This window comes from Hippichthys cyanospilos, chromosome 8 (genome assembly GCF_059441005.1).
Source record: "Hippichthys cyanospilos isolate Australia breed blue-spotted pipefish chromosome 8, RoL_Hcya_1.0, whole genome shotgun sequence".
NCBI classification, from domain to species: domain Eukaryota; kingdom Metazoa; phylum Chordata; class Actinopteri; order Syngnathiformes; family Syngnathidae; genus Hippichthys; species Hippichthys cyanospilos.
In genome coordinates, this window is record NC_142376.1 from 20,368,886 (window position 1) to 20,439,337 (window position 70,452).

At 39.7% G+C, this 70,452-nt stretch overlaps 6 protein-coding genes across 7 annotated transcripts; 2 read left to right on the top strand and 4 right to left on the bottom strand.

The window, feature by feature from the left end:
* Nucleotides 1-13,866: 13,866 nt before the first annotated feature.
* LOC148420501 (otoraplin-like) lies at nt 13,867-15,485 on the bottom strand. Of its 2 annotated transcripts, none has more exons than XM_088421775.1 (4): nt 14,841-15,485; nt 14,613-14,752; nt 14,420-14,530; nt 13,867-14,260 (listed from the first exon to the last, which is right to left on the bottom strand). In XM_088421775.1, the coding sequence occupies exons 1-4, from the start codon at nt 14,953-14,955 to the stop codon at nt 14,240-14,242; spliced, it is 387 nt and encodes a 128-aa protein (XP_088277901.1). In that variant the 5' UTR covers nt 14,956-15,485; the 3' UTR covers nt 13,867-14,239. The 2 variants fall into 2 exon arrangements, with proteins under 2 accessions (XP_088277901.1, XP_088277899.1); XM_088421773.1 differs by having other exon boundaries at nt 13,867-14,341; nt 14,841-15,481.
* An 850-nt stretch (nt 15,486-16,335) lies between these two features.
* On the top strand, nt 16,336-27,056 carry gtpbp2a (GTP binding protein 2a). Its single transcript, XM_088422038.1, has 12 exons — nt 16,336-16,767; nt 18,348-18,374; nt 19,012-19,196; nt 19,290-19,398; nt 19,485-19,682; nt 19,767-19,941; nt 21,547-21,766; nt 22,991-23,126; nt 23,189-23,247; nt 23,340-23,511; nt 23,585-23,749; nt 25,776-27,056. Exons 1-12 carry the CDS (start codon nt 16,570-16,572, stop codon nt 25,965-25,967), a joined length of 1,836 nt encoding a protein of 611 aa, XP_088278164.1. The 5' UTR covers nt 16,336-16,569; the 3' UTR covers nt 25,968-27,056.
* A 680-nt stretch (nt 27,057-27,736) lies between these two features.
* polh (polymerase (DNA directed), eta) lies at nt 27,737-39,060 on the bottom strand. The gene is made up of 10 exons (XM_088422309.1): nt 38,729-39,060; nt 37,927-38,061; nt 37,619-37,854; nt 37,332-37,495; nt 36,586-36,689; nt 36,386-36,505; nt 36,196-36,319; nt 30,761-30,826; nt 30,503-30,675; nt 27,737-28,695 (listed from the first exon to the last, which is right to left on the bottom strand). Exons 1-10 carry the CDS (start codon nt 38,863-38,865, stop codon nt 28,053-28,055), a joined length of 1,902 nt encoding a protein of 633 aa, XP_088278435.1. The 5' UTR covers nt 38,866-39,060; the 3' UTR covers nt 27,737-28,052.
* A 220-nt stretch (nt 39,061-39,280) lies between these two features.
* On the top strand, nt 39,281-47,161 carry LOC148420504 (non-selective voltage-gated ion channel VDAC2). Its single transcript, XM_088421012.1, has 9 exons — nt 39,281-39,544; nt 41,300-41,371; nt 41,455-41,504; nt 43,438-43,590; nt 43,698-43,750; nt 44,088-44,315; nt 45,827-45,977; nt 46,067-46,124; nt 46,415-47,161. The coding sequence occupies exons 2-9, from the start codon at nt 41,305-41,307 to the stop codon at nt 46,504-46,506; spliced, it is 852 nt and encodes a 283-aa protein (XP_088277138.1). The 5' UTR covers nt 39,281-39,544; nt 41,300-41,304; the 3' UTR covers nt 46,507-47,161.
* A 1,003-nt stretch (nt 47,162-48,164) lies between these two features.
* LOC148420505 (catechol O-methyltransferase domain-containing protein 1-like) lies at nt 48,165-50,282 on the bottom strand. Its single transcript, XM_088421013.1, has 7 exons — nt 50,134-50,282; nt 49,946-50,064; nt 49,066-49,171; nt 48,851-48,969; nt 48,702-48,756; nt 48,502-48,635; nt 48,165-48,394 (listed from the first exon to the last, which is right to left on the bottom strand). The coding sequence occupies exons 1-7, from the start codon at nt 50,186-50,188 to the stop codon at nt 48,242-48,244; spliced, it is 741 nt and encodes a 246-aa protein (XP_088277139.1). The 5' UTR covers nt 50,189-50,282; the 3' UTR covers nt 48,165-48,241.
* Nucleotides 50,283-60,312: 10,030 nt separating this feature from the next.
* LOC148420506 (DELTA-sagatoxin-Srs1a-like) lies at nt 60,313-61,844 on the bottom strand. The gene is made up of 3 exons (XM_088421646.1): nt 61,698-61,844; nt 60,857-60,973; nt 60,313-60,790 (listed from the first exon to the last, which is right to left on the bottom strand). Exons 2-3 carry the CDS (start codon nt 60,955-60,957, stop codon nt 60,364-60,366), a joined length of 528 nt encoding a protein of 175 aa, XP_088277772.1. The 5' UTR covers nt 60,958-60,973; nt 61,698-61,844; the 3' UTR covers nt 60,313-60,363.
* Between the last annotated feature and the right edge of the window lie 8,608 nt (nt 61,845-70,452).

Below are 70,452 nucleotides of genomic sequence, written 5' to 3' on the forward strand. Positions count from 1 at the left end.
AGAGGTCGTTCTGGTGATTTTTCAGTCTACCTTGGGTCTGGGTAAAGCCCCAGAATTTTCCACCAAGTCCATTTCATTGACCCAACTTGAGCATATTGGAACTAATTAAAGAATATCCTTCCAGTCACAATGTGACAACTGTAAATGGACATCTTTTTTGTTTCATAAGTGCTTCTTTCAGGGGTTATCCCAGTTGTTATTCCACAAACAGCTCTCAACAATAAGACCACATGAATGGACAACTATTACAGCCCATTACCTGAATGGGGGGACTTCAATCCTTTCCTGCATCTGAATAACCGGTACTGATTGGCATTTGCATGCATGGCATGGATGTGGGTTTCAGTTGATGATGCATGTTGCACAATCTTTCCACTTTCAGTGGCGGGAGTCAGTTTGGTGAAGCAGGACTGATTCATTCACAAAGAACAGGAAATCAGGCCCTCCAAGTCCCTTTCATTGCTCCACCTTGAGCACTGGCTTGATTTTGATCAACAGTTTAGTGCTACTTTTTGCGACAGTCAGACTGACATGATCAACTTGATATTTGTACATAGATGCCTAATATGGCTGCTCCCTTCACTGCAAAAATTGCCAGACCAAAAACAAGAAAAACTATAAAAAATGAGACAAATCTTCTTGTTTGAAACAAAAAAAATCTGCCAATGAGGTAAGATTTTTTTTCTTGCTTAGAATTTTTTAATTTAAGACCGTTTTTCTAATAGCATTTTGAACCATCTGAATCCAAATCATGTAAAAAAAAATCTTGATTTCAGAAGGGTGTGAATCAAATAGTTTTCAAATTAAAGTAAATTTTAAGAATAAAAATCTTATTTTAAAAACTTCTTGATAATCTTTTTCAAACTGTAGTAAGCAGTAAGCATTTTCCTCCTCATGTACTGTAAGCCTATTTTGTCCCAATATACTGCAAAATGAAAGCAATATTTTTCCATTGATTAAAAGAAATCAGGCCAGCTTTGCTAGATTCAAGCAAACTTTTCCTGCAAACTGTTTCTAGGAGTATTTTTCTTTTCTTGCGTTGATGTTTAATGCAGTGTCTTGACTTCAACCAAGTTAATTGGGGGAATTGTTAAACAAGATTCCTTAATCCTAAGAATTTACTTGTTTACTGAAAGCAGTAATGCCTGTTATTGGGGTAGTCCTAGTGACATTTCATAAAATGTTTGATGTAAGTTCTTGATGTAAAATCATGATCATAAAAAGACACATTGTGGACTACTCAGTTGCAACCGCTTTTGTGTTTTGGGACATGATTCAGGGACGAGAGTTTAAGCCTCCATTCATGATTGCATAGTGCTCTCATGAGGTAACCTCAGTGAGACAATCAAGTCTAATGTACTGACTGGAGTTTTTCTGCAATTGTTGCTGGTAATGCTGCGCTAACCTCTAACTCCTAGTGTTGGGGTAAAAAAATATATAGACTTCAACTTCTAGTCAAAATATAATGTTTAACCTCACATGAGCAATGGATAATGTTGAAATACATGTTACTTTTTGGCTGCTTTTGGAAGACTCACATGTAGTCATCCAGTCCTCCTGTGATGACCTTAAATGAAAATGCCTTTGTTTTTTTCTGTTCAAAAGTGTTTCCTTTTGGTGTTGGGCCATCTTTGAGCACCACAGATAGCTGGTACTACTGATAACAATCACATTAATTAACAACAATTGTCACCCATTCTCACATTTGCATGTGTGTTTTACTAGCTGTATTAGAAGTGGTCATTGTTGCATGTTGGACTGATCCATGCCCAAGTAAAGAAAAAAAGCGTCCTCCAAGTCCATTTCATTGACTAGTTCTGAGTTCTGACTTGATTTACAGCAATAGTAAGTGGTTCTTATTGGGGCAATGAGAGAGACATGATCGACATGAGTCTGCTTCGTTAAATAATTTGAAATGAACAAAGTGTCTTTTTCAAAGGTTTTTTCTTTCCAATGTAATGAAAATTCAATGTCAACAGGATTACTCAAACCTAAGCACTCACTTGTGGTCTTAAAGCAGTAAGTGCTTCTTGTTGGGGTACTTTCTGTGGATTGCCATCCCTCACAGGGTCAAAGTTTTTGTTGTTGTTATAACTCTACCTAAACCAACTCAAATATGCCAATTTGTCAGCAAGGTTACTCAAATCAAAGCACTAACTTGTAAATTGAAAGCAGTAAGTGCTACCGATTGAGGTATGTCTGGTGACATTGCATAGGTTTGGCCAAAATTTATAACATCAAATCATTATCAGAAATGAAGGCATTATACATTGCCATTAGGTTTTGTTTTTTGAGTACTCTGTATTTGTCAGGAACACAGCCTAAACAAATATACTACTGACCTTTAACTTTTTACCGCAGTCAGATCTTTTGTTAGGGTTGTGTATTGTGCTTCTGCCTTTGTATAAACTTAATTCAGGTCTTAGCTTCAACGTGTCATGGATATAAATGTTAGAGCCACACATGAGGGATGTTTGATTCTTGAATCAAGTAAGGATACTTTTTGGCTGATTTTGCATTACTGACATTTCCAACATGTGTCCAGTTACATTGGGATAACCTCAATTGAAAGCATCAATGTTGTTTCATTTCAGAGGTACGTATTTTCTTTGGGGGTTGTCTGGCTGGTTTTTTTTTTTTTTTCAAACAGTTCTTAAAACACAGAGTGGTTTCAGGTGTGATATTTCTCCAAACAGTTGTTCGCACTGATAACTATCTCATGAATGAACAAATTACATCTGATTCAATCAATAGGGAACTGCAATTCATTCCTGACTCTCACACAATCCAGGGGTATTCAAATGCATGTAGGTGGGGATAAGCTTCAATTGCTGTGAATTAGAAGTAGTCATCTGGATGTTGCACATCGTCTTTGATAGCAGGTTTTGGTGGGGTGGGAACGATCCATGATCAAAGGGACATTTTACCAAGAAAAAGCAAGACTGTCCTTCCAAGGCCGTTTCACTGACTAAAATTGATCACTGGCTTGATATTACTATTATTATTAACACTTACTTTAAGCAAAAGACTTGTGTTCTGAAGACTTTTTTTTAATTTATCTTGTAATAAGTGCTTCTTGTTAAGACAAATCTAGTAACTTTTCATACGTTTGATTCAAGTTGGTGATATCAAGTCATGATCTTAAAGGGAGGCAATTTTGACTATTCAGTTCACATAACCATTGTATTTTAAGTTTCTTCAGGGGCAAGAGTTTCATACTTCGATTACTATTGAATTATTTTCGCACTTGGAGTTTGTATATAAAGTAGGCCAAACAAATGTACTGCTACTTTTTTTTACAGCAATAAGTTATTTTGTTGGTGTTGTGTGGCTGCCCTAAGATTATCAGGAGGATATTCATCTCATTTTTAATCTCACACATGAGACATTTTGGTACTTTGAAATAACTGTGACTTGTTGGCTGATTTTTAACTATAAAATAATCATACTGTCACATTGCAATAATCTAATCTCTAAAGGAAATAAAGAATAAAATCTTTTCATAAGTGCTTCTTTTGGTTTGATTGAATTTTTCCACCAGCAGATCTTAAAAATGATAAGATCACATGACTTGATAACCACTATTGCCACCAAAATGGGAGACCGCAACACATTCCACCATTTGAGATACTCATTACCATTTGGATGCATGGAAGGCGGAGTTGAGTTTCAAGGGCTCTATTTAAAGTCGTCAATGTTGCATGTTGATCATTTCCACCTCTGGCAGCAAGAGGCAGTTCTGTGAGGCCTGACTAATCCATGACCAAATGGGCAATGCTCAAGAAAAGGAAGATCTCTCCTCCAAGTCCGTTTAATTGACCCAACTCGAGCGCTGGTTTGAATTTGAGAAACAGCAAGTGCTGCTTGTTGGGGCAGTCAGACAGACGTAGTCAACGATACTTGTACATGGATACCGAATAATGGCTTTTCCCTTGACTGCTTCCAAGGAACACATTTTTTTTCTAACTTTCTCATTTCTCGCATGTTTTTTAAAAGTAATGTCTTGACCTGAAGTCAGATGACTAATAATTAGTCTGCAGGATTACTCAAACCTAAGCACTCACTTGTGTTCTGAAAACATTAAGTGCTTCTTGTTGGGGAAGTTCATGTGACTTTCCATACTATGCAAGGTCAAAGTTTTTTTTTTTTTTATTGCAACAACTGTAGGGAAAAAGAAGCTGGAAATGCTAAAAAAATCAGCTAGATTGCTCAAACCAAAGCACTCACTTGTGGACTGAAAGCAGTAAGTGCTTCCGTTTGGGGTAGATCTGGTGACATTGCATACGTTTGGCCATACGTTTTAGGTTTCCCTTTACAGCATTGAGTTGTTGCACAACTGTGATACAGCCCAAACAAATGTACAACTGTACTTTAAACTGCAGTACGTGCTTTTGTTGGGATTTGTGTTTGTGCGACAAAATCTCTCTCCTGTCGCTTGAAAAGCGTACAAACTCAACTCCTTGTGTAGTTTTCAGCAATCTCATTTTAAACTCAGGTGTGAGAGATGGTTTAATGTCGAATTGAGTAATTTCTACTGCTTGGCTGATTTTGCATTATGCCATTTATAACAAATGTTTACCCAGACACACTGGCATAGCCTCAAATGGAAACACCAATGTTTTTTTTTCTTTTCATAAGTGCTTCCTTTTGGGGTCGTCCCGTCCATGTGTTTATTGACAAACATATCTTAACAGCAATTCAGTGAAACAGCCCAAACTAATGTACTGAACTTTTTATTGCGGTAACTGCTTTTGTTAGGGTTGTGTTGCTGCAACCAAGTCTCACTCCTGACCTTAGAAAAAATGTACAAACCTCATTTTAAACTCTCATGTGAGCAATGGTTGAATGTTGAATTGTATAATTTTGAATTACTGCCATACATAACAAATGTTTATTCAGTCAAATTGGGACAGATTTAAATGGAAACCGCAATGTTTTTTTTTTTTTTTTTTCATAAGTGCTTCTTTTTGGGGTAGTGTGAGTTTATTGGCAAACATATCTTAACAGCGAGAATGGTCACATGAATTGACAACCAACATAGCCCATTCACCAAATTAGAAGGCTGCAATACATTTCAGCTCCAAATTACACAATTGGATGCATAGGAAACTGAGTTGAGTTTCAATGGGAGCAGAAGGAAGTTTGGCACAGCAGGACTGATCCATGGGCAAATCGGTAATACTCAAGAAAAGGAATAATTTCTTCCAAGTCTGTTTTATTGATCCAATTTGAGCACTGGCTTTATTTTGAGTAAGAGTAAGTGCTACATGTTGGGGCAATCAGACAGACATGAGCCGCCTGATTTGTGTACACAGGAAAAAAAAAATATTCAAGCCCGTTCATTGAAGCCTCTTCCGTTTTTGGGTTACTTTTCAATACAATGTTGGGACCGTAGCTGAATATAACAATTAGGCAGCAGGATTACTCGAACCGAAGCACTCACTTGTATTCTGCGAGCAGTAAGTGCTTCTTGTTCGCGTAGTTCTGGTGACTTTTCATCCTGCATTTAGTCAAAGTTCATTGCAGTTTCTTGACTTATACTAAGCTAAATGTGATATAATTGTCATCAAAATTACTCAAACCAATGCTTGCCAACTTTGTTTTGGTCTCAAATTTTATTCTAGCTGGATATTTGCCACTAATCCAAGCACATGCACTGACTGGTAATTTTACTGCAGTAGTGTTTCTTGAGCTTCTTGTTTGGTAGTGTTGATGTTGGGTTAGTGTTGCTGTCCAAACAACTAGTCACAACCCTTTGAGAAATTGAAAGAACTCATGTCCCAGTCAAGGTTATCAGGAAGTTAAATGTTGAATTAAGTGCTACTTGTTACCGATTTTGAATAACTGAACCAATTCATAAATGTTGATCCATTCACTGAGTGACAACCTCAAACAGAAACACTTATTTTATTTTTCATAAGTGCTTCCTTTTGGGGTTGTCTCGGCTCTGAGTTTTTCCACAAACGGCACTTAACAAAAACATGATCACATGAATTGTGAAAGCAAAGTTGCATTTCAGTGGCTTTATTCTAAGTGGTTGTAAACAATGCCCAAGTAAAACAAGACCTTGCTCCAAGTATGTTGACATTGACCTAACTTGGGCACTGGCTTTATTCTGAGCAATAGTAAGTGCTACTTGTTGGGGCAGTGAGACGGACATGATCAACATGATGTGTCTTGTTTCCTTAGCTCAAATAAAACGAACAAAGTGTTTTTTTTATAGGTTTTTAAAATTCAAAGTCAACAGAGCTTGCTCAAACCAAAGCATTCACTCTTTTTCTTAAAGCAGTAAGTGCTTCTCGTTGGGGTAGTTGTTTTGACTTTCCATACATCGTTTGGTCAGAGTTTTTCATTAAAATGTTTTTGCTTTTTGCCTGGGGTCATCCACAGGCCACTAGAATCTCCTCGCCAGAAGCCAAGGAACAGTACCACTATTTGAAAAAGACTGCTCTAATGTAAGCCAAATATGCAAATTTGTCACCAACTCAATCAGAGGCGCTTGCTTGGGTGCTTCTTGTTGGGGTAGGTCTTGTGACAGATCGGCCTCTTTTGGTGACACACATTGATATTAAATGTAAAAGTAGTGAGTCGTTTATCAGTTTTGGTAGTTAGGATTTTCATAGGAAGCAAGTTTTAATTGTTGAATGAGACTGATTCATGAATAAATGGAAGAAAAGAACCAAGTTTATGTAAATGTAAGTTTCATCTGAACTTCAGCACTGGCTTGATTTTGTAATTCAGACTTGTTGAGGGAGTCAGATAGACATGAACAACATAATAATTGTACACAAGATACCTAATATGGCTGTTCCTTTGACCCCCTCAAAAAGAAAAAAAAAATAACTGTCTCTTTCAAGGTTTCTCATTTCTTGAGTACTAATGGAAGCACTCACTTGTTCTGAAAGCAGTAAGTGCTTCTTGTTGAGGGTAATACTGGAACCATTACATACAGCTTTCAGTCAAAGATGATTAAATAAAACCATGAACTTAAATAGAGACTTGCAGACTACACTGTATGTTCTTACTCGATATTTGTCAGTAACTCAGCCCAAACAAATACACTACTGGAACTTATACGGCAATAAGTGCCTTTGTTGGGGTCGAGTTGCTGCACCAACAACTCACTCCTGCCCTTTGAAATATTGAACGAAATCAACTACTGGTCTGGATTTGAGGAGGTCAATAATTGCAAGTTCAATTGAGTAAGTGTTACTTGTTAGCTGATTACCCATTACTGATGTTAACAGGAAATGTTTATCCAGTCACATTTTGATAAACTTAAATGGAAACATCAATGTCTATTCTTTTCATAAGTGCTTCCTTTTTGGGCGTGTCTGAACTGTGAGTTTTTCTGCATACAGTTCTTAACAATAATAGTGGTCCTATGGCTCATTCATCATATGGAGGATCCTGCAATTCAGTCCTGCATTCAAATTATTCATTACCATTTGCATGTATGTGTGGCATGAGGGGCTAAAGCTGCCTCCTGGTGGCGGATGTTGCACCCTACACCGCAAAGCGGTCGCCAATTTGCAATCAAGGCACCGCTATAAAACAGAGTAATGCTCTTGGCCACACACTCTTACTTTTTGGCTTGGAGGTCCACCCACTTCTGGTGTACTTCTGTTTGGCGTCTGTCAACATCACCAAAGGTAATGTTGGTCAGCTGCCTCCATGTTTTTTTTTTTTTTTTTTTTAAATCTCGTAGCCCAGTTGATGTATTGGATTTGATTTTAGGCTGTCTTTATAGAGTACAGAGATATTTGTTTGGTTGATACCAATCCCTTCTTTTGTTATAGAATGCAAAATCTGTCACGGTGGGGCATGGCGACTTGAGGCAATGTGGAATGTGGGAAAGGTGGAACCAAAAGGACGCAGTACAGACTGGGATGAAGCTCAAAGGAGGATCTTTAATAACAAACAAAAGCAGGGTCACAATGGACCAAAAATACAAAGTACAACCAAAAACGCTAAACTCAACTTACTGGGGCAACAAGGAACGGGAGGCAGCACGGGAAAGATGCAACAAGGACCAGGCAGCGCAGAAAATAGACAATGACCCGACAAGAAGCAAATGCAAACTGGGAACTTAGACTGACTACACACTTAACGAGAAGACACGACACAGCTGGGGGAGAGACAAAAGGCAGGGGAAGCTGACTGGAGGAGAAGGAGGGCAGGTAAACAGGCAGGTGGACAAGATCAAACTAATGAGGCAGGCAGACGTGGGGAAGCAACTATAGAAACTAAATGGCTAAACAAACAACCCACAATCTCTACAACAAAAACCCATAGCCGAACATAACCCAGGCAGAACGTGACAAAATCATATAAATCCCAGAAGGAATAGTGTCAAATACAATGGCATATTCTCCTGGGAGTACTGGAATGTTATACTCTGCTAAAAATTCAGCATAGGTGAACATATGACCCTCCTTGTCAAACAGTTGAGAAACAAGAAGTAAGCCATTATCAACCCAATTCTTAAAAAAATAGTGACTTGCGCTTATGCCAGATATCCTTATTGTTCCATTTAAAGTATCTGTGAGGAGAAAAAATGTGTTTGTAAACCAAAGACCAGCACAACAGTAGCTGCTTGTGACAGTTGGACAACTTAGCAGGAAGTCGATCTGTACTGTAATTGCATCTTAACACAAAGTTCAATCCACCCAAGGCTTCAAAGATAAATGTAGATATAAAGTTCCACAGTGACGTAGGATTTATTAGGTATCTCTTGATCCATTTGATTTTAAATAAAGAATGGAGTGTATGAAAATCAAGAACATTGAAACCACCAGAGCAACAGTTGTTGATCATGACGCTTTTTCGAATAAGATGTGCTCCCTTTTTCCATATAAAGTCAAACAAGGCCCTGTCAACCTTATCACAAACATCATTTGAAACATCAAGTGCCGAACTAGCATAAACTACTCTTGAGAGACCCTCTGCTTTGGAAAGCAAGACTCGGCCGTGATAGTCAAGTCTCTTTGAACCCAAAGACCAAGCCTGTGATTCAAAGAGGATATCAGAGGGTTAAAATTAGCATTCATTCTTAACTTTTGGTCCTTACCAATAATAACACCAAGATATTTAACTTTTGTCTGAACTGGAATACCCATGATCTCCGAATCGGTACATGTTTTAATGGGAAGTCGCTCACACTTGGTTAGGTTAAGCCTGAGGCCAGAGGCTACTGAAAATGAGTTTAAAAGGCTGACTGCAAGATCAACCTGAGTCCTATCCTGTAAAAAAAAGAGTTGTGCCGTCAGCTAGTTGGCTCAGAGTGTTAATTCTTCATGCAATGGATATACCCTTTATGCTACTTTGATTAATATAGTAAGCCAACATTTGCATGGGATGTAAAAATAAATATGGGCTGGCCGGGCAAGCTTGATGAATGCCCCTTTCCAAACTAAATCTTTTAGTGGTACCATGAGGCAATTTAATGGAGCTATTCCCTTAGTTGTACAAAGTGCAAACTGTTTTTATGAATTGGTCACCAAAACCAAAAATTCAAGAGCTTTAAATATAAAATGATGCTCTATGGAATCAAACGCCTTCCAAAAATCAAGAAAAAGAATGAAACTATCCTCCAATACTAACTCTGAATAGTCTATGACGTCTAGGACAAGTCTTATGTTATCTATTATATATCTGCCAGACATAAAGCCATTTTGTGATTCATCAATAATATCATTTAGGACCTTCTTTAATTTACTAGCTAGACACAAAACCATACTTTTGTAATCATTATTAAGTAACGTGATGGGTCTCCAGTTATCCAATGACAAAGTATCTTTATAAGGCTTCGAATGAGAGAGATTAACCCCTAGGATAAAGTGGGAGGGAGCTTACCCTTGTTATACTCTCAATAAAAACCTTAAGCAAAAAAGGAGCAAGCTCCACTGAAAACAATTTGAAGAATTCAGAAGTTAACCCGTCATTTCCAGGAGATTTGTTTAATTTACGTTTCCTAATAGCCTCTGTAATTTCTTCGGTAGTAATGGATGAGTCACATATTGTCTTGTTAACATCTCCAATAGTCCTAACATTACCTAATGAGCCAAAAAAGGAATCTAGATCGGTAATTGACAGGGTAGATTTATACATAGACTTATAATAGTTTTCGCAGAATTTCGCTACATCTTCTGGTCTATCAACAACCATGCCATTTATAGATAACTTATCTGTACCATTTTTAGTTTGTCTCTGTTTCTCTAATTTGAAGAAATAGCTGGAACTCTGCTCTCCCTCTTCTAACCACTTGACCCTTGAGCATATGAATGCTCCTTTGGCTCTGTTGGTGTACAGCTGATCTAATTTAACCTGAAGAGTATGTAATCGTGCCCTTTGTGCCTCTGATAGATTTTCAGGCAGCATAGAGGACAAGGAGAGTAATTCAGCAATCAAGCTATTCTCTTCTTCCTTCCTATTTCTTTTCAATTGCACTCATGTATCCATTAAAAGTTTTCTCAGTTCAAATTTTAATAGCTCCCAATATTTCCCAGATCTTTGTTCACTTTCTGCCAATTGCATGTACTCAGTAATTTTACTTCTAATTAAAACAATTACAGATTCATTTAACAAAAGCGAATTATTTAGCTTCCAATAAGAAGGAGACCTTTTCACAGCCCTATTTGATGTATTCAGAAACAAAAGAATGGCCCTATGGTCCGTCAGCGGCGTTGGGAGGATTTCAACTTTGCAATCGGTATATGAGAAAGTTTGAGAGATGAGTCAGAAGTCTATCCTGGACTGTAAAGTGCCAGAGTTGTTTTTCCAAGTAAATTCTATAGAGTTAGGGTTGCTAACCCTATATATATCAATTAACCCTTTATCTTTCATAAAATCAGTAATAAGAGAGTTTTCTTTTTGTCTACTCGGCCATCTATCCACCTTATCATTCACTGTAAGATTAAAATCCCCACCCAAAATAATTTTCATAAACAAAACGTTCCAAGAGAGCATCAATCTCTGTGTTCAAGCTTTCAAACAACTCCTTATTTTCCTTAACATTGTTATAACTGTAAACATTACCAATTAAACATAATTGGTTATTGTAGGCTACAACCATCAGAATGAAGCGTCCAACTGGGTCTTCTAGTGTTAGAATTACCTTGCCACCGAATGTATACTTAAGTGTCAAAGTTCCTGCTGAATGCTGATTTCCATGCGACATCCACAAGTCCTCCCCCCACTGCGACTTCCAAAAGGTATGGTCTTCAGATAAAGAGTGCCATTCCAGAATTAGACAGAAGTCTGCATCAAAACTTTTAGTATAAAGAAAAAGTGCCTTCCGTTTTGTAATGTCTCCTAAACCTCGAGCATTCACTGAAAATAACTTTATAAACGAAATTATTAAAATGAACAAATGTCACTTACACCTGTGAAAGAACACTGGTTATAAGCGCAACCAGAACAGAATGTATCCTTGACGTAAATCTCAAACCCGTGCATCAGATCAGTCATTCTGTCTCACACCATCTCTTCCTCCTCTTCGGTAATGTCACACTGCCTCAACTGCCCTGACTGTGGAGATGCAGCAGGCAGCCCTTGCTTCTCCTCCTCCGCGTGAGGGAGCGCAATCTCCTTGCCGTTGACGAAGGCTCTCCCCCCGACAAAATAAACAATTTGCTTCTCCTGACGGGCTCGCTGGACGAGCGGCCACAACCTCTCCCGACTCTCCCTATCCTCCTGCGAAAGATCCTCTCGGAAGCGAAGAATATTTTGTCGAAGATATTCGTGGTTCTTAGATTCCTTCCAAATCAAATCACGGAAATGCCGCATCGTGAATTGAATGTACTTCAGGTTCGGATGACAATGGAATTGATTTGAAACATAGATTTCTTTCAGTCACAAGGTGTCACTATTTCCATATTTCAGTTAATTACCAAGGTTTAATCATACTTTAGTACATTCAATCATTCATATTGCACTTTATGGTAAATACCAGCCACCGATATTCAACACGCAAGTTTCTTTTTCTATGCCGGATAAGAATATACACCATACAACAACATACTAATACAAAAGAAGCATCGGAGCACCAACAGAAACACCTAAAATTTAGCTTAGCCTTAGCACAAATCCATTCTCTCATAGTGCATTCTACTTGGCGTTCAGAATAAAGTTGACGAACCAAAGTGACATTTATAACACTGTCCCTCCACGCCGTTGTTGGCGTACACTTGTGTAGATGTGGATTCTGTGTAGATTTCTGAGTAACGGGATGCTAGATCGAAACGGTTACCGCAGCAGGAATGCTTCATTTGCACCAATGTGAGGCGATGACTTCTTATCTCGTCCTGTATTTTTTTTTAAATCCCTCTAGGTGACCGAAAATCTCGGCCTGCTGCCTTTTAAAACTCATCTCCGTCTTTTTTTTTTTTTTTTTACCTCTCTTGGTGACCTAATAATCTTGGCGCGCTGCCTTTTAAAACTCATCGTCGTCTTTATTTTTAAGTAATAACAAAACAATTGTTTGAATGCAAATTTTTTTGACAATGGCAATTTCAAAATTTTTACCCCTCTCACAGTATTTGAGCCAAGAGTCTGCGCCCTCTTCGAAGTGAGATTTCTGTTTTTTTTTGTTTGTTTTGTTTTACTTTCAACCATTTAAAATACTCACTGGCATCAGAGAAATAGTCGTCACAACAACTAGGAGAATTTTGAATTAATAGAATTTATGTGACTCAAACACACAAGAACAAACTACTGAACTAGAACAAACACTAGAACAACAAACAAGTAGTGAGGTTTGTTTTTTTTTTAAACTATTTGCACATACTTTTTGACCATGACCACACACTGGCCCGTTCGATCGATCCTCAGCACTTGTTTTATTTTTATGCAAGTAAATGCGCTTGACAATCATGTAGTTGAAAAATTATAATATTCTAGTGCCCCCTGCTCGATTTTTGGTTTTTAAGATTTTCAACAAGCATTCGTTACATTCTAGCTTCAGTTGAGACACCGCTGAAGCGATAAATCGTGTAATCGCGGGAAATGCACTATTTATTACACACCAGGTGGCAGTGCATCAAAAAACATGAAAAATTGTAATTTATAATGGGAGTCAATGGGGATGAAAGGTGGCGCTATACTCGCTGAGTCATGAAAAAGTAGGCCTCACACATTTTATAATGAAAAAGTAGGCCTCACACATATAATAATGACAATACCAATTTCGATAGTGCCATTTTGAACTTCAAAGTCAAGTTTGTCAATTTCTTCACATGTGCTTAACATACAAAGGAATCGAAATTGGGTTTCTCAGTATCCTCTGCGTTTTATATGTACAATAACAAAGTGCAGGTGCGCAAGACGAGACAATCCTAAAAACTAGATTCTTATCTCTAGTAATGTAATGTGCAGTATGTTAGATCTACTCTGTCTAGTGTTGCTAAACTAATAACTAAAACTAAAAACTAAATACGAAAAACCAGGTATGGCAAGAGTACCCCAAGACAAGACATAAGTAGCATCACTTCAACTTCAACATGTTTTGACATTTTTTGACGATATTCAGCCCTCCAACTCATTTTTTGATATGCTTTATATATGATGAGTAACAAAGCAAAACGCCAGGGTTTGGCGCAATACTGCACAAGGGTTAAAAAGTGAAGTGCTCTCAATACTTCCTGGATGCAGTGTTTATATAAAGCATGTTGTGGTGAAACACCACAGATTTATTTCAGTAATAGAACAGTTGCAACAGCAGGCATCAATGTAACATTTAAAAAAGCACTTAAATTGTTTTCAAATTTTATTTCCTCTTTTTAACGGTTAGATATTAATTCACCAGTAGTAAATAGAAGCACAATACATCATACTAAGAGCTGTTAGGATAAAATAATACACCACATGAATGTGACAATAATTTCCTGTTTTATTTCTTTATAAAAACTATAAAATGGATGTTGTTGGTTAAATCAGATTACATTATTGAATACATTATGGAGCATTGTGTTAAAAACCACGATACGATCACATGTTAAAAAGGAGATTGCTAAAACTCATTGTAAAAAGACATCTTTATGTATTTAATGTAAATGTAACATATTCAGAGATGTTTGTACTAACCACAGTCAGCCTTGCCTTCTGCTGTGATGCCATATTACAGTGGAGGGGCTTAAACAAAGTGTCCTGTGCTGTATACCACTCATTTGCAGAGCCATCTCAGTAAAGTGAACCACTTCATCCAACCCTGTCGCCTCTGTGTGGTGTGTTCATGACGCGATTAAAAACCCAGCTGTTTCACCTTTATGATTAAAAAACAAAACAAAAACAAAAACAAAACAGGAACCATCTATACACCTTATGTGCAGAAGAAATCAATGCTCTGCAATGACAAAGTCATTAAATGTAGATACATTGGAAGTACAAACACATATATGCAGTCTATTATAACTTTACTCACTGTTGTCGGAATCTGGACCGTGTCCTCTCTGAACATGTGTGTCTCCTTCACCACAGGGGCTGGAAAATAGCCAATGATGCCCATCTGGTCCACATAGCGGTCACTATACACCTAATTGTCAACAGACAGGCATACCCACAATAAAACCATATCAGTGACGTATCAATCACGGTGAGGTTTGTTTTGGACGTACACTGCCGGACCAGAAGACTCCACCGCCCTCTTCTGGCACCAGTTTAGAATACACGTAAACCTTCTGGCCCTTTTTAATGTTGATGAATCTGCAATCTGGAGCTATGAAGTCATCCAAGGCGGTGGCCATGGAAAGAACGTCTACAAAGACGAAACATGACCAAGACAAATAGCTGCAATCTTAAAATGGACGGTACGGATAGGTATTGGTTTAAACACATTGACTTACACGAACACTCTGCATCGCCACATATCTTCTTGTCTGCTAGCTTTTCCATGAATACGGCCTCTGAGGTGTGGCGCAGCATTCTCGCGCAGAGCACAAGCACAAGCAGCTGTCGCATCTTGAAAACTATTTTTTATGCGTGCATGTATTCGTAGATATTTGAAGGAATCTACAAGGTAACTTCTCGAAAACTAAGGGGGGAAATGTCTGTAGCCCGACATCATAGGCTGCCTGAACCAATCGGGTTTGACTTTCAGAAATGTCACACTCTGGAACCAGTTATAGAGTGGGAGTTGGCTATTTCCACTCACTCTAAATAACAATGGAAAACTGGCAAACAAAACTGTACAATGGCCAAAGTATTGCATTTGTAATTAAATAAATGCTATATGAAAATGTGTTCCATTCATCTATTTTGGATAGTGCCTATAATATTGTAGACATTTCGTATTGTGGTTGACTGGAGTCAGGTTATCACAGTCACCCCTTTTCTGAGATTCCTGCTTCATATTGCAAAAAAAAAAAAAAAAAGAAACAAATTATTTAGCTGCTGAAATCTGTTTATTTTAAATATTTTAATTCCAAATATTATACAATTTATGGCTGTAAGTATTTTTTTCCAAAACACAGGATGGCATCCGTCCATCCATCCATCCATCCATCCATCCATCCATCCATCCATCCATCCATCCATCCATCCATCCATCCATCCATTCGAACAGCCACAATCAGTCACACTCACAAACACATCTAAGAACAGTTTAGAGTGTTCAATATGCATATGTATATGTTTTAGTAATGTGTTAGCAACTCGAAGTACCTGGAGAAAATCCACACAGGCATGGGGAGAACATGCAAACTCAACACAGGAAGGCTCAGTGCCCACTATCGTCATGATCATCATCATTATTATACTATATAACTACCCGTTAATTATTAGGATTATGAAGAAAAATCTTGATGTACAGAACCATGCTGACGTATTGGTTGAAAAATCCATTCTGCTGGTTCGAAAAAATTGTCTTATAAAAGAAAAAGTAGTGATACGACCCGTATGCCGACTGCAATACTAAAATTACGAGAAAAAAATATATATATATATAATGTGCTTTTTAAAACATTCATCAACCTTTTTGGCCATTATCATCCCACTTAGACATTATCACCCCCCAGAATAAACGCAATGATTCCATTTGAATATAATGCAGGAATAGAAGTTGGCTGCTTTCATTTAAATTTTGCCTTGACTATAGAACACTAGAATTTCACTCTTGGCTTCAAATTTTCGTCAGTCTTGATGTCAAACATTGATTTCCTCGTCGGCTGACGCAAAGCTCTGCTAAGAGGCGTGCGCTGTAAATGTACGCACACGATTTTTAACAGCGTAGCTGCCACGGGCGGTGCTTAAGAAGTGCACGTATGAATTCTGAAATTGCCGCCTGCCCGCGCTGCACCCGGCACTCAGAACCGTTCGCTCACCATGACGTTTCACAGGTGACGTGTATCCTCGGAAAACTCAAAACCACCATCTCCCCATAGTTCGAATATTATTGTTTTTAGGACTTCTAAGGTCCCACCAGCTCGGGGTGGGGGGGGGGCTTAAGCTTCCATTTGACTGAAAACGAACCCCCCCTTTCAGGTAGGTAGAGTCCCATTCAAGCAACACGGACTGTGCTACCCCCAGTGCTTGGAGAGAGCCCTTCGGGTCCGCCGTTCCCTTGCCGAGCAGCTTATGGATGCGCGGGTTTCCGAGTTGTTTGCCTCAGAAAATGGACAGGACCGCGGCGGCGCTCGGAACGAAGTGAACCCGGGGAATGGTTGCGGACGGATCCCCCCCACCAAAAGGGCTTCTGGCAAAAAGAAGAGACCGAATGCGCGACACTTTCGCAGCCTGAAACCGAGCAACAACACTTCTTATCTACCCCCAGAGGTACGCTTGTCTTATAAGCAACGTTGGCTAACATCGCCAGTATTTTGTTCATACACATTAATTACAACTAAAACGAACCCAGTTTACTTTTACTTTATGCATAAAACTCCGTTCTGTTTTGGTTCAATTTGTCTTCCTTTTGTTCGCTAGCATAACGTACCGTTTCGATATTACTCATTTTGTCAAGTAGCGATGGCCGCATTCTTTTCCATTTATTGTTCGGTGCGCCATAAATGACTTTTATCCGCTCCAAATATAAATGTGCGACGTTAGCATGCTATTGTAGCATCAGCTGTGTTTGTAAATAGTTGTGTGTGTGTGTGTGTGTACAAGGGGGTGGGTTAACACGTCATCAGTCGTACTTACTGTTTCGAGACGCCAATATTCCTCTTTCTGTCTAAACACTTCTGTTCTTGGGTTGTAAAGTTACGTAGTTCCATTATAATACTATGATAAATTTAAGACAGACTCCTTATAATTTATCTGTTTTTGTTGTTGTTGGTTTTTTTTTAACCGTTTGTCCTTACGAGGGTCGCGGATATGCTAGACCCTATCCCACATGTCTTCGGGGCACACCCTGAACTGGTTTCCTATCTATTGCAGGGCACACCAAGACAAACAACCACCCACACTCACACTTAAGGAAACTTCAGTGTTCAATATACCTACACATCAGGGTTTTGAAATGTGGTAGGAACCTATAGAACATGGAGAAGTCCCACACAGGCACAGGGAGAACATACAAACTCCACACAGGAAGGCTGGCTGAACGCAAACCCGCAGTTTCCACATGAGGCAGATGCGCTAACCAGTCTTCCACCATGCTGCCTGAATCCCAATGCAAATGTGGGAAGTTGGTCATTGGTGGAAATTGAGTTGTTGGAATTAGAATGGTGTATTGGTGTATTTTTTCCCCCCTGCGCCAAAAGTTACTCAGTAACTTGTTTACTGAGTACTAATTGATACTAAACAATATCACTGCCAGCATCGATGCATAAAATTTCTATTGAACCAAAAAAAATTATAATAAAATAAAATGCAAATAATAAAATACAAATTTAGCTTTTAACGAAACAGCAAGATGAAACTGACAACTGTTGAGTTCTAGTCTCTACAAAATATATTGCAAAATAAAGCAGATTCAGCTGTTTTGTATGCCTGAAGTTGTCAAAAGTATAACCATTTGATTTTGGTAAATGCACCCTTAGCAATTAATATAAGTATTATATGCTTCATACATCTATCAAATTTGCATCTTGGACATAGGAGGATGGGCAAGAATTCAAAAAGAGAAAAACACTGTCAGCCATGCTGATATTGCATGAACAAAAAGCATACATTTTGGTAAAAAAGTAATTTTCTTAGTCCTTAGTATTGGCTTGCCATGTCGAGAAACCTTCACCCGTCCCTACTTTTAATTTCATAGCTCAATTTACAACTCACTATTCCAATGGCTATAGTGCTTATTCTGTTAAATGACTTTCATTTGAGTCCTTTTTAGTTGTTAAGATAATGATGTCAAATGAGTGGTAATTTATTTGTGACCGCTTGTGTCTGACATTTTGTTGTTTATCTCTTAGGTTGAGGAAGGGAATATAGAGTACAAGGTAAGAACTTTTTACTTAAAGCAATATTGTAATTAGATAAATGCCATACCCGCGAGTTTAGTGGCTGATCGAAGACATACATTAACCGGACATTTCACCTTTCATTTATGTTAGGTGTGGTCTTAATTTATTGCTTATGGTCAATATAGCTTTAAAGGCGTATTAAATCATCGGTAAATGAATATGTAATGAAATGTATTTACTTTTCCCTCTACCCGTTAAGCTGATTGTAGTCAAAGACTACACTCTGTTATTTTAGTAAAAAAAAAAAAAAAGAAAAAAGTTTCCATTACTTATTCGTGTTGACACAGCTGATTGTAGTCAAAGACTACACTATTTGTTATTTTAGTTTAAAAAAAAATGTTTCCATTACATATTCATTTTGACACATCAGAAGCCGTGCTTAAATTTTCAGTTACACCCTTTTAGGTCAGCCATGAAAGTGAGGCTCACATTCAGGGCCGCATGAAGAACATTTGTAGGTCAACAATTTGACAAGTATGTTCCAGTCGTTTTACTGTATGTCGAAACCTGACTCCAACACGGCTTAGTATCAGCAATGTTACCATCACAATCAGTAATGTTATCATCACAATTTCTTTTGTTGATTTCTCTGACCTTTTGGCTTGACGTCTAGTTGAAGCTCGTGGACCCTACACAAAGCCGTTTTGAGCATCTGGTGACACAAATGAAATGGCGGCTCCAGGAGGGTCGCGGTGAAGCTGTCTATCAGATCGGGGTGGAGGACAACGGCATGTTGGTGGGACTGTCGGAGGCGGACATGAGAGCGTCTCTTACCACTCTGCACAAGATGGCTGAGAAGTGAGCTTCTCAGTGAACCTATCCATCAATCTAAAATATATACAGCACTAGTCTTATATTGATTTAACACGCTTAAAAAATGTTGCCGCGTAGAGTTGGTGCTGACATCACCATCCTTCGACATGCAGAGGTGGACTACAACACTGATCAGCCTCTCACCATCGCCGAAGTCCTGATTCGTAAAGTGCCAGATGATCAGCAGGTTAGCAAGGCTACCATTAAGACACAAGGATTCATGTCTTTTGTCTTTTTTTTTATGTTGTATTTTTTTTTTCTTCCTTTTTGCAGTTCCTGGACCTGCGTGTTGCCGTAATTGGTAATGTGGACTCGGGCAAATCGACCCTGCTGGGTGTTTTGACGCAGGGCGAGCTGGATAATGGACGGGGAAGAGCGAGACTCAACCTCTTCCGGCACCTCCATGAAATCCAAACTGGGCGAACATCTAGCATTAGCTTTGAGATTCTGGGTTTCAACAGCAAAGGAGAGGTGCGTAAAAACCACCAATAGACGAGAAGAAACAATAACTAAACTGGTTACGTTGAAGCAATGTTCCATTTTTTGGCTTTCTAGGTTGTGAACTACAGCGAGTCTCGAACGGCGGAGGAGATTTGTGAGAGTGCCTCTAAAATGATCACGTTCATCGATCTGGCGGGTCACCACAAATACTTGAAGACCACTATCTTTGGCCTCACCAGCTACTGCCCTGATTTCGCCATGCTCGTCGTCAGTGCAAATACCGGCATCGGTAAGTGATCTTTTGTTGATTTCAAGAGAAACAACCATGTTGTCGGAAGTAGGTTTGGAGCCCTCGCCTCCAGAAGAGACTGTGACCTGAATGTAGCCCCTAGACCGCTCGGCCAACCTGACTTGAGGTGTTAATCTCTCGCTCTTCCATCTGCTGAGGAATCTGGATCGTCAGTTTTCCACTGCTTGCTGCCACTCCAAATACGTGAAGGCTTAAATAGAAAGACACTATTTGTTATACTTGGATGGTGTATCGTCGTACAGCCGAAGCATTTTTTGTTAATACCCCCCCAACCAACTGGCTGCAGCTGAAGACTGCTACAAACATGGAATCTGACCTTATGTAACAAATCAGACACTGCTGTCTGCAATGACCCTCACTAAAAATAATCTTCTTTGAGTCAGCTGCATGCATGCTTATGTTACTGACATCTGCTGATATAGTTGCACTTAGCAGTCAGCATTGGAATGCCAATGTAACCTAACTGCAACCCATCAAAACCTAAAACTTTATGAAGTAATTGTTGGATTTGGTTGCTAGGGATGTTTTTGTATGTGTGTCAGTATAAAAAAATAGAGTGCTCGGGTTGAAATTGGGTCACAAATTGTCCTGTTGAATACGTTGCATTATTATGGTATGTGCTTCTGCATCTGTGTTTGTTTTGCTAATGCAAAGGTCCGCATCCGTGTTAGTTTTGCATGTGCAAAAGATTGTAGCCAGCCAGTCTTGATTCGGGCCCAAATGTTTTGAAGTTGTGCCTGCAAGTCTTAAAAGCGTGCCTCAATGTCCGAAACACGGGATGGCGTCCATCCATCCATCCATTCATTTTCTATAGCTGCTCATCGTCATGAGGCTCACTGGCTTGCTGGTGCCTATCCCAGCTGTCTTCGGGCAGTAGGTGGGGGACAGCCAGCCAATTGCAGGGCACAGGGGGACAAACAACCATTACCAGTACCCAATAACACCTGAGCCAGCCAATTGCAGGGCACAGGGGGACAAACAACCATTACCAGTACCCAATAACACCTGAGCCAGCCAATTGCAGGGCACAGGGGGACAAACAACCAATGTCAGTACCCAATAACACCTGAGGAGAATTTAGTGTTCAATACACCGGCCATGCATGTTTTTGGCGTGTGGGAGGAAGCTGGAGCGCCTTCGAGAATCCACACAGGCTCCGGGAGAACATGCAAACTCCACACAGGAGGGCTGGAGTGAGCTCAAATTGAATGCAGGACTCCGAACTGAGAGGCGAACATGCTAATCACCCTACGCAAAAGGAGTCACAATAACATAATTTAGCAATAAGTTCTAACATGTTCCAATTCATTTGAAAAGAAAAACCTACTGTTCCTGTCACACCATTAAAAAACATGTAATTAGATTGCCTGATACTTGCAGCATCCTAGTGAAAATCTCACATCCTCTTTAAGTGTCTTCATTTGAGAACCACCATTCCAAGCAAGAACACTACACTTGGTTTTGATTCAATACCTGAAGAAAGACTATCATAAACATTGCAAAATGTTTTATTCCTCCTTCAAAAACAAACTGAAACGTGAAAGCATGCAAGTCACCCAGCCTTGAACTATATTTTGTTTTTAGCTGGCACAACACGGGAGCATCTGGGCCTGGCCATGGCCCTGAAGGTGCCTATCTTTATCGTCATCAGCAAAGTGGATCTATGCACGCGGCCCATTGTGGAGCGAACGGTGCGGCAGCTGGAGCGAGTCCTCAAGCAGCCGGGCTGCAACAAAGTGCCCATGGTTGTGGCCAACGCGGACGATGCCGTCGCCGCGGCACAGCAATTTGCCCAGTCGCCCAAGTGTGTACCGACCTCTGAAGTTGAACACAAGTATAAAATTAAATGTAATGTTATACTGTCCATACACTTCTGAGAATGATTTGCGGATATGTACACGTAGCTTTTGGGTAAAATTTTGGGATGAACCTAAAAATGCATTAGAACCATCACAGGTGCTCCTAATTTTATCTTCTTGAAACTTTTGAATGCACATTCATAGAGCTGCTAACAATTAATCGACAGTCAATTACCACATTCATCAACAATGATTTTAATCATTGATTCATCATTTCAAGACCTAGTTTTATTCAAAATTGTTCATACACACATACAGTATTTACATATATACTGTGTGTGTGTGTGTGTAAATATATTGTACTATATTATATAACATACACACATTTGCTTTTCTTATATTTGCCCTTTTAAGGATGTTATGAACCAAACAACCAAATTTGTTTTGCATATTCTTTACTGTGAATTTGAAATAATGTCAGTTTTTTTTAAATAAACAGCAACAAAAACTCGCATTTTCATACAATTCATATAGCAATCAACGTAAAGGGACAGAATTTTCCATTTTTAAAATAATCGTTGCAGTCCATGCAAGAAAACCCTCCAATATGCCTCAATTGGAAGTTTTGCAAAGAAGATTGCTTAAAAATATTGCAAACATTTGATTTCAGTTATTGCTGCCAGAGTTGGCACAGCTTGCTGATAGGTTCAGGGGGCAATTACTTTTTCACCGAGGGTCAGTTACAACATTCAGTTATTGCTGCCAAAGGTGGCACTACCCATCCGGTTCAGGGGACAGTTACTTTCACAGATGGTCATTACCTACATACATTTGTATTTTTCCCCCTTTGGTGAATAAAATCATCATTTAGAAACTGCATCTTGTATAGTGATAGGTTATCTCAGCATGACATTAATATTGGTTTCATGAAAAAACAAAGGGGGCACATACTTTTACAAATACTTCATACAACGCATTCATATATTTCTACTTGAAGGATCTAAGAACGCCATTTCCAGAGGGTCAGAATTAGTATAATACCAGAGGGAACAGAGAAAACAGGAAATAGCTACCGCCCAAAATAAAACCAGGAATGATGCTAAACAACTCTAAAGAGAACCAAAATGTTCAGACACAAGACAACTGACCACGACCACTGAAACACTCATTTGGTAAAGGTGTTTGAGCATGGTATCCCCCCCCCCCCCCCCCTTTTTTTTTTCCCCCAGCATTACCCCTGTTTTCATCGTGTCCAGCGTGTCAGGGGAGAATTTGGACCTGCTCAAGGTCTTCTTCAACATCATCCCACCACTGAGCAACAGCAAAGAGCAGGAGGAACTCATGCAGCAGCTCACTGAGTTTCAGGTACCACGTTTCCATACCAGTTAGGAGATGTAGAGAAATATAAGCTTAATTTTTATTTTCAGGTGGATGAGATTTACACAGTGCCTGAAGTGGGCACTGTGGTGGGTGGTACTCTGTACAGGTAGGTTAGTCAGTCAACAGGGACTTCAAAGTATTCAACTTTTTTTTTTTTTTTTTGGGGAACTCGAGTTTGGTGTCATTCTTTTATTGCAGTGGTATTTGCCGCGAGGGAGACGATCTAGTGGTCGGGCCCACGGACTCAGGAAAATTCCACAAATTGACCGTCGGGAGCATTCAGAGGAATCGTTCAGCTTGTCGTGTGCTTCGTGCCGGACAGGCTGCCACGCTAGCGCTTGGCAATTTTGACCGCACGTTGCTGCGAAAGGTCTGCCTTGGCAAATACATTTCCATTCGGTGTTAGCCAAAATAGTGCATCTGATCGCATTCTCTTTCCACAGGGAATGGTGATGGTGAGTCCAGAGATGGACCCGACTATCTGCTGGATATTTGAGGCGGAAATTGTGCTGCTTTTCCACTCCAAGACCTTCCACAAGGGTTTCCAGGTGACAGTGCACATAGGGAATGTGAGACAGACCGCCACTGTGGAGGCAGTCTATGGCAAGGTGGGTGTCTGAAAGCTGCTTGAATGGATATCAAAAGGACTGAATATGAAGCTAAAATTCATTGGGAGGATATCAGAATCTGACGGTACTACTATGAGTATCAATTAATGGTACAATGTGAATTCTGTCATTAAGTTTTTTTTTTCCCCCACACATGCATGCATTCACACAAAGATGCTGACAGTCTCGCTCGTTCGCTCCCTCTCTTTCACTTGCACACCACTAACTTGTAGCTTACTCGCAACTTCACCTGCTCTTTTTTGAAAGCTGAAAACTTCCCAGACAGATGACTTTCTTTGTTTGGATGGAGGGAAAAGTTTGATTGGTTCGCCTTCTTGACCCACACTTGACTGCTGGCGTCCTACTTTGAGCGATATCACATAAAACGCGCATAAACATATAGCATAAACATGTTAGCAATGTTACCCGCAGTAGTTAGCTGCCTTAACAAACTTTCAGTGGTACTAAAATCAACAAACTAGGAAGTGGACAATGTGATTGGCTGCTGAAATCGAAGAGGACTCACATATGATGATACACAATGAGGGGAGGCTCTCGCTGCACGCTGCAGTTGCCATTAAGGCAGATGATGTGGTTTTGACAGATTTGAACGGTTTTGAATAACAGTGACTTTCAAAATTGCAATATATTGCCAATACAGTATCGGCCCATGCCTAGGAAGAGTTAAGAGAGCAATGGTGTGGACAGTGTTGTTTTTTCACTATGGTGTGAAACAGTCTTGTCTTTTGCTATGGAGTCCCTACTGTGCAGAAGTCGTGGCTCCCTCGTTGTGTCCCTGGACACCTGGAGAAACCGTTGCCTGAGCCGCGATTCCGTGTGTGCTGACACTAAATCTTCCCAGCATATCGATGTTGTTGATGGTGTGTTGTAAATTCACGCTATTGCCCACTGAAACCAATGGTAGAACATACATCTTTCTATTCCTCTGAAGAAATTGGTTTTAGGCATGCAAAGTATGGTTTCTCTTAGACACCGTAGTGTACTTGCTTCATAATAACCAGATAATACTACTGACTGATGCTTTAAGCAGAACGAAGCACGCAAAGACGACAGGTTAAAGTTTGAGGACTGCTAGTCTTATTTGATTTTGCCTTGGACGAGAATTGTCCGTAAGTACACAAGTTGTCAAAATTGTGACACTGTTCATCTGTTTTGTTTATCGTTTGAGACATTGGAAATTAGAGTATTTTTTCGTTGTGCAACTTGTTTGTTAGTTCGAGAGGTGCTGTGTATCGTTAGCTGATTACGTGTTTATTTTTTCTCGTTTTACGGCGACCTAAAGAGGGTAATGGTCAATGGCCATTGTTCAAATAAAGCAGAGCAAAAGGAAAGACAGTCTGGTTGTTTGAAACGTCGTTATCCAGCCGTCTAGCTGGCGAAAAACCGACGCTTCGGAGTGAGGACCGCATAAAGATCTTGTATAAATGTTTGTGTTTGATACACAGTATACAGTATATATGATTGTATATATTATTTAGGTGCAGTGTGTACAATGTTCACTAAATTCATCTATCAATTAAACAATGAGAGACAGAATGCTGGTAAAGAGAGGATGTTGCAGTTGGTAGACGATTAAAAAAAAATAAATAAAATAAAATAAACCTAACGTCTCCGCTGTTGAGTCCATTAGAGTTTGAAGGTATTTCCAAACCTTTGTCTAGCACTGAATTTACCCAACAAAAATACTGGAGATTATATTGTTCATTGAATTAAAAAATAATAATACAAAAAATAAATACAAAATTTAAATTTATAGGTTTTTCAAAAAGAGACAGGAGGTCTTTTGAAAGTGTTACCACTGCTTTTTGAACCACTGTTTCTCATTTGTTTGTACTTACCTACTTACATTACAATGTGTGATACCTCCCTTGGGGGGAAAAAAATTGCAAAAATTCATAAAGAAGCAAAAATAGTAATACTGATCAAAGCAAAGCTGTTGCCGTGCTTCAAAATGGGATCTATGAAGCGATAGCAAAGCATTTGAATCAAATTCTTTGTGCAACAGGAGGAGCTGAGGACAGGTGAGAAGGCAGGCGTCCAGTTCAAATTCCTTAAGCATCCCGAGTACCTAAAGCTGGGGGCCAAGGTGCTCTTCAGGGAGGGTGTCACCAAAGGAATCGGCCACGTCACCAAGCTGCATCCCATCGCACAGTATCGCCACACCCCGGAGAGCGACGAAGATGAAGATGATGACTAAGAGAGTGAATGCCCCCCCCGCAAATCACATTTATGCTGTTTGCTTTTCTTGTAATGACAAACTCTTAAAGGCCACTCTAAACTCTTTGTAGCACTCACCTGTAAAAGGTAAACAAGTCAGCATTTATACAGCGCCTTGCCTTTATACCGTCACTATACTCATAAAGCATATAGAATGTAGCCTCACATACCCATACATTCCCACAATTGCACCATTTTATATTTTCCACATAATCGTATTCACACACCTCTGTGGACTCTTTCAGCTATGCTATTTTTCACGTTTTTTTTTGCGTGGGTGGGGTTTTTGTGTGATACAATCACATTTCAGCTCCCCTATAAACTTAAACAAAGTGACTTTGAACTTTCAAGTCACCCGCACCACATACAGCAGTGTTAAAACACAAACACACACAACAGCTTGGGTAATTGAGGCATACTTCGATACATTTGGTGGCTTTTCTTTGTCCAAACATAATGACTAACCCACTGAAGACTATTAAAAGGAATTATGTGGACAAACGTATTTATGAAACTGGTTGTTACCCTACAGTAAATTAAGCATGTGAATTGTGGGAATTCAAAGCCATTATGTTTCGTTCGCTGTAGATCGTAAAGTTACTGATGCCTCTTTCTCACACACACGCATGTGTTCACTGTGCCTAATGGAAGTGCCTTCCAATACAAGTCATTAAAAAATTACAGGTGGTGCTATTGGTTCAAAACAAAAATATTTATACCAAATGTTTAGACTAAGTACTGCTCCAAACAAAGACTGCTGTGGGCCTTATAATACCTCTTACTGTTAGCCGTCTTATTACTGTTGCACTGTCACATCAGTTTTACACAATTATTGTGTTGTTTCTAAAGAACATATTTCACCCATTGTATTTTAACCAATATTTTTGTTTATGTGCATCTCAGGTGTATTTCTAGTAGTTTTTACATTATACAATCAAACTCTTTGAAGCTTTATGATTTATCTGCTTTATGATTAGAAATGTGTATAAATTTGTCTGAAACATTTATGTACAGATCCAATTTTTGTATTTTGGTGTTCATGATAAAAGCTTTTATTCCATTAAATGTTGACCTGAGTTGTTTTTTTTTTCTTTTTCTTATGACTGAATTTATTGCATATCCCTTTGTCAAAGAGTGGTGTGATTGAAAATAGATGAATTTAAAAGCACCAAACTTAACTGGAGCCACACCTCACTTGCAAAGTCAACAGATGACTCAATGGAGGCCACGCCTCAATATACGCCCGTCATCCATTTTCCGCAGTGCCCTTATTGGAGTGGCGAAAAAATTCTAGGGTTATTTGACACCACCCATGAAACATACAGCAATTTTTTAAAATTAAAAGCTTGTAGGATACAATTTCTGAGATGGTTAAATATAGGCAGATTTTCTGCAATCACTGCGAGTACACTGAGCTGCCAAAATATACGCACTGTTTATGTTCCATCATCAGTAAAAAAAATATACATAATTAAGTCCAGTGTCCAGAATTATTTTCGACTTGCATGGATTTTTTTGCTTCATATGTAGCATCTACTGGCACCTTGTGGTGTAACAATGTTTTAAGACTGCATCGTGAACCTAAATTGTATGATAAAATAATGTCACAGTGGAACAAAATCTAATACAGTATATCATGAACGTGCAGGTGACATTTAGGGGGCCTTTCATTGCAAACTGCGAAAGCCCACTAACTCATGTAAATATAAAAACCAAAGTAAATTACAAACAGCAAAACATTAAAACAGGTCTGGGGTTCAATATTATAATTTTAATTCTTTAAATTCAAATCACACTGACAAACAATCATAATCTGCAACCAAGCTTACAACAATGCACTTGTGCATCAGATCAATTTTCCCCGATGAAACGTTTCATTTACCTGTTCCAGCTCTACACAAATAATACATTTTTAATAAAGAAAAATAGCACTGTTGTATAAAAACACAAGATGTTATAAAATAATGTTGGTTTGATTCCTGAAAAGCACATTAGTTGGGCCACTTGTAAAACAAGGTACCAGTGTATTTGTATCGAATGAACAAAGCCCTTCCCTATGTAAAGATCAGGATCTTTGGAAGAAAGAATCCAAAGTACCCACTCGTCCTCCGACTTGCGAGCGATGTCTTTTGGCTTGGGGTCCCGCTGACGTTCGGCTTTTAGATTTGCCCTGCGAGGACAGTGCCGGCCCAGCAGGAGGGCCTCTTCTGACAAAAGAGGAGGAAGCAGAAGGAGAGAATGATTTGTGCAGCGCCAAGGCGAAGTGATAGTCGTTATGCTCGGGCATTTCCCACGCAGGCACGTTCTGCCCGCAGCGTTCACACTTCAACACATCTTCAGGTGTTTCGACTGTGGTGGCGGGTGCGCCGTCATCTCGTTTTTCACCATCATGCCTCGGCTTTGAAATAGCTTCTGTGTTTTTCTTGTGAAAAAACGAAGCAATACCAGCGCGAGCGCCCGGAGAAGCGGTTTTAGAAGGGCTCGGAGCCGAGACAGAACAAGAAGACGAGGACTCCATTTGTGTTGGCTGCCTGTGAAAGAAGGACTGGATGGTGGTGGAGGTTTTGCGTGCAGCGTTGCCGGTGGAGGAAAAGATCTGAGTGGGAGACACGTCTGTGGTCAAGAAGCCCGCGATGCCCCCTGCCGACGCTGAAGGGGCATCAGAGAATTTGCTGGCGGAGAGGTGCAGTAGCGTGAGAGGTGGAGTCCTGTGTGACAGGCGGGACAGGAGCTCATTATCCATGTCAGGATTTATTGCCAAGCCTATTCGAACAGCAGAATTTATTTGGTAATAACTCGTTCAGTGCCAAGTGTTTTCGGAAAAGGAAACAAATATAACAAAACAAAATATCGGGTGCTGTGTCGAAGCAAACTAGAATGGTAGCATCTAAAAGATTAGATTCTATCTTTCTAACATAGAAAAAAATGTTGTTACCTCATTGTGTTCTTTAGTAATCACTGTTTGAAAACTTTTTTTCCCATGATTCGAGCCCTGCGGCGCCAGAGCAGTTTTTTTTATTCTTTTTGCTGACCACCAGGAGACAAACCACAGGTATTGCACATGTTATCTGTTGTCTATTTATGGAACAACTATGAAATAGAACTGGATGTGAATTAGTGATGGGTCTGGCAACACCGATGTTGAGCTCAGAGAACAATCCCCGCGTCGGTGCGCGGTGCTTGTGGATGTCTTTGTAGATTATGGAGCAGCTGGAAGGAAATGAAAGATGCCTCCTGGGCGGGACCAATTTGAGCAAATTTTGTAAATGATCTGTGGCAGCACTTGGATGATAAAGTGGGGAGACTGGGAAGAAGTATAACTTGGAGGTGCATTATTTGACGTGTGGCGATACTTAGTAAAGGGCAATAATGGACTCAAGATCCTCTGGTATTTTATAAGAGCCAGCAGAATGCCTATCCTAAGGTTTTCCTGCTAGCTAGGGAGATCCTGTGTCTGCCTTGTGAGCGTGTTTTCAATGACAGGCGAACTTGTTAGCAACAGACTTCATTTTTAAAGATTGGAAAAACTCATTTTTTGAATAAAAATGTGTAAAGACATAGTTGAAGCACCTCATTCACATCATGTTCTTTTAGATTTTCATATGGATACATCCCACATTATTTAAATATATGGAATAATATGTTATGAATGCAATGAATTGAACTTGATACATGTTTACATTTAAAAATATGTAATAATACCTTATAAATGCAATGACTTGAATGCCGTGGCGGGCCGTGACTTTCACACGTATGCCTTCTGTGATGTCAGACTCTTGAATAAATAACCCCCTTGCGCACACGTACGCATTACTGGGCTACACAGGCTACTTTCCGGAGCTTTTAAACGTCAATAAACCCGCATCAGCCATTAAAACTTGTCATCATATTTGATGCTGTCAAAGCTTAAAAAAAATTAATGATACAATGGACACCCGTGTTACAGTGTCCCTGGCTTACGTTATTTTCATGTTGCGACGTGGAATACTGAGTTTTTTCCTCCCCTCTTTATGGTATTTTTCCGGTTTTGCGACAAAAACAACTGTCATGACCCTAGGAGGTTGGCTGTATTTGTGTTGCTTCGTCTCCATATGCAAGCGTTTTTAGGTAATTGCACTTATTTTCTGTTGCCCGTCATATTGGATCCATGCAACGCGTCACTGCAATTCTGGTCTGCTATTGGTTGGCATCTCTCACGGAGATCGTAGTCTGCTATTTGTCGGCCTCACTTGTTTCAAAATGGCGGAATGGTAAAGCTTTGTTCAATTGTGAGCGGTTACAAAATCGTATTTATATATTTTAGATGGGATGTTGCTGGCCTATAGTCCAAAAAAATCATTAAAACACACAACATCAGTATTTTCAAAGATTTGTCCGTGGCAGAGAAAGAGTTAATAAAGGACAATTAAAATTGTGGCGGGTGTTTGCTGACTCATTCAACACAAGTTTGAAATTGGAGTATTAAATTGATTATACGGACACTTCAACTCGTGTGTCCGGTTACGCTGGACCTACCATGCCGCCTGCTGGTTTCCCGCTGTATTGAGGCTCTTGATGATGGCAAAGCTGTCGCTGGACAACTTGGCGGCGTCGTAGCGCACTAAAGCGCAGCAGCGAGAGAAACCGCTTGGCCGCTTGTCGCCCAGCTGACGGACGCCGACCGTTAACTGTTTTGCCACGCGGCCATTCTGCAAGAAAGAAAGAAAATGTTTTTAAAACAATCTGGTAGCTAGTCAATGAGGATGTGCAGTTGTTCCAAAGCTGTTTTCGTACCACTTCTCTGTCTTTGTTGAGCCTCTCCTCCAGCTCCAAAGCCAGCTGATGAAGCCAGTGCTGGACCTTCGCAGAAGCACACGTAACGTCAACAGAAAGAAGCATCCGCAAACAGGGCTGCACAAATAATTAAATTTTAATCGCAATCACGCTATTGGCTGCCACAAATAATTTAGCTGATCCTCTGCGATATTGACATTTAAAAAGCTGGCTACGTACTGAACAGTACATGTCAAATCAAGCACGTTAGTCATCCTACCACCAGAGGCAAACACAAGTTTAAGACTCAGTGCTCCGTTTAGCCTGCGTCCCTGCATCCGCGACGCATAGTTTTTGCCATGGGATGCATACTTTCAAATCACTGGGCGTCTCTCGGACCACCCCCCCCCCCTTGTACATCAAAATTAATCATTGTCCATCTACTCTTTTATTATTCAACAAACTTGCCATCTTACAAACATTGACACCTCTGTCCGCCGTGTTTGTTTTGATCTCGTGGGAAAAAGAACGTTAATCGAGAAAAAAAAAAAAAAGAACACAGCTTTGTTAATTAAATACAGTACTGCTCAAGCCATAAGCTTGACGGCGTTAACTAATGATGATCAAATAGACGACAACTTGTCACGACCATGCTTCTGAGAGTAGTTTCAAAATAAAAAACTGTTCCAAGGCTGTTTGTTTCATACTTTATTTGATAACCTATGTTTATTTTGAAGCATTTTCAGCCTTTCTTTACCAAATTTCACCAATAAAAACAACTTCAGAGTGCACATGTAGCATACTACTTGGTACAGTAATTCATTGCTACTGTATTCACTCTACATAAAAAATGCACATTTGGCTTATCATAATTAACATGATAATTTATTCATATTATTATCATATAATATGGGGGGGGGGGGATTGGCAGGAGATGATAATCACAAGAAGTCGGTAAGTTTATTATTTTGATGACTTATCAGAAAGTTATTCGCCCACAGCAGGCAACATACTGTAGGTCTGTCTTAAGTTCATGCCAACGTTATTCCTTGTGTCAAGACAACCATATTCATTTGCTGTACAAGCTGTCAGGGGAATTTGCATTACTATAGTAATTCATTGCTCCTGTATTAACTCCACATAAATGATGCACACATGGCTAATTAATATGACTTTTTTTTCTCATCTTTACCTGCATGAAACATAATGCTGATTATTATGGTCTGTTGGTTCTGCATAGAATAGATGATCACTTTGAGAACGCAGCATTGAGCAACCGAATCAGGGGTGTCAAACACGTGGTCCACGTCCTGGCCGGCAAACGGGTTTAAACCGGCCCACAAGATAATTTTGTAAAGTACAAAAATTAGCTGATTTTTTTTCACAAATGAAAACATTTAAGTGTATTATTAAAAGTAATGTTAATATTTTATGATTATTAGTGATGTTGTACTTGCTTTATTTTGGACAGTGTTAAGAACGAATAATCAAATTGAAGTTTTATACCCTGAATATATTGGTCCGACCCACTTGTGTATAGATTTTCCTTCATGCGGCCCTCAAGCTTAAATGAGTTTGACAGTCCTGCTCCTCACAATGCGGCGCTTCTCAAAAGTCTACTTTCAGGAAGAAAAACATTGTTCCCTATCGTTAAGTTGTGGGCCATATACATTCTGTATATTTACTTTGAGAATTTGCTAATATCTGCTGTTGGCTTTTTTTCCCATGCGGGAAACATGGAGGATGAACTATTGTTTATGGAAGTTTTGCCTGTACAAACACATTTATGATTAGGCTGAAACGGACAACGTAGTGATGGGTTGATGAGACGTTGTGGAGCATGTCGGCACAATGACACACTGTGTTTGAAATTGTCATCAAATACTGACACCTGCTGAACGTTAAAAATCCCTGCAGGCAACAAACTGAACCGACACTGATTTGATGAACGAGTGTACTGTCTACACTATCATTCAAGTTATTGCATTCATAACGTGTTATTATAGGTCTTTAAATGTAAACATGTATCAACGCGAAAATCGAAGTTTAATACATTGCATTCATAACGTGTTACTGTATTCCACATCTTTAGACATAGTTACATCTATCAACATGAAAATCTAAGAGAAAATTATGTGCATGAGGATGCGTCAACTATTTGTCTTTACACATTTTTTTATTCCAAAAATGAGTTTTTCTTATCTTTTAAAATGAAGTCTGTTGTGATTTCACCTGTCACAGAGAACATGCTCACAGGGCAATGATGATGCCGGTGGACACAGGAGCTCTCTGGATGTCAAGAAGACGTTAAGATAGGCTGTCTGCTGGTTCTTACAAAACACTAGAAGATCTTGAGTCCATTATTCCCCTTTACTAAGTAATGCCGCATGTCAAATAATGCATCTGCAAGTTGCACTTCTTCCAAGTCTCTCAACTTATTCATCCAAGTGCTGCCACAGATTATTTACAAAATTTGCTCAAATTGGTCCCACCCAGAAGACAACTTCTGTTTCCCCCAGAGCTGCTCACAAGCAACCGTGTGATTTGGATCGTATTAGTGGTGTTGTCGTGTTGATAGATGTACTTCCTTCTAAAACAGTTTGCCGCGTTTTTGCCGTGTTGACGCAGTTCATGCATTGGTCACGTTTTTGTTTTAAAGCAGGAGTATATCGGTTGACTTCGGGGGAAAGCCGTACCAGGTATAAAGTGCCGGAATTTGAATAAATTTGGTTTGAAATGACCGAAAATGATTGCTAAGTCCATACTTACTTCGGAGTGATTTTGGTATTTTTAGCAGCCTCTCATCAGCACCAGAGTGAAATGGCATTAAGTTTCTCACCCGATTCCTAATAAATACCTTGCTAGCTGTCCCATGAGATCCATTTTGGAAAATTGGGTTTGAAATGACCAAAAATGACATTTTCACTGCTAAGTCCATACTCGCTTGAAGTGATTCTGCTACTTTTGTACAGTTTTTTTTCTTCTTGCAAAAGATGTGGCCCTGGACTGAGCCAGGGGCACATTCGTGGCTAGTGCTTTGATGACGCAAGGCAGCTCTGAACTCATTGGAATTCACGGGAACAGCACGACCTGATGATGTCCAACAATTTTTAAACGTATGTGTGGACTGGTAATGTGCTTCTAGGTACTTATCCCATCATTTACTGTATGAAGGGAAAGCTGTGATGACAAGCGTTGTCCAGGACCAATATCGGAGAACGATGCATCTATGATTGACATGTTTGTAGGAGCCAATTCACAACAGTATTATTGGTTTTGAGGCCAAGAACATTTACCGTGTTTTACGGACTATAAGCCGCACCAGTATATAAACCGCAGGTAATGACATGAGACATTTACGCAAAAAGATGGTACATGGAAGTTTATCATTATTTTTTGTTATTTAATTTTTTTGTAATTGTCTGCCAACAGCACATCATCTTTTTAACAGACAGAACATGTGTGCATGTTTAGTCTCAACATATTTACAGAAAATGGATGGATGTTTTTTTTTGTTATACTGTTCGTTAAATAGCAGTTCAATATCGAAATCAATACTTCAATCGCATTTTTTTTTTGTCTCCCTTTCTTTGATAGATTATTTTAGTGAACATAAAAACACATTGCACGTAATTCATGTATACAATCATACATACAGTACATAGATAAAATCATATATACTGTGTGCTGTATATAAAATTTACACGTCACAAATTTACCCCAAATTTTATACATTCTCTTATTCAATTTAGACATTATTTTTTAATAACATATTTAAAACTCTTTTTGAGCACAGCCATTGATTCACATCTTTTCAGTTCTATTTCATAGTTGTTCCATAAATTGAAACCTCAAACAGATACACACATTTACTTGTTTGTGGCTAGCAAAAAAAAAAAAAAAAAAAAAGAAGATAAGCCGCACTGGACTAAAAGCCGCAGGGCTCAGATCATGAGGAAAAAGTCGTGGCTTATAGTTCAAAAAATACAGTAATTGTAATTTCAGTTTTGGTAATGGCCAAGAGCAAGAAAGTTATTTGTTTGTTAATTGTTTTGGCTCACTGCCCAATGGACATTTGTGTCACTGCCCCTTTAAGACAGGGGGAGAGGTGCATGTTACTGGCCCTGAAAGAGTCTTGGGGCATGTGTCACACTCACAGGGGGCAGTTGAGATTGATTGCAAATTAGAACACACGGTTTCCTTACCAAAATGTTTGCCTTTTATTTGAAGTATTTTTGTTAGAAGTGCTTTGGAACTACTGTGGAAATAAATTTATCGTTTTATTGAATCCAAGATAGACCGGTGGAAATTGTATTTATTTTATTTTAACCTGAGCAAGCATACGCGTAAACCAGATGTCTCACCTCGCACATTGTTGCCAAACAAATCACAACTATTTTAATTCGTTTTCAACAAGTTTGTTAGTATTACTTCATCTTGAGCAATAAGTGTTTTAGACATGACAGCGTAATGTATATTGCACTTGTCACCATGGCAATAAATGCGCCACAAGTGTTGTGAAAAAGAAAAAAAAATCTCACCCACACTTTCATCGCCTGTTCTTCTATTTGCATGCACTCCGACAGCCATTCCAGTTTAAAAAAAAAGCACATTTCTTTTTTAACTTTGGCTTGGTGAGTGGATGTGTCGCTGCTCGTTCATTTCATGAGAAAATGGGGTTAGCATTTGTGTCTCTTAACTCCGTACTGTTGTTAGCTAGCTAACCTCCACGGGGTGTATATGCAGGGAATGTTTTTGTCAATGCGTTGGATTGGATGAATAGTGTCTTATCATATACCAGGAATCATATCAAACTTATCATATCATTGGCTGGACACTTGTCACTCGCTGTCATAATGCAAAATGGCACAGAAAGCAATATTATTGGTATAATTAATCCGATAAGATGAGGTCTAATATTACATATAATTTAATACGTTTATATTGCATTTTGTTTTATACGCAGCATAGACTTTCTTGTGCGCTGAGAACGTGCGAGCCTGCGCAATTGCACACGCGCGCAGCTTAATGGGAACACTGGTTGTAGGTGTTGTTCCAGGCCTGCTGTTGTAGTATGTGCTTGGTTTTAAGTAGGCTTCATTTTTTTTATTGTTTTGCACTCAGCAAGTATGTTAGCTGTGTTGCCCTGAGTAACAATTTTTTGCCATAATTATTTACTTGATTTATTTTAGTTTATTATTATTATTATTTTATTGTTATTTTTTTCAGTGTCAAGCCTTGAAGCCTTGTTTATATACTTCTTGTTTAAAAAAAAAGTGCAATAAATAGACATGCTTGACCAAACATGATGAATAATTGGCATTAATAATCGTAATTTCAATATCGACCAAAATAATTGGGATTATTATTTTGGACATAATCGTGCAGCCCTATCCTTAAATATCAGGCAGTATACAACGATATATAAAATATGATCATATGACAGAACTGAATACCTGCTCTTTTGTAGCAAGTGATGTTTTCCCGGGGAAGTTCTTACTACAGCCAATAGATTTTGGCAGCTGCCTGGGTTTCACTGCTTCAAAGTCAATGCCCCGACACAAATCGTAAAGCCACTGACTGCAAAACACAGTTAATCCAATACAATAAAAATGGGATCACTAAATTTGGGTTCATCAGCCTTACCCGGTCTTCTCTCCAAAGTGCTGCCCCAGTTGGGCCTGAGAGAAGCGAGTCAGGTCCCCCATGTGCTCCACTTGCAGAGTTTCTGTGACTGAGACCCCCAGTTTCCCTCCCAGGTTGCGTCTGCGACAGTGAACATTTGCTGGATTAGTAAGGCGAGTGCAAGGGGGGTCACTTGGCAGCACCTTCACTGAAATGCTCACATCTTGCTAATGGGCAGCGTGCGAAAAAGTTCAGTCACGGAGTCCAGTGGCAAAACTGTTTGTCGATTTGGTTTGTTCAGACCGCATGCCAGTTTGGCCAGCACCTGGAAAAAACACACAAATTTACTAGGACAATCAATAACCTATGGCCTGTTTCAAATTACTCCAGAGACTGAATATGCTGTATAAAATACTCTGTGTGTGTGAGAACAATAAGATCTGTGAAAAAGAAACAAAAGACTAAATATAGTACAAAATAGAATAATTTAGGCTTGTACGTCAAGTCATCTGAAATTAAATTAAAATCGATCCTAAGTATTAAATAATTTTGAATAAAACTGTTTAAAAGAATATTTAAAATGTTATGATTTATAATAATCTTTTATCATATAATATGAATGGTTTTTAGCATTTATATGTGGATGAGAAAAACAGTTAGCCAAGGTGAGAAATTTTATTCTTCTGATTGGCTAAAAATGGACCCTACAGCTTCAGGTTTTTCTACCGCCGGAATGCAAGACTGTGCAATATCGCCTACAATTTATATTGCAGTATATCTTGAATCCCTTCACAGTAACTGTATATGTTGCGATATAAACATACTGTAAGTGTGATGTAAGTGTAATGGACGTATTTCTGAATGGGTTATACAGTCCCTTGGCAACATTAATTATAAAAATTAGTATGAAAACCAAATGAAGGTCATGTTAAAATGAAAAAAAAAAAAAGATTCAAATGTAACTTAATTTGTTGTGCGAGATGCCAGCTGAACACTGAAAGCTTGTGTGTTGCTCCACCGCCGCCCTCATTTCCTCCACAATGAGCGCCCCCATGGTGAGCTGAAGCTCAGCAGAGTTGTGCATCGATATGGACGCCAGCCACTGCTGGACACCTTCTGACCTCTGTTTCTCTGGTGGATATAGTCTATTGTGACTGTATTGCTCCTTGTAAATGATCTCAATCTAGAAATATGCTTTCACAAATCACAAGCGTGTGAGTGTTGCGCTGTACAAGACAAATTATGGTCAAGTACCTTTATCCAAAATGAGATCCTCAGCAGCTTCTTCCTCTCCTTCAGATGAATTGTGAGGGTAACCTTGGATGCAGGTGGTATTCAGCAGGTGAGGTTGAATTTGTTTGTCCGCCATGTCCTTCAACCGTTGCTGGACAGCCGTGGTCAAGTCCATGTAAGCCTCGTCGATGCTGGCTCGCTCGACCACAGCAAAGCGAGACATGACTTGGATCACTTCCACGCTGGCCTCCCTGTAACTAGAAACGACAGCTCATTTCAATTGTGCTTCAGAGATATCCTTGCTATCAGGATCATTTGGCATCACTCACGGAGTCAGATCCGCTTTGCCGTGAGACTCGCGCACGCGTGCCACCTGGAGATCAGGGCACAGCTTCTTAGCATCGTCCACCCACATGTTCTTCGTCACGCCGTGAACCCTTGCCTCGTAGCTCACTGCAATTATCCTAACAATGGACAGGGTGAGTAAAGAAAGCCAACAGTTTATAAATAATAACATGATTACTTTCTAAAATTAATTTTCTTAATAACTTGACCTCATTAGCCCCCATCCGTTTTCTGTATTTGAACTTTGAGAATAAAATGCTAGCCAGTCCATTATTTTGCCTGTTTTTGTTTAACTTCATTTGATAAAGACAATTTTAAAAGTATGGTCTTACTGTACTCCTATCAGCCAAGTTTGGACTTGTAAGGAACACAGTACTATAGTACTAATTTACATCTGCTAGGCTTTTCCAATTCATACCAACCAATGTGGTTACCTCTAAAAGACTGACCAATACTTAAAAAACATACATTCTACACAGGCTTATCGCTGACTGCTAAAGTAATGAATTGATTTTGTAAAAGTTCTTGTGAGGTTTTCTTTGTTTTTAAAGTTGGACGTTGTTCTTACAAGATTAAGGTAAAATAGCATGCACATTGGTTTCGTTGTATTTGTCCGTTTAAAGGTGCGTAATACCGTTAAAAAGCTGATTGGTGTGATTATTGAAAGTCTACCTACTGTAATCGTAATTAGTAGATTTTTTGCAACCCTGGGAGTATTAGGACAATGTACAGTTCCAGATGACATATCTGGAACACATATAGAACATCTCTGAGTCACAACCTCACCCGCCTCCTTTCCAAGTCTTGTATTGGGCGACCACACAGGGTGTTTTCTTCAAGGCCGGATTCAGTCTTTGCTCCACTTGCACGTAGAAGCAGTCCATGTCTACCAAGGCCACAACTCTTTCCTTCCCGTACTCCATGACTGAAGAACACCAGAACTTTTGACGCAAGTTATCAAATCAAATTTGTTATTCAAAAGCGTCAATGTCCCGTTACATCATATTTTCCCCATTAACAGCAATTCGGTAGTTTGCACTTTCCCGCAATTCAGTCGCTTACATAATTTCGTCATCAAAAATGGACAGAACTGTTAATGTATTTTGATGACGCTTATGTATTGACCAATCGGCGTGAAGTCTATGCCCCCCCGCCCCAAAGAAGTGCCGTACTACAAGAAAAATACCTTTAATAAAACAGAGAGAGAGAGAGAGAGAGAGAGAGAGAGAGCGAGAGAGAAAATTATGTAATCAAAATCTAGTCATAGTCAACGAGGAACATTGCCTTTTCTAACCTTTTACATCTTCTTCATATCATTTTTGTATTTTCGTGGGGACGTTATTGTGCCGTTGTAGCATACCCAGGTCAGGTCTTGGTGCGGATCAGTGGTGGAATGTTTTTTTTTTTTTTTGTTGTTTTGTTTTTACTCAGGCAATTGACAGCCAGCCCGGGTCCTCAGGCAGGATGTGATAGGTCAGGTTTCATGCTAGCGCAGTCTCCTTCAGCTCGTCCTCCAACCGGTCAAGCCTACCTCGCCCGTGCGGTTCGAGGAACATCTGTCCATAAGTCACTAAAGCTCACATCGAGACACTCTTCTGCCCGGTAAGGGGGTGTTTAATTTGGGGTTGCCAGATATGTCTCCATCGTTTTTCTTTATACGCAGAAAAGAGCTGTCTAACTTGTTTTTGGGACTCGCCGGTAACTCCGCTAGATTTAGCAGCCTTAGCTACGCTAACTAGGGCACATCGTGTCTGACTCATATATGACTAAAGCCATCTTTTTCCTTTGTGGAATAAACTATTTTAGGTTGCTTTTCCAGTGTTGTGATGACAGTTTGTTCGTTTTGCACTTGACTAATGTCTTTGATTAGGAAAATAGTGCATTTTATGGCATTTCGGCCTTTGCCATGTATGACAGTCCTCGACAACGCGCATCACTTTGACGTGCGACTAATTAGGCCCAACATGTGCCCTCCACCCCGCCTAACTTTTAAACCAACTTAAGATAAGCAGGCGTCGGGTTGGAGTAGGGCGCCAAAATGGCAATCCGTCACCTTGCCCACTGGCTTTCAGGCCACTACGATTGGATGCATACGTCACAGTTACGTGTTGAGGAGCCAAGAAGAATGAAATCTGAAAGCGTGCCGAGCGAATGTTTTCGTTATCTGAAAACTTGTGCATTCTCTTGGTGAACATTTACTTGACTTTATGTTTCAAGACAAATCCGTTACATTCTGGGGATGATGCAACATAGGTGTGCACAGTTTGCAGGTCGGAAGCTCAGAATGGCTGAGCTGGAAACGGCAAGGCACATCCATCCGTCCATTTTCTATAGCCGCTTATCCTCACAAGGGTGCTGGCCAAACTGGCATGCGGACTGAACAAACCTAATCGACAAACTGTTTTCCAAACATTCTGCGGCTTACGGACTTAGGGCAGTAGGCGGGGGACACCGAACTGAACTCATTGTCAGCCAATTGCAGGGGGCACAAGGACGAACAACCATTCACCCATCCAATCACACCTCAGGACAATGTAGTGTGTTCAATACACCTGTCATCCATGGGCTTAGGGAGAACATGCACACTCCACACAGGAAGACCGTTGCCAGCAGGAATTGAACTCAGGCCCCTTAACTGAGACAGATGTGCTAACCACTCAGCAACTGAGCCGCCCTGCATGGCGTATATATGTAAACTTAAAAATTCACACTGATGGACAATTGACTTAACATGCATGTTTTGGAGACAACTCAGGGGAGCACAGGGAGAACATGCAAATTCCACAGAGGCTGGTCCGAGATTTAAACCCATCGCTCCTAGGCAGATGTGATGCCCACTCTAGCAATGCCGTCACTTTTCTTTCCCCTCTGTGACCACATTTGTAACTCACAACACTTAATTTAATATAATTTGTTTGCGTTAGTTTATTTTCTAAGTATAAAAAAGTCCTTCATATTTTCTTTCCACATGTGTTTCTGCAGTATTTATATTCAAATTGGGTTATACTACCACAGCATTGATAATTTCATTTTCTCATCTATGCATTTTGCATCGCGTGTTAATATTGAGCTAGGAACCTTTTTCATTTTATGTGCTTCAGTTAAATGCACAATGTTTAATTCCTTATTTTATGTTCAGTTATAATTGTATATAAGGCCATAACTACAAGTGAACTGCCTAGTCATTAAATGTTCTGACACTATCAAATATGGTATGAAGTATTAAATGTATGACTCTATTAAATGTTATTTTCATCACAACATTTTTCCCAGGGCTCACTGATGCCCATGCATGTTTCACATCCTGTAAATACGTTTTCTGTCCATAATACATACTTCACCTTACTTCTTTTATAGAAATCATGGCTGTGCCTCCCTCATATGTTGATCTGGGCAAGTCTGCCAAAGACATCTTCAACAAGGGCTATGGTAAGATTTCCTGTGATTACTTTAAATTATTTTCCTACGCAGTCTGCTGTGACCGAGTTTGATCAAAACATCTCTTTGTTCAGGATTTGGCCTGGTCAAACTCGACGTCAAGACGAAGTCAGCCAGTGGAGTGGTAATTGTAGTATTTAGTAAATAGTAAATATTTATCTATGCTTGAACAAAATACGCTGTAGAAATGTCTTGGAGTCAAGTACTGGTAGGTTTTTCTGTTAAAAATGCATTATAAATGTTCTTGGCATTAATCTGTTTGTTAATGTTGTACATACTGTGCAGCAAATTAGTGGGTACTGTAAATATATTACCTATGATTTGTTAAGTGAGTTAAAAAATTACCCCGGATGGAGCTACAATGTTTTAACATCAATCCCAATTCCAGAGGGATTGGGACGTACGTTTAAATCATTAGTATAAACAGAATACAATGATTTTCAAATGTTCAGTCTGGTAAATGTGTATTGTTTTTCAAAAATTTGTATTTATTTTTTATACCTAATCATTAAAGGTACACTATTTAAATGGTTTAAATATAAACTACAATAAACCTGACTATCCAGAGGAAAAATCTCAATTAAAAATATCTGGTATTGTGAAATTATTTCAAGGAACATACATTGTAACGTTGTTTACAGTCATGCTCCTTGCTTAATTAGTGGTCAGACATGCTTATTTGCAAAAGACACTAGACCCCATCCCCGCAGACATTACATATCCTGCACAAGTTTTGTGGTGTCCTATTGTCTGTGGTGGCCATGAAGTAGGGCTGTCATCTTTTTTAAGAATTGATTTTCCTACCGATTATTCAATCAAATATTCGAGTAATCCCCTCTACACCCCGCCCAATTTTTGACTCTGTTTTCTGTCTTCCCCTATCACACCTGATTCAAATGATGAGCTTCGCAGCAAGCTCCATGGAAGCCCAACAGCAATCCCAATCATTAGAATCATGCTGGATACAGTTGTTGAAGAACTAGAATTGCACAATAAAAAGGATTCAAGAGTTTTATTGTCATATGAATAGTATTATTATACCACACAATGAAATTCTTATTCTGTTCACTTCCCCAAGCACACTACATCCCATAATCGAGCAAATAAATATATAGCAATAAATAATAGAAATAAATAGATATAAAACAACAAACAATAACAATGCTGCTAATAATCTGGTGCAAAACAGAGTAAGTCCAAGGTTCAAGGTGCATTTACAAGACGTGAGCAAAAACCAACAACAGATATTAACAAATGTCACAGTAAAAATGTTTAAAATAATAGAATGAACTTACGTTTAACATCCATCATCATCATCTTAATATCGTAACCACTAATATAACTTTTTGATGGTTAAAAGAATCTTTGTAATCTTTGATGCAAATACACCAAAATATATTAAGTTAATATTTCCTCTTTTGCAGTGCTATCACCAAACAATGTTAAGTGATATCAGTTTAGTAAGCATCATCCAAATAAAAATACACATCTGGCCTGTCTCACTCACTTGTTCAGACAGACTATCTAATTTAGTAGCCTTGCAGTACTCATCGCTTCTCCTTTCAGGGATGGAAGATTAAAATGACCCAGACAGGCTAGGCACATTTACCGGGCAATAATTATGGGATGAGATGTGTTTTATGTATTTGTAATTTTTTTGGCCTAGTTATGGCCTGTCAAGCCACTTTAATTTTGTGAAGTAGCCACGGGCGAATAACTTTCTGATATCTATATCTGAGTTATGTGCAGTATATTTTCATCGCTTTAGTGGTTTATTTTTCTATTAATAGTAAGTGCTGTGTTAATATTCAAGCTGCATGTATTGTGACAGTGGCTTACACCCGCTTAACATAGGTATTGTAAAACCTTTGTCTTGTTTTTAATGAACACTCCAACTTTGAGAGCCAGTATTTTTTGCGATGATGGTGCAAAAGTTTTTAAGAACCGTTGACCTTGAAGAAAACATCTGATCATGGGAAGATAGCATTTGTTGATTCTAAATAGCTTTTTATTCTTCTTTTTAAAAATGTATTTATGTTTTAAATCCATACATAAAGGAGTTCAAAACATCTGGTTCCTCCAACACTGACACCAGCAAAGTCGTTGGCAGCCTTGAAACCAAATATAAGAGAGCAGAGTATGGCTTGACCTTCACCGAGAAGTGGAACACCGACAACACATTGGGAACTGAAATCACAATCGAAGATCAGGTAAGGCAACTAATAATAATAGATTATATAAAAGACAATTTATAATGACAGACAAGCATGATGAATACACAATGACCATCCATCTATCCCATTTATCTTGGTCACAGATTGCCAAAGGACTGAAGCTGACTTTTGACACCACCTTCTCGCCAAACACTGGGTATAAAAATTTTATCTGAGACTTTAGTTTCAATGCTTTTTAGTACTACAAGGCTTGGCAACTAGATATACACACCGCCTCTATATGTTGTTATTTATCCTAAGCCCTCCTGTTCAAATGTGCAAGATTTATGTCACAGACTACAGAAATCTTTGTGGCTTTCAAAGATATTTACTGTACACCTTTTTTTAAAATGATCAACAAAAAGCATGCTCAGTTCCACTTCCGTTTATGGTTTACTGTCATGTGTTCATCCGCGTAAGGACGAAGTAGGATACGGCGGCGGAAACACATACATCTGTATTTCCCTTGATTTGACTTGTGTGGACTTCAACAGCAAGAAGAGTGGCAAGGTCAAGACCGCTTATAAGCGTGAATACGTCAACTTGGGCTGTGATGTGGACTTTGACTTCGCTGGCCCCACCATCCACGGGGCAGCGGTCGTCGGCTATGAAGGCTGGCTCGCCGGCTACCAGATGACTTTTGACACGGCCAAGTCCAAAATGACCCAGAACAACTTCGCCATCGGCTACAAGACGGGTGATTTCCAGCTACACACAAATGTGTAAGTAACTCAAGCCATTAAGCAAAGCAAAAATATCACAGTGTCACGGTAACAAAATGACAGCTCTATTGTTTTTTCCCCCTATTAAACACAGTCAATTTTATTCTTAAACAAAACATTAAATATTTGCTACATTAAGAAATGTGCATCATGTTTAGTACAAATAAATAAATGAATAAACACGTTAACATTATTGTTTATTTTAATTGTTCCTAGCATGTCGATGTCCCCCAACACTAACACCAAGTCATTTTTAGAAACATACCTCCTCCTTATCATCCATGCATACCAAGAAAGTAAAAAAAAAAAAAAAAAAAAAAAAACGCCCTTGCCTCAGTTATCTTCAGAGGCAGCTCGTTGAGTCAACTTTGCAAGCACTAGTGATTACTGTATCACCGAACTGCATCACACTCCCATAAATTTCTGCTGTGAGACACACAAGACTTAAAAAAAAAATAAAATCGAAATCAACAATATTTTCAAATTAACTTCAAATGTAAGCTGTAACCCTGACAAAATATACAGAAAGCAAGTATGTCCAACTAGCGTGAGAATAAATATGTAGGTGATTTTGATCAAATATGAGCACTTACTAGGGATGGGATTAGACACAAATTCCCCCAGACAAAACGAGTTATCGCACAAAAACAAGACAAGATTTTTGCAAAATTTACCATATAAAATAATGCCTAACATTCAGTACTCAAAATTTCTTTTTGTACTGATCTGACTGCAGCAAAATTGATCTCGTGCTACTGTAAATATTAAAGAAAAACCTGTATTAATTTCTAGCGACCGCTGAGCTCATCCTAATCCGCAATGATCAAACAAATTGCATACAAATCTGAATACTTTTTTTTTTTTTTTTTTTAAGTTCCCCGAGTTGGCAGATTGTTGGTGTTGTTTGTATCGAGTCGCAGCTTGCTGTAACAGGATGTGTGGCATACAGCCAGCTGTTGTTGTCACGTTCTTTCCAGTGCATTATTTAGTATGGTAACGTTTATTTCTAAGTCTCTCTAAAATTGACTTTTTTTTTCTTTTCTGTAGATCAGTAGCAAGCGGTGTATTCTCTTTCTCCTGTGTACTCCACTGCCAAAAATTAGTCAAGAGAAATCATCTCGCGACATCAGAATTCAACGTATTTATTTGTTTGACATGCATGTCAAGTCTTCCAGCATGCTGCTTAGGTCCCAAGGGCTTGTCCTCCAAGAAGTTAATACAAAAAAAAACAGGCATTGCTATGTAATCATTTTCAAAAAGGCAGCTTGTGGATTCAACTCTGCAAACAGCTAATAATAGTCTGCTCAGTTCAAATGCCCCCCTTGTTCTCTTGAGTAAAAAAGAAAAGCGCTCCTTTCCAGTTATGGGTGGTATTAGCTGTTATTTGAACCACGGCTTTTTAATACCACGGTAAACGGTCAATTTGGTTATCAGCCCATGCCTATTTACAACACAAACGACTTTGAGACACTTCAATGTGAGGTCTCACCAATCCTTGTGCTCAACTAAAGCAACGATGGAGCGGAGTTTGGTGGCTCCATCTACCAGAAGGTGAGCGACAAGCTTGAGACCGCCGTCAACTTGGCATGGACCGCAGGCAGCAATAGCACACGCTTTGGCATCGCCGCCAAATACCAGCTGGACAAGGATGCCTCCGTCAGCGTAAGCAGAGCAGCAACAAGATGGTGAAACAATGATCAAAGTTGAAATAGTAATTATTATGATTTTTTTTTTTTTTTTTTACTTTGCAGGCTAAAGTGAATAACAACAGCCTTGTTGGTGTTGGCTACACCCAGACCCTTAGACCAGGTGAGATCCCTGTACCCAGCACCATAAATTTGAGCAGACATTGGATAAATGTTGACCCTGTGGTCCAATCGGTTGTACAGCATTCTCACACACTCAGCAGACATTCATTCAGATTACTCATAAATTGAGCATGTCAAACAGTGGTGGAGCATTTTAATTCTATGGGTACTGGTGCATCCCTAATACTTTTTTTTTTTTTTTAACCAATTCCTCTAACATTGTGTCCCATTCCTGCTTTTTTTTTTTTTTTTTAACCAATTCCTCTAACATTGTGTCCCATTCCTGCCCAGGCGTGAAGCTCACCCTGGCCGGCTTGGTCGACGGCAAGAACATCAACGCCGGAGGCCACAAACTGGGTCTGGGTTTAGAATTGGAGGCCTAAGTTTCTCCTCTCATACCCAGGAACTCCGGAATATCAGAAGAAATTTGGCCTTACGCATTTCCCAACCAGCAAAATTGGGGACATGTTGGAAGAGATCGGGTTTACAAAGGCTGCAACAACAAACTCTTAACCTGAGTGAGCACCACTGTCATGCCGGTGCTTTTTTTTTTTTTTTTTAGTCGCTTTCTAGTTGCAAGTCAGGTGGTATATTATTTATATAACCGCAAACGTTATGGTTCCTGTCCAGCACTGCCATCAATCCAATTCAGTCCCACTTTTGTGTCACTCTTCTTGTGTGGCTTTGTCATTCTACCAGACACTCCGTATTTGTGTGGTGAGTGCTGTCTCCCCCGCTCTGATTTCTTTTCAAAACACCGTTGTCTGATTTTTCTTCCATTTCAAAATACACTAGGCTTTGTTCCTTTGTTACTTAAATACAGCTGTAAGCCTCCTTCACACGCACACAAGGGCATCTCGTCGATCATCAAAAAACAGTCCACTCAGCTGAACACCCAAACGAAAACATCGGATGGGTCAGAGTGATGCCAAACGTATAAAATGTCAAAGAGGAGTTAACTGTAAGTCTCCTCTCACTACAAGGACATAGAGGTCCTTTTGTCTATGTTACCTTTTCAATAAAGTCTCCAACCCTCAACTGGCTCATCGAGTGTCGCTACACTCATAACTGACATACATTTTCTTTATTTTTTTAGACAAGGCTATTTTACCGGTAGCTGTGCACTTTCATAACTTATGAATGTCGGTTAAACCTTTCTGGCTTACTGTATTTCATAATGGTGACTAGACCAGTGATTTTCCTGAATGCTGAGCAAGGGCACATTGGGAATCAATATCATTTCACTTAATTTGTCAGGATTTTATTAATTATGAAGTTGTCCTTGCTCATCCATATTCCAATGATGATGGCGAGAGATCGAATACTCTTCCTCTGGATGCCCAAAGTTGCAATGAACCTTGTGTAATCCACCTGCTGTCGTTCGTACTAGTCAAGTTTATTTATATGGCCCTTACTCCCCACTAGATCTCAAAAGGGCTTCACAAGTGTTTAAAAAAAATAAATAAATAAATCACAGAAAACGTCACAAATTTGCAATGGCGTCCTGAGAACAAAGCTCCCAGAAGGGCAAGGGAAATACTTAAAACCCCATTTTGGGAAAAATAGGCTGGCTTTCTGTCAGTATCTTGAGTGCGTTAAATTTAACAAGCCCAGGTTTCATATTGAGTGTGTAAAATTGTAAGAGCCCATTAGAGCTTTCCTTTTGGGAAAAAAAGCTTACTATAATATCTATCCAGAAGTCCCCATGTAAAAGTGAGTTATTAACACCACCCAAAAATGTTTATTGTTGCCTGTTTTCTTACCTCTAGCTGTGATCTCAAAGCAGTTTCAGATACACCTTACGGTACCCATAGAAATGTAAATGGATTGCAATTTTTTTTAGCTTTAAAAAGGCAACTCAAGCGTGCATTTTAATGCCTTAACAAATCAGGCTAAATCTGCACCACGTATATGATTTTCCAATTGCTACTTGGCTTTCAGTGCCATCTTGTGGCATCTAAAGGTGTTATCAGCAAGGCACAAAAATGCGACTGAGGTGAGAGAAAAGTGTGAATAGTCAACTGCAAATGTGCAAAGGAAATGCATCAGTATAGTTTAATGACTCAAAAATACTGCAAGCAATACCTCTGATGCAGATTTTGATATCTTGATAGTAATTTAGCGTTTAATAGCAATAGTCAGCCCGTCCCCCACACTGAGCATGCTCAGATCGATCCTTTGGTCCTTGTGGAGCTTCTTGTTGAGAGCATCCAGAGTCCTGGAGGTGACGTCATCAGGGGCAGGATCCACAACCCTTCCGCTCCAGAGCACCTTCTCACACACACGTGTGCACGCAGACACGCACACACACACACACACACACACACAATGAGCATCTGCCACACGTCCAGTACATTGTCTACAAATTGTGGACCAACATTGTCGATGGCAATGATGCCCCCTTTCCGAATGAGCTCCAGGGATTTTTCGTAGTATCCATCGTAGTTGGATTTGTCGGCATCAATGAACACAAAGTCAAATGTTCCGTTTTCACCAGCTGCTATCAGTTCATCTACAGGAAATGGCGACTAAAGTCAACAACTCAAGTGAAGGTCAACCTTTATCAGAAATCACTTACCAAGTGTTGTCATTGCCGGCTGGAGTCGTATGTTGATCTTACTGTCCACACCGGCCTGTTTGCAAAATTTATCGAATATAAAATAGCAGTCTATTGTGTAAGATTTGTACTATTCAGGAATTAGGGTCATTTTCTGCCTCGACCGTTACCTCTTTAAAAAAGGGCTTGGCAATGTCTGCATAGGCGAGGCTTATTTCACATGCTACCACTTGTCCATTCTCTGGCATTGCCAAAGCCATACTGAGTGCATTGTACCCCGTGTACATCCCTGTGGTATCCAAAAAAAGAAAAGAAAATACAAATAATTAAGATGGATTTCCAATGGATTCAATGAAATGTTTTGCATTTTGTGTTGAAATCGCACCGATTTCAATCGCCTTGGTTGCATTAACCAGTTTGATGAGGTTGGCCATGAACTGGGCTTGTTCGATGGAAACCATCATGGCGTACCATTGGTCATCGAGAGTTCTCTGGAATTAAATGACAAATTATAGACCTCAAAAATTAAATACAAAATTTAATTCAAACCATTGATTTACTTGGCAACGTTTTATTTGTAATTTTTTCCCCATTTTATTTATAAAGTTATTGTCATCTCATCGGTCACACCTGCTGGGTCTGATAGTTTTTTTTTTTTTTTTTCCTTGGGCACAGTGGGAGCCAGGGGAGTTCTGTTTTTCCCTCCACAGATCATTTTACCATTCTATTACTTTAAGACCATACTGACAGTAACAAGAAGGACATCAATGTATTTAATCATCTATCTCAACCATTCATCCTCACGAGGATCAAGGGCATCCGGGAGGAGTGGGCGGTTCACACAATGAGCTCGTTGCCAGCCAATCGCAATGCACATAAAGACAAACAACCAGTCATACGCGAAAACATACTGAAGGACAATTGAAAGTCACCAGTGTACCTACTACGCATCTTAGTATAATGTTTGAGGAAAACAAAATAAACTGTAGAAGCAAATTCAGTCAGGCATGGGGAGAAACACGCCAGAAGTATACCCAAGCTCTTAGCACAATGAAGCAGACAAACTTAATAAATCTGCTATTGCCCCGCCTATGTATTTATTAATTTTTGGGGAAAATTGTTTAAAAATAATAATGAACTAAAACATTTACTTGGCGTTGCAATAATGTGTCTGGCTCACATCGATCTTGTGGACAATATGGTAACTGCTCAAAAACCAGGAACAGGATATTTTAATGACCTCTATCTATTTTTTTGTTCCTTACCAATTTGAGTTTGGTGAGGACTGGATGCTCCCTCAGGGAGTTGTTGACAATATACTGCAGCACTGGGTCATCCTTTCCATGGCTGTGACTCTTCCCAAAATACACAGACGTTCCCAAGTCTTCAAGACACCACAGTAACTTATGAACCATCGTCCAATTTACACACACACACAAACAAAAGCACTTACCTGCAAGTAGCAGAGATAGTCCGAGGCAGAACAGAAAGTGGATGCCTGCAGCCATGTTGACCTGGAGGGATTGAGCCAGTCAGTTTTTGTTTGATTCCAATGTTCTCTAGTTGACGTGTTTGTTTGACTGTGGACGATACCATTCAGTGAGAGTTCCATTCTGTTGTATGACAGTGGCCCTTCTTATTGCACATATAGTGCCAAATTTATGTTGAAATGGACTCGTATCAGAGTTAGCTCTGTGAGGACGTGGGACAATGTGACATGTTTGGTGAAAAATAATATCATTTCCTTTATTTGAATTAGTTACATTTTGACAGATGGCCCTGGCCAGTGAAAACACCTATGGTCAAAATTGCTCATTTTAATATTTTTAAGCATTTCAATTATTGCTGCGTCTTCATTTGCGATGTGTATTATTTTTATGGGATGAAAAGTTTAAGGCGGCTCGGTGACGCAGTGCTTAGCACGTCCGCCTCACGATTCAAGGACTAGAATTCAAATCCACCTCGCTCCAGCCTTCGTGTGTGGAGTTTGCATGTTCTCCATGTGGGATCTTTCCAGCACTCTGGCTTCCTCCCACATTCCAAAAACATGCATGCCAAGTGTATTGGACAAACTAAATTGTCCTTGGGTGTAATTGGGTGCGTGAATGCTTATTCGTCGCTGTGTACTCTGCAATCGGATGGCAGCCAAGTTAGGGTGTACCCGGCCGACTGCCCAAAATCAGCTTGGGATAGGCACCAGCAAGCCTTTGTGAGGATAAGTGGCTAAAGAAAATTGATGGATGGATGAAAGAAGGACCTAGATCATGGTATTTTTTTCCACTTTCCACAGTTAAACATGCGTATAAATTACATTTGGCATGTTAGAAATTTAATTTTGTATACAATTTGAGTTTTATGGGACTCATATTTCTAACCAGGAAGTAAAACATTTTGTTTACTCACCGTGTGGCTGCCTTGCCCTCTTCCTGATGTCGTTCAATGCTGGTTGGCTACGAAACATCCATCCATCCATCCACCTTCATGACCGTTACAAGTGTTGCGCGTCGCTAGTGACTAACCCACTCGAGTCAATGATGGAGCCAAAACAGGCGTTTTACTATCATTAAAATATAAAACAGTGTCAAGTGACCGCACTCAATAAGAGCTGTTCCTCCTATTAAATCAGTCCTGTGTGTAACCTCCGAAACCAAAATGAAACTAAAAAATGTGAATAAGGTCAATGTGTATATATTCTTGCACAAGTGGTATGAAGCCTTACTATTGTCATGAGGTATCACAAGTCATGTTCATCTGTTTGTTGAGAGCGCAGAAAAAGCAAGGAATGCTTAGGAATATATCCACAAAGGGAAAAAACACTTAAAACACTTGGGGACTTGTGAAAAACATGATACACATTTTATTTTTCTTCCAAAAAATGTCACTGCTTCGAGGTGTCATAACAAAACCATATTATTATATATATATATATATATATATATATATATATATATATATATATATATATATATATATATATATATATATATATAGGCTATATATATATATATATATATATATATATATATATATATATATATATATATAACAAAACATTTGTGAATCATTTCATATGACATAGTTAGATAAATAAGTCAATAAGTCACGGCAACAGAATTTGTTTATGCATGCCCCGTTTTTGACAAGGACTATACGGGCCCTTTAAAATATCACAATATGTTTCCATGACAAAGCACTATAAAGGGTTCAGCATATGTGTGTATTTGTTTTCTGAAAATAGATTCTTTTAGGAGATAAGATCCTGCCCCCAGCAGCTATACCCACCTCATTCGTGACAACTCTCATGTTATGTAGAACGTCCGGTTTTCAACTTTCTGCAAAATGGTTTGGTGACAATGGTTTTATTTCACAGTGCGGGTTTTTTTCCTCCTTTTGAGCTATTCTTAGCTCTATTGCATTGAAACATGATGGTGTGGCTTGGGAACTTATTGCCTTTTTGGCCAATGTATAAATACACAGAAAAAGTTGAAATTTTGACTACATGAGCAATGTTTTGAACATGCACCCCACACTAAGTGGAGACAGTGTTGTGACAATTTGTAGCACCACACCTGGCAGAGTTGGCCTGAAGAGCACAAAGCAAGTTTGGGAGTTTTTGCTTGAAAAGAGCGATGGTACTTGTGCGAATATGCTTGCATTGCAACAAACCACCAGGAGAGTTGGAGATATCTGAACATCAAGTATGTTTTTTTATGTTTGGGAGACACGACACTTGCGTTAGTTAACTTCAGAAGCAAGTGTGAGGGAGGAGGACGCTATGCTCACAAAATTCACCATATTCAGGCCAATGTTTCTAATACTGTATTTACAGCGGCTTAATTTGATATAAGATGTTCACTTGAGAGGAGGGGGGGGGGGGGGGGGTGAAGGGGTTGAAGGATTAAAGAAGATAATCAAAAAGATATTTCATTCTGAATGGAATGATAACAAAAAGGTAGGCCTAGTTTTCAAACTGAAATTCAAACTGACACCAAAAATACGGTGTGGCTTGCTGTCCTACTTGACAACTTTGCGAATTATACAAGGCTCATGTCCACGTTTTAACAGAGGTGGGTGCGAGGTTTAAATATACAGTGCCGAAGTGGTTAAACTGGCAATTTTACTGCAAAGGCTAAAAGAACACACCCATTAGTTAGGAAGGATTATGATAATGTCAACATTATCAATCATAATATAGACTCATTTGATCATGTCACTTTTTCATCAATGTGATAGAACCATATAACCAGTTTTCACCCTATTACTGTTTGTTATATATTCATGATGAAAATTACTATGTAATAATTATGATGAATTATACATTATTATACTTATATGTTGGTCTACCTTAATTGTGGACTACAAAGGCTTCAGCTGACTGTGATTGCCAAAAAATACGCTAATAGAAGCAGGGTGTGTTCAGCACATTTAACCCTTTTCACTAGCCTGGCTTAATTGTCACCCAACTTGGGCTGACTTTGAAAGAGACATAACATCATCAAATATAAATACATATTTACTTTCAACCCCTCAAAATGTTCAGTGGCATCAGCCCCATCCATACATATGTACATTGTTTTTTTTGTTGTTGTTGTTTTTGGGGGGGGTATGCCCCATTTACATACATTTTAAAACTTGCAATAAAGCAAAAAAAAAAAAAAAAAACACCCTGTATATTTACATGTTTATGAAATTGAAATAGGAATGTTTATTATGTCACAATTAGAATATTATGACAGTTGAAGACTTCTGAGTTATGGAAGTCCAGGCTAAGCCAATTAAAGTCATTGAAAGGCTTGCAGATGTCATAAGTTGGCCGGTGGTTTTGGGGTGTCAACACAAAATTTTTTACCCGTTTGTGAGTTGCTATTTGAAAGGATTAATGCAAAAATTGGGGGAAATGCATGATAAAACAGAGGGTTTTCAATATGTCCAAAATTGAAAATGTTTCCAATTTTGAATGGCAGCAAATGAAATTTAACCTCCCTCGACCACTCATTCGCAAGCATTTAGAAGGGATGGCAGCATGGCATCTTGAAAGTCGTTATCTTTTGACAATCTATGCAATATTTTAGCCTCTGTTTTTATTTTTTAGTACGTTTTTTCTTTTGATATCACACATCAAAAACATCAAAAAGCCCAAGTTGGATCAAAATTTTGTTAAGGTCATTTTTATTATTTCTTGTAATGTACAGTATGTGGCCTTATGACGCTAGAATATTTAAAGTACCAAACTTAGTTGCTTACATCTCCTGTTTACTTTGTTAAATGTGCTTGTGTGCCCCCCCCCCCAACTCCCTTGCATTACAAAAGGATTCATCATCTGTACTCAGTTTATCTAGTTTCCTTTTAACCTGTCTTCAAAGGTGGTAAAATATAATGAGCACTATTTTGTACGCAAAGATTTTTTCGGATGAGCCCTGTTTCCGTTGCGGCTTCAAGCTGGCAGGCATAAGGGACGCGGTGAATTCTGGGATGCGAGTGGGATGTGAGGTTTCTCCAAGGACACAACACTTCCTCTATCTACATTCTCATTAGGAATGCACAAACAAGAACACATCAGAGAAATAAGCCATGATATGAATTGTCTGGGCAAAAAGAAAAAAACAAGTTTGGTTTCTGACAAGGAAAGGAATGTAATTTCTCACAGCTTTGCTAAAGGTCCTCATAGAGAAAACGGGATGTCGTGTTTTGCCGCCATCTTTGTCTTTCCCCGCAGCTGCTTGGGGCCTCTGCTTCCATGACGCTAATTGTTTCTGCTACTTGTGCCAAGTACCGACTCAGCCCAGGCGCGTTCTTGCAGACAAGCCCCGGTCCCTCAGCTGCTTTTTGTGTCGGTTTAAGCCATGAAAAAGAGAAGGAATGCACCACCGCCATCTGCGCGCCAGCGTTCCTCCTTGCGGCCTCGACTGTCAAATGTGCCACGGCGGCGCACATCCTTGCCCGCTCTCAGAGGTAGCAAGATCAACACAAGAAACAAAAGTGACAACTGCTGCTGCTAATATGAAACAAAATAATTCAAGAGGTCTCTGTTTTGATGAAGCGGAGTGGGAGCACACTTTATATTTTAAAAAAGCCAACTTAGCATAGAAGAAAGTCAGTTCTTAGTATATGCAGGTTCCAAGTATTTTCACCCTCCCAACTAAAGTGAACATATTTGCATAGTTGTCCAAAAAGTCTACGGTCTTTTTTTTTTCCTCCCGTATGTGGGTCTACAAAACAGAGGGCAGTTGTTTGGCAGGTCTGTGCCATGATACACTTTCTAGACAGCAGTTACTGTACCACTTTCCTATTTAAACAGGGTTTTAGCAGCATTATGTGGCATCACAGAGTGCTTCAGAATGAGGCGGGAAGTGAAGTGTATTTTGGGATGTTCATTTACTGTTAATTTCTATAGTATTTTGCTAAAGTCTGATTGTAGTAGTTTTTGTCAGTGTAACTTCTAAGTCAGATAACAGACAAATGTAGCGCTCTGCTGTCAGGCAGGGCGAGGAAGGCTACTGGGCCAGTTCTAGGTTCGCGGAGTGGCAGTGAGACAACAGAGAGGGAGTAAAGGTTAAAATAAAGAGCCAGCAGTTTAATGAACAATCCAAATCAACAAATGATCAACTAAGAAAAGACACTGTACACTGCGAACAGCAATGTGTATATACTGTATATAATGGTCCTATTTTCATCCTATTTTATCTCTTAACAGTTATTTATGTGTTTTAAGGCAATACACTAAGGACTACTATAATTTGAGTATAGCGCCCCTCTTTAAGATTTAGGTACCAATGCTGATATAACCAAACCAAACCATACATCATTCAACAGTCAAAAGAATCAACATAGGTTACAAAACAAAATAACATTGTCTGAATAGTTCCTAACAGTGTGTGTGAGGTCCATGAGGTCCAGGAGGAGGTAGGCAACAATCCCTACCGCAGCCGAAGTTGTTGCGGAATGGACTGTCGCTGGCAAGGCTTTGGAGTACTTGTTGAGGTGTGTATCAAGGGTCGATGGTAGCTCGCCACTCGGATGTACCGAGAATTTTGTCCTATCCCCACGCAATCCCCGGGGGGGCCCTGGCCTGTAAGTCAGGCCATGATGAAGAAAAATCAATTCTAGTCTATTCAGAGACTTCCCATCAAACAAACATATGTGATCAGGATAAACAAATTGCAGTAAACAACAGCAGAAGACTCTTGCCAAAACTTGTCGGTGATAAATCTTAACTTGATGTGTCTTATCTCATCTGAATGTGCACTGTTGCGGTGAAAGAATTGTGTTAGCACTGAGAGCTGTTGAGTGTCTAGTCCCTTTACTGACCGCAATCAGGGGATAGGTGTGCCCTGGTTCAATTAGGCTGTCTATGAGGGTGTGGTGTTGCCACTTCCTCCATGGGGGAGGGGCAGTTTGGTTTTATTTCTTTTCCCTTTTTGTTCTATTTATTCATTATACTTATTGGGGTTACACAAAGGCATTCATTTTGGGCCTGCCTGGGGGATGGAGGTTGCTGGATCCTTGACTATCTGACCCCTTGACCTATGAACATTAACTAAGACATGTAATTTGAGTAGTAAAGGAGGAGATAGATGGATTTTAAAGGAAGAACAAAGAGCCAAGTGGACTTTCGCCATTTTGACTCATGAGCTAGCTAGGATAACATCAGCAGTGTGAAACTATTGAATCAATCTTTTTCCAGCCAAGATGCCTGAGTCAAAGAGGTCTTCATTTTCATCACCAACCAGCATTGCCTGGTGGCAGATTCCGGAAATGCAGCTCCGCCAAAACCACTGCAAGCCTCAAAGAAATCCCCCACCAAAGAAAAAAGCATCAATTGGTGAATTTGTCAACCTATAGTTGCAGATACCCTCAATTAAAAAAAAAAACAAAGTGAATAGGTGATTTCTTGAGCGATGAACTGTGAGTGTATGAGGGAGTACACAAAAGGTGTAACACTGCTGAAACAGGTAAGATTTCAGCATACCAAAATGTAAAACATGGACATTGCTGATGCACATAAAAACAGATGTATTTCAGTATCGCAAAATACTTAAGACGTAATCAGTTTCTTCGACTGAGAAGAATACATTATAGTGCGTTTAACTATGGTGGAATAGTTCAACAAATCGAATTCAACAATTTTCATATCGCTAAGACTACAATTTTGAGCAAATAGCTCCATTTCAGTCAGTCGGATGTATGTCTGAAAGATGTCAAAGATTTCAAAGATAAAAATAATGTATATTTCAAGACAGAGCATTTTGAATATCTTGTTAGGTGAGAAAATCTTGAGATGATCTTTTTTTGAGAAACATTTTGGATAAAATAAACTTTTTTTTTTTTTTTTTACATGTCATGATGCATGCAAACAATCTCATTTCAAGAAACAGACCAATCTTGAATTGAGACCACACAATTTTATTGAATTTTCAGGTCAAAAGCTTGTTCTAAATCAAAGCACAGCACCATGCGTCAAACAGTTGATGGAATGCGTACTAAGAGTGAGTGCAATGAGTTCAGTACATCATACTTTACTGTTTGAAATGTCTTAAATGCTGCTCAGTGAATTGCTTCAGCCTGGAAAGGGTTTATGGTGCAATACTAGGTGAAAATAGAATTGTAACTAAAGGGATTTATATATTTTTATACAGGGAGTCCTCGACTTACCACGTGGCCCAGAGGTCTTGGGCTATGTAGCTAAGGTGCTGAGGTGGCTAGATTCAAATCCTCCACCCGAAGTCGGGCAGCAGAGGACTGGAAACAACTCAACATGCTGACCTGGCCATGGGACCACCCCTTTTGGGGGCCCGGCGAAGACAAAAGAAGGGAGCGGAAGACAAACCAGGATCAGTTTGCCGAAACTCAAAATGATCCAGAAATCTCGGTTTTGAACAATTGGCTTGTAAACGTCATTGGACAATATGGTAATAATACATCTTCAAAGTGTTGTTGATGCGATGAACCGGTGCGTCTGTGTTTATCCCGGCTCATACCCGTGTTCGCAGGAATCTTCCACAAAGGTATGTAAACACTACAGCACTATTCAACTGGGCCCGCAATCAAAGCTAAAATTACATGCGAAAGATCCAACATAACAAAGTGAAGAAATGAAGTAATGATTGCATGTGAGCATTTTCTCAAGTTGTGTCAAGAAATGGCAGAATCTTTAAAATAACCAGCATCTGACTTACAGATTGTTTAAGTTTATTGTCATTAAATGACAAAATAGTAACATATCAGGGAAGGCTTATCCCTCATATCTAGTAGATATGTAGATACTATTATCTACAGGAGAGTAATGGAATCTGAACTATTACATATATCTAAATCTATATCTTCAGAAAGCACATGATACGGTACTTCAAAACACATTTGATTTCCTATGGGACTATTCATTCAAGTACAACATGCGTGATGTCCTGTGGTGTTTGTCTATTGATACCAAAGTGGGTTTTGTTTCGATTCTGATATATACCACAAGTTGTTTAAGAATGTTCCCTTGGGAAATCAGTACTGTACTTGCTTTTTCAATGTCACAGCATTGTCTATTGTGGCTTGCCATTTTTCTTTCTAAAATCTTGTTACGTCGTGGCATGGTGGGTGAGATGGTGGAAGGTTGTGGGTCGAAATGCAGGTAGGCCGGAGACAAGGTGTGCTAAAAAATAGTCATTTCATATGAAAATAACATACAAACAAGGTTGATGATTGCACAGTATAGAAAGTAACAAACACAAATTTAGAAATAAAGCCAAGACCAGACGCAAAACTCAGTAAAGCACAGGAATATGACAAGGACAAACAAGGAATGACACAATAGGAGCAAGGAGCTGAGTGGCAGATACAAGGGAAACAGGTTAACCAGGACAGTTGGACGCAATCAAACTGTTGGGACACTGGCACAAGGGGAACAGAAACAAAAACTAAATAAGAACATGAACAGAAGACCAAACAACCCAGAAATGTAAAAAGCCAAACCAAAACTCAACTAAAACCAAGACTTACCAAAACCAAACATAAAAAATCTTCATTCAGTATATTTCGGATGTATTCAAAGTTGCATTAACAATACCCACATTTACTATAAGCAAATCCAATTCATTCCTTGAAGCTGCATTGTGTAGAGTTGAGAATTGCCGTTTACTTGTGTTATGTGATTTCAGCATGTGCACTATGGTGTCTCAGAGAGACTATAATTTGGAAACATTGGTAAAAAAAAAAAAACAGTTAAAAAAACACAAACAAGAAAAAAGAGAACACAAGGAAAAAAGAAGCACACGAAAAAGGAGCACACAAAAAAACATGCACACAAGAAAAAAAGTGCCCACTAACTTCCTACCACAATTGGTTGGTGTGGGTGGGGAAGAGGGGTGTTGACTCACTACCGATTGGACAACAGGGGTCTACTTGTTTGGATGTAAACAACGTATTTCAGCATGATGTTAATCCTGCGACAAATTTTTTAAATAAGTGCTACTAGCGATTTAAACGTTGTTGTTGATATCAGAATCAAGGCCCTGTCAGTTTGCTTTCCAATAACCAAACGTTAAATTAAGCACTACATTAAAGTATCTAATTATTGTAGATAAGCTTACCATGTAGCATATATGGTTATCTGCCCATGCCTACTGGTATACAGCGAAATTAAAAGTGCTCGTCCGATTGGTGCGTTATTAAATAAATACATGGTATGAATAATAAAGTGAAGTATTTTCATAAAATCAGTCTTATGTCTCTGAAAATGATAACTGGTATAACAGTAAATTTTAATAACATATGGAAGTGGTTGAAAAAAAGAGCAAATTAAAGCAATTTGAATGTTGCAAAGTTGAAATTGCTAATTTGGAGAAAAAAAGCTTTATATGATTTGCCACATTCATCTTTCAATGCTGTGCATGGTCTCTTAATCCATCATTTTCATGCATTTGTATTACAATTTGAAGCTTTTGGCTTCCGGGAAATGAGAGTAGAGACCTGAAGGGGGGTATTTTAGTAGAAATCCCAAAATGGACATTTCTGTGGAAAAAAACTGTATTTTTGGTAATAAATCAAAACTAATGTCCACAACATAAGCCTGCTTTTGGGAAAACACGTAACAATTATACAGTAACAATATGTGACTAGGATTCACTGGTTTAGAGTTAACAGGAAGCTAATTGATTATATTTAGCCTAAAAGCAGAGCGCTTAGCAAGCACACTCACCTACCTGATGGGCGGCTTGAAGACTATCGGAGATCTGGCCGCTTGGACGCAAAAAAACTCATCCGTCGCATTTCTGAATTACGTGTTGCGCCACTGTCTATCACTTGCTCTTTCCTGGCCAACCTTTGCCACCTGAGTGTTTTTGCATGGCAACCATCATGAGCTGGTTTCCAAACGACTTCAAGACAAGTGCTTTTTGATAGCGTGGTACAAAGTGCACCCAAAGACTCCACAAGTTCAGACCTATTTTTGAGGGTTAACACTTAAGGGTATAAGCTTTAACTTGATTTTGCTTGAGGGTAGGGTAAGGCTTAGGGTTAGGAAATCTGGCAATTCATGATGTCAATGGGAAGTCCACACTTTAATAGGAACCCCTCTTTGTGTGTGTTTGCATGTTGGGCATGTCATGTTTAGGACAGCAAGAACGAGACAAAGAGACAATTCTTTTTTTTGGGTGTGTTTAATGATTAGTGGCATGGCGTAGCGTGGCACCAAATCTCAGGGGTGGAAGTGCAAGTCCCATAGCTCCACCTTTATAATGGCCTTGCCAATGGGTGACATGGTGCCCTTGACATCCATCTTTCCGCTCTCAAAAGTCAGGCAGCAGCCGTTGGCCTGCTGGCGCACAAAGCCATTTTGGTCCTTGTCGTTGTACATCTTGTTGTAGAGCTTCTCGTCTGTGTCTTGGCTGAGCGGGAAGATACCCAGGCCCATCCAGTTCTTGTAGAAGGTGAAGTCATAGGGCACGGAGAACATGATGGCCAGTTTGGCGGCCGCCTGCCCCTTTTCATAGATCTCGTAGGTCAGCACACCCACTGCGCCCGCGGTGGCGCCATCTAACTTGTTGAAGTTGCAGACTTCGGTGCGCATGGAGCGCACGGTGGGCTGCGGTGGGCTGTGGCAGTCGCCGCTTTCCAAGAACACCCTGCAAAGATGCCGTCAGTGTGGTAGACGCTAGCTCACCGACAAGGCGTCCCCACGCCGCTCTTACTTGGGGTGCTTGAGGACGAAGCCGTTGGTCAGGTTAGTGATCTCGATGGTCACGTTCCTGCGACTCTTCTGGGTGGCAGCCAAAGCCTCGGCGGACTCCATGGCTGGACGGGGAGCTCTGAATGAGACCGCGGCGCAATGTGGTTGACAGCAGGCCACAGCGATTGGGTGTGGCCCCTGCCACTCTACCGGACTCCTTTTGTATGCGTTGGAGTCGTGTTGTCACGGAAGCTCAGGTAGTGTGCGGGCACGTAGCAAAAGGCGTGGTTGGAGACACCGTAAACTGGTCGGGCTCGCAATTCTGGTTCTGACACTGCAAGCTACAGGTCCTTCCGATGGCTTGTTAGCGTGCATCTGCTGCGGGCATCTGCAACATGGCTTCGCTCACATTATGGTCTGTGCCATGCTACAGAGGTCCACAGAGAAAAAAAAGCGTGCAAAATGGAAGCGAGGACATCAACCCGGAAGGACCACGGCTTGACAAGAAAGCTAGTTGGGCCAATTTGCTAGTTGCCAAGCACCACGACCGCCAAAGCACAGAGGCAGTCAACGCTGGCAAATCTGGGTCCAGAAAGTCAAGGGTCCGCCACAGTTCTGACTTGAATCCAAGTACGTGCGGCCCAGGTTAAACTGTGGCCGACCTTGGACTTTGTGGACTCAGATTCACCAGCAACTGAACACAACATATTTCTTGGGCGTGTTTCTTATGCGAGGTCACCCGTGTTTTGGCTTTCTTCTCAAATCTCATCCCGAAGCTCAACGCCAAACACCGCCGATTGCCAGTATGTCAAGACGCACACTCGTCGGCTCACTCCTGGGAGAGAAGCAGCAAAGGCGCTTACCTGGATTCCTGGGACGGGTGCTGGCTGGATGCAACTGCAGAGTGCGCTGGCGCCGCCGCCGCCGCCGCACCTTTCCCAGCCGCCGGTGGGCGTGGCCACCATTTGCCCCGCCTACAGGTGCAGGCTTTTGTGCGTTATGGTTTCGAAGGCGGCCGACCTCGAGTAATGTTTGTTTGGCATGCGCATTGTATTTTTTTTACGTTTACACTCGACAAATGGGCAGGAAAAAAAATCCACCAATGAACAGTAGTTGCTTTGGCTGATTTGGATTAAGTGAAATAAAAAATTGGTCAGAATTTGACTAATGAGACTACCAAATTAAGCATTTATCCAAACAAGCAAGGGAGTTGGTTACATTGCACATTTGACTAGCTTCGATTATATCATTAGTGAACTTCTTGTGGCACGTGCTGTAGCTGAATGCTTAGCGTTGGGGTCTTTTTCCTCAGGGGCTAGTATCCTGCATCTCTGCTTTTCCAGGTTTCTTTCCCCTCAACTGTCGATTCAAATAATGAGGATGGTTATTTGGCTCCTAATGAGCTGATCATTTGAATCATGTGTGCTCGAGGATCCAGTTTGGACAGCCAAGTCTTAGCGCGTCTGCCTCTCGATGCAGACCTAAAGGCTTGGAATCCAGGCTACAGCAAATTGTGTCATGCTTTCCTTTCCCTTTCCTATTAGATCGACAGTCATTCATTTGAACACTCCATATTGTCATTTTGTGTTGATGGCTGTTTGTCATTTTGTTTTGTTTTAAGGGTGGGGCGCAAAGACGTAATATCTTAGTCAAAATGAACAATTTGAATCACTTGGCCCAACTACCAATCTACCACGGAATGGCTGTTTTTTGACCAATTTCGGATTCTATTTGGCCAATTCGAACCTTTTAAGGCCTGAAAGCATCCAACTCCAGTCCTTGTGCTTGGGCCTGTGTCCTACATGTTTCCAAATTTCTCTTAGCAGATGAACTTATCAGCGAGCTCTGCAGGGGCTTCATAATGATCCTGATCATTTGAATCAGGCATGTTGCACCTTGGAAAACATGCAGGACACAGGCCCTGGAGGATACTTTCCAGCCTTAAATGGGTTAAGTGTACTTTTTCTCCCTTTTTAGTGGTGCATGTATATTTGGAGTTCATTGTGATGATGGCCTGTTTTTCTCTTGAGTGTGTATGCATCAAATGAGTCTTCCACATGTGTTTGCAGTGTCGAAGGTGTTTCACGTGTTCATTGCCTGTTTTGGTTAGTGTGATGATAATCAGTAACCATTTTACGCACTTCTCACTTCGATGAGGTCATATAACAACGACGGGCAAAGGGGACAAAAGTCGTAGTGATGTCGAAGTCCGCTGAAGCCGCCTGCTGTTCCACCTGTTTGGAGACTGTCTGGAGGGTGTGCCTTCCCCAATACCGACTTGGAGACAACATGCCAAAACTTCCCAGACAAGTTTGTATGGGTGGGTAGGCAAACAGTCAGGTCCAACTGGTTTGGTCAGGAGGCTTGTCCAAGTCCATGTCTGTACAAGTAAAAATACGCCTTTGTATTGTATAGCGTAGCATGCAAAAAATCCATCCATCGAGAGCTCGTCTGGGGAGGGGTCGTGGGGGCTGCGGTTTTAGCAGGGAAGCCCAAGGTCCTTTGTGGGGGACTCCTCCCACTGGGACATGCCTGGTACACCTCACAGGGAGGCGGCCAGAATGCATCCTAAGCAGACGCTCAAGCTGCCTCAGGAGCAGTGGCGGGTTGACTTGAAGCCCCTTCCGGATGACCCAGCATCTCACCCTATCTAAAGTGGCAAATTTAATAGATGAATGAGGTTTTGTCTACGGTCATGTGACCCAATACAAGCTCTGCCCTTCTTTTGAGTACAGCATCAATAATGCAACAAGTAAGCTGTGCCTTTTTGAATTTACTGTTTCAGTAGGACAATTGAAAGCTTAAAGGCATTCCTTATGTCAAACACAACTCTTTTTAATCACAAATAATGTAGGTAAACGTTACTGTGGATTACTGGTTTTAGCAAACATTCTTTTTTTTTAAATGAAAGAAGGTGAACATATATATTTTCAATTTCAATTTGAGCAAGTTGAGAACAAAGTTGAAAATGTATGATTTATTCATTCAAAATTGTAAATAGATTTCAATTAGACTTTTTGTATTTCAAAGAAAAACAACACAATTAACTATGACTCCAGAAACACAAAGCTGTATTAGGAAGTGGGGGTGGGGCACATGCTGTTTGATTGGTCAATGGCTGCATGTTGCAGCCCTCGTGGTTAAATGCCAGCATGCTGCCAGATACCTTTCGATTCTGTGATTAGGTCATCGTGCCTGTGATTAGGTTGTCGTACCTGTGATCAGGTCCTTAGGTCATCGTGCCAGTGGTTCAATACAGCTGCAGGAGACATGACATTTCCAACAGAATATATCCATATCTACCAATATACGTACATGATGAAGAAACAAATTTGACATTACCAACAGTATATACAGTTTTTCTTAGCATAGAACAGCTGCACTTTTTCACTTGACTCGCTATAGTCTCCAATGTCATTTGTGGTATTTTTTGTTTGTTTGTTTGTTTTGTTTGTCAGTTCGGATTTTTGAGTCGAATTACTGACTCATAATCATGAAGCAATACTGGCTTCATAATTTTCAGGAGTATGTATTTTGAGGCATGATTTTTTTAAATGTGACTTTTGAGCCTTGGCTTTCGAGTTATAGTTTGGGAATCGTGATTTGGCGTGATTTTGAGTCATCTTTCTTTTCAATTATCAGTTTTCACCTGTGTTTTTTCAGTCAAGGCGATCCTCCGGTTGTCATCTCGTCATCCTCAGATGCCCTGGTCAAGCCTTTTGATTGCTATATATGTTGTTTTCTTTAGCGAAAACCCATTTCCATCTTGGAAGGCCCGGCGGGTGCTTCAGGCACTGCATCCTTGTCCCTCAGACCTGCTTGGAGGGCGAGCCGGCCTTTCGGAGAAGAGTGCCGTAGTGTTCTTTCAGAACTTCTGTCCCACAAAGGCGTAGATCAGCAGGCTGATGCCGATGTGTGGCAATGCCAGGTCATTACTGACGGGGCGCCACTCCTCGCAGTCAAAGGGGATCAGTGCAGCCATCATCAACTTGTTGGCCATGGCGGCCAGGTTGTAGGGTGTCCAGGAGAGCGTAGCCAGCAGGGCTTGGGTTTACCCATTAGTGGTTTTGCTCCTGGGTTCCACTAGTCCGCAACATATATCAGCCCATTTGGGCTTACATGGGGTTTTCACTGGGTCTTAGGTGAGTTCCAACTTTATGTAGAGACTAAATGTGTTCCACTTTTGATCACTTATATGTGCTTGAACTGGGATCCGAATGGGCTTTAACTGGATTCTAGCTGGGGAAACTACATGTGAACCATGTGGGCCACACTTTGTGTTTGTCCATTATGGGTTCCATCTGGCTTTGCTCCTGGGCTCCACCAGGTCATCACTTATGTCAGCCTATATGGGCTTACGTGGGTTTCTAACTAGCTGTTAAGTGGGGTTTAAAGAGGCAAGTTTATATCTTAACCATGTTTCCCCCAAGTGTGTTTGCCTACATTGATTGAACTGGGATGAAGACAGTCCTTATGTGGGTTCCAGCTGGACAAATGATATGCATCGCTTGTAGGCCACAATTGTGTTTTCTAGTTTAGTTTGGTTGGTCACATGTAGCACTGAAAGTAAAAGTATACCTCTTTTATTGTATATAGAAGAATTGAGAAATGTTTGGCCCTTGAAGTGGTTGTTCTGCAACTGCACATGGTAGTGTGCTTACACATTGTGAACACTAATTATATGCAGACAATTTACAAAGAAAACCTTGGACTAAGAGCACACGTTGAAATTCCATTGCTGAAATTCCAGTTTCCCCTCTCTGACGTAGAGTCACTATCGCACATGAAAGAAAATCTGAGGTGTTTTTGTGTGTTGTCAAGGCAGTGGCAGAAAAATAAATAAAAAAAATCAATCAATAAAAGAAAATATAAAAATGGATGCAACAATGTAGTAAAGAAATGTAAATACAAGAAATAATTACACATATACTTTACATAAATGCATGAAAATAAAAAGAACAAGATTAAAAAAATAGAAAATACAGTAAATGTGAAAACAAATGTAAATACAATTTAATATCAATAAATGAAAACTATTACAATCTTTAAAAATATAGTTTTTCAACTTATTTGTGTCTATATTTTCTGATTCAATATTTTTTTTTATTTTCACTTTTATCTATTTGTTTTGGTCCTCTGTAGACATTCATTCTACTGTATCCAATTGTCTTGTGTGATCAATGAGCTCTGAGCCCTCATCCAACCTCGATTGTAAATTCCCGTAAACCACTTGGACAGAGCCGTCTCGTCTTGGCATTCTTCAGGTTTTTATCTTTTGTGGGTGCATTCTTCTTGAGTCTTGAGATAAATGACAACTTAGTAAAGCTGTCATAATATAAAAACCTAATGAGACATATGCTAAAAAGTCTTACATTAATGAGAAATGGGTATGGATATTTTACTGTTAATGTAATATGTTATTATATTATTGAGTATTTATTATGTTTTCAGGTGTTTTCCCCCTCTCAAAAAACCAATTATGTAAAACTTGACAAGTAATGCAAAAGTTCTACATTTTGTGCTTTGACAATTTATGCCTTCTGTAATGTCAGACTCTCAAATAAATAGCCCCATGCGCACACGTATTACTAGGCTACACAGGCTATTTTCTGGAGCTTTTAAACGTCAATAAACCCGCAGCAGCCATTAAAACATGTCACTATATGTCATGCTGTCAAAACTTAATAAATAAATAAATAAATAAATATCCACGAAATTTTATGAAGTCCAAATTACAAATCACAATTTAATATAAGAACATCATTTTACATACATACATCCACACACACACACACACACACACACACATACATACATACATACATACATACATACATACATATATATATATATATATATATATATATATATATATATATATATATATATATATATATATATATATATATATATATATATATATATATATATATATATGGACAGAGAGTTAAATTGCTCTATTTTTTAAATTTGTATAGCTTTAAATCACCGCAGTCTCAAAGGGTTTCACAGGTGAAAAATAAGTCATACAGAGCATCATACATACACTACAGCGTCTATAAAAATCTTCCATAGTACATTACGTAGTTGCCCCTGTTTTTGTAGCATCTTCATTTTACCAGCAAGTGGCACTGTTGTTTAGCTAATCGCGACAGTTTGAGGCAGGCTGGAGACTCCCTCGGTAAACGGTAATCTCACTTTCCTCTTGTTGAATTGACCTGTGACCCCATCACAGAGCACATAGAGAGGCCTGTATTGACACGCTTGGTAACGCCAAGCTGCTGTTGCATCATCAGCGTGTTGAGCAAAAAAGGGAGGGGGCAGCTGTCTTATGACACCTCCTAATAGCAGTAGTCACTTTGGCTGTGAGCAGTGAGATAAGCAGCCATGAATATTTAGTGACACTAAGCACAACAGAGAGACTGACAGACATCTAGCGGTGTTCAATTGACACGTTCGGCATGTGCGCCTTCTGTTTTGACAGCGTGACAAGTCTGCTTTGACGCTTCCGGAAGTGGCGCGATAACGATTGTATTGACATCGGGTTCACTTAAAGTGGGCCGCGGTGCTGCCCTGAAGCTTTCCTCAACACACGTGCATACACAAAGCGCATCGGTGTATGTAGGCCACGTGGGGACCGGCAACACAATGAACTTGTAAGGAAAGATTCCCAACACCTGCTGCTTTTCAGTCATTCAAATCTGGCTTTATTGAAGCTGTATTAGATGTGAATGTTGAGGATAAGCCATTCAACCCCTGACGATCCTCTCTTTTGTGCGTTGGGGCCCCACAGAACAAAGCGGGAGATTTTTGCCGGCAAGCTAACAAACAAACAGAAATGAATGGCAGGCGTGGTTGTTTGACTTACAAATCACCCAGAGCATCTATTCTATTAACCTAGAGTGTAAATAAATGCAGAATTGAATTTCCATAGAGACGCACAGTAAGTTGACAGTCCTCAGGAGAGATCAAATAGACCATGTGAAGCTCAGAGAAAACGCTTGCGTGTGTGAAGGGTGTTGACACTTTGAGCAAGTCAAAAAAAAAAAAAGAAAACGTCACATCCATGGAAACAATTACCAGGATAACCTTTGCTTTTTATTTTGTGTCATGGGGAGACATTTTATTGTAAATATACCGTACTTTCATTTGGAATAGCTAGCTAAGTTCAAGATCCACTGAAGAACCAAATACAGGCTTGCGTTTATTAGATGGATATCAAATGTAAAAACAATAAGGACGGTGATTATGAATGTCTTGTTTGTGTTATGACGTATTCGTTTGCCTCTGCAGCAGTGAAAAAGCAAACAAACTGATGTAGGGTACCGAACAGTGTATACCACATTATACCTCTTGATATATATGGGGCCTGGCAAAAAAGTTATTCAGTTCCAGTCAAATGTTTGACAAAACTATGACACTCAAATAGACCTAAACACATTCAGAGATCAATAAATTCAAGCTATTAACTCCAAGAAATGCACAGTTGTGAACTGAAAATCATTTCATGTCACAAAGCATCATCCAAATTATAAAAAAAAAAATAAAGCGCCTAATTTGAGGAAATTTATTTATAATCGCTATTCTGTTTTGAATAAAGTTTAATAATTTAATAATTAAATAATTCAATCACAATTCCAAAGTAAAATTGATGATTTAAGTATTAATCTACACTTCAGGAAGTTAAAAAAAAAAACTTTGATTGGTTGTGTATTTTAGATTATATACAGATGTAGAATGTGAGAATGGTGATCCCAAGCAGAGATAAACAATATGTGGATGTTACTCGCATTTGTTATTTTTTTTATAATGCAAAATGAAATTTTGTTTGATTATATCTTTAATATGCAGGTGAAAAAATATTGATTCACTGCCACCATACAACCTTGTGTGGCTAGACTGAACTGATTGTCAATTGTTTTATGGGCTAGAATAGTTTAATCAAACAAATATTTACTGCTGTTTTTATTTTTTTTCCGTTTTTGATTTTTTTTTTACTATGTTAGTGTTAATAGTGTTTCAGTTTAAGCCAGCAACACAGATATAGAACATCATCTGACTCCCTTCATTGCTCTTTTTCGCTTGAGTGTCTCTAATGTGTAGGTAGTGACAACAGCAATGTGAATAGCAGGAGGTCCGAGCAACAGGATAGCACAAAACCTGCGAATGAATTTAACAAAGAAGGAACGCCCACTTTATTTCTATTTTATAATCACACGTTGTGGTGTGGAAACAATTAGTTACTCCTCTCATTGGAACTTGATAGTGAAATTTGACCAATTACGGTCAACGGGCCTCTTCTCAAATAAATATTTCTTTAAAAAATGCCCATGACGTGATGCAATCAACACCCTCGCCGCAATCTGATGGAATACAGTACATGGAGTCTATTTCGTTGACAAGCGGACATTTTCCTAAAGCCAAACTCAATATTTGCCTCACTTCCTGCGCAGGGTCATAAAAAGCATCCCCCCCCCCCCCCCCTCCCGCTATTAGTCTCCCTCTCATCTGACTGCTGTGTCCCACTGTGACCGCACTTGAGGCGCTAATGATAATGTTATAACCCAGACCAATTACCATGGCAATCAGACTCACTTAATTGAGTTGATTATGAGCTCTCCCTCTGAGATGACCCCTCTGGACTCAAGAGGAAGGGAACACAAAGAGACAGAGGGTGTGGACATGGCCACGGAGTGTTTCTTTAGGCGTTGTGTGTCACTGCGTCGCAGACACATGGGATATGATCGTTGGTGTGTGTGTACGCGTTGGGGGTGTTGGGAGATGGCGCGTGAGGGACTCAAGCAGCCCTTCAGGGACGTGTAAAGGAGTAGAGGGGTGGAACAGCGGCAAGAAAAATGGGGGAGGGGGGTCCATCTCAGGCTTGAGGTTCGGAATCACAACCCGGCCTGTGTAATTGACCCGGACACACACAACATCTGAAGTTAATCCAATCAGCGGGGGAAAGCACGACACTCCCATCCTCGCAAGACACACAAACATAAGGTCAAGAGCAGCTTGTATTAGCGCAGTGATGTCAGGGACAAGTGGTGTGGATAATTGACTTTCAGCACGCTTAAAAGGCACACACACACAGATGGAGATATGAAGGAAAGCAGCAGGTCCACTCTGCCAGATGACAAATGAAGACTAAGTGACTCAGCAGCAGGCTGACATTGACACTAGACTCGCACGGTATTAGCATTCATTTGCACTATATGCCACTTCACAATAGAGCCCGGGATACTACAGCACAAGAATTTCATTTGCACAGAGAGGATGTGATTGAGCTACAATTTTAACCCTGAACAAACATTGAGACTGTCAGTCTCCTCTTGCCCCCCGTCAATATTTTTAAATGTTAATAAGTTAGGATAAGTTAGTTTATGATTTGTAAAAGTGGATATACTTTTTGTAAAAGAGATATCTTTATTAAAGGGGAAGCCAAGTCCAACATTTTCTTTGATGCGGCCCCACTCTGAACAGTGCTTTCTGATCTGCATTTGTAGGTTATGAATTCAGCAGCAAAATCCATCCATTTTGAATTCATTTCATGGGGTGACCATTTTGCCACTTCCCGTTGACCAAAACTGACATTACAGTTAATCAATGCTCAGGTAA

What these genes read in the sequence shown, in the direction of transcription:
- LOC148420506 (XM_088421646.1), bottom strand. Translation starts at nt 60,957, where the DNA reads ATGGAGTCCGCCGAGGCTTTGGCTGCCACCCAGAAGAGTCGCAGGAAC. An exon ending in TTCGTCCTCAAGCACCCCAA is followed by an intron (nt 60,791 to 60,856) that starts GTAAGAGCGGCG and finishes GCATCTTTGCAG; the next exon opens with GGTGTTCTTGGAAAGCGGCG.
- LOC148420505 (XM_088421013.1), bottom strand. Translation starts at nt 50,188, where the DNA reads ATGGCTGCAGGCATCCACTTTCTGTTCTGCCTCGGACTATCTCTGCTA. An exon ending in AACCAAGGCGATTGAAATCG is followed by an intron (nt 48,970 to 49,065) that starts GTGCGATTTCAA and finishes TGGATACCACAG; the next exon opens with GGATGTACACGGGGTACAAT. An exon ending in GCCGGCAATGACAACACTTG is followed by an intron (nt 48,636 to 48,701) that starts GTAAGTGATTTC and finishes CATTTCCTGTAG; the next exon opens with ATGAACTGATAGCAGCTGGT.
- LOC148420501 (XM_088421773.1), bottom strand. Translation starts at nt 14,955, where the DNA reads ATGCGACAGCTGCTTGTGCTTGTGCTCTGCGCGAGAATGCTGCGCCAC. An exon ending in TGGCGATGCAGAGTGTTCGT is followed by an intron (nt 14,753 to 14,840) that starts GTAAGTCAATGT and finishes TCGTCTTTGTAG; the next exon opens with ACGTTCTTTCCATGGCCACC. An exon ending in CGGTCCAGATTCCGACAACA is followed by an intron (nt 14,342 to 14,419) that starts GTGAGTAAAGTT and finishes TTGTCATTGCAG; the next exon opens with AGCATTGATTTCTTCTGCAC.
- gtpbp2a (XM_088422038.1), top strand. Translation starts at nt 16,570, where the DNA reads ATGGATGCGCGGGTTTCCGAGTTGTTTGCCTCAGAAAATGGACAGGAC. An exon ending in AGCAGCTCACTGAGTTTCAG is followed by an intron (nt 23,127 to 23,188) that starts GTACCACGTTTC and finishes TTTTATTTTCAG; the next exon opens with GTGGATGAGATTTACACAGT. An exon ending in GTGGGTGGTACTCTGTACAG is followed by an intron (nt 23,248 to 23,339) that starts GTAGGTTAGTCA and finishes CTTTTATTGCAG; the next exon opens with TGGTATTTGCCGCGAGGGAG.
- LOC148420504 (XM_088421012.1), top strand. Translation starts at nt 41,305, where the DNA reads ATGGCTGTGCCTCCCTCATATGTTGATCTGGGCAAGTCTGCCAAAGAC. An exon ending in CATCTTCAACAAGGGCTATG is followed by an intron (nt 41,372 to 41,454) that starts GTAAGATTTCCT and finishes CTCTTTGTTCAG; the next exon opens with GATTTGGCCTGGTCAAACTC. An exon ending in ACAAGGATGCCTCCGTCAGC is followed by an intron (nt 45,978 to 46,066) that starts GTAAGCAGAGCA and finishes TTTACTTTGCAG; the next exon opens with GCTAAAGTGAATAACAACAG.
- polh (XM_088422309.1), bottom strand. Translation starts at nt 38,865, where the DNA reads ATGGAGTACGGGAAGGAAAGAGTTGTGGCCTTGGTAGACATGGACTGC. An exon ending in CTGGCATCTCGCACAACAAA is followed by an intron (nt 36,690 to 37,331) that starts TTAAGTTACATT and finishes TGTTTTTTCCAG; the next exon opens with GTGCTGGCCAAACTGGCATG. An exon ending in ACGCTGCCCATTAGCAAGAT is followed by an intron (nt 36,506 to 36,585) that starts GTGAGCATTTCA and finishes TCACTGTCGCAG; the next exon opens with ACGCAACCTGGGAGGGAAAC.